This window comes from Muscardinus avellanarius (genome assembly GCF_963383645.1).
Source record: "Muscardinus avellanarius genome assembly, chromosome: 3".
Taxonomy (NCBI): domain Eukaryota; kingdom Metazoa; phylum Chordata; class Mammalia; order Rodentia; family Gliridae; genus Muscardinus; species Muscardinus avellanarius.
In genome coordinates, this window is record NC_137788.1 from 32,322,796 (window position 1) to 32,394,884 (window position 72,089).

General features: G+C 43.4%; 3 protein-coding genes across 4 annotated transcripts in view; all 3 read right to left on the reverse strand.

Moving 5' to 3' along the window:
- Window positions 1-22,051: 22,051 nt before the first annotated feature.
- On the reverse strand, window positions 22,052-54,628 carry RRAGC (Ras related GTP binding C; the record flags this gene model as incomplete). Of its 2 annotated transcripts, none has more annotated exons than XM_080691816.1 (7): window positions 22,052-22,203; window positions 29,954-30,102; window positions 42,020-42,162; window positions 43,341-43,455; window positions 47,485-47,684; window positions 50,100-50,303; window positions 54,278-54,628. In XM_080691816.1, 7 exons carry the CDS (start codon window positions 54,512-54,514, stop codon window positions 22,052-22,054), a joined length of 1,200 nt encoding a protein of 399 aa, XP_080547942.1. The 2 variants fall into 2 exon arrangements, with proteins under 2 accessions (XP_080547942.1, XP_080547941.1); XM_080691815.1 differs by having other exon boundaries at window positions 50,100-50,201; window positions 54,278-54,514.
- A 7,360-nt stretch (window positions 54,629-61,988) lies between these two features.
- On the reverse strand, window positions 61,989-68,853 carry MYCBP (MYC binding protein; the record flags this gene model as incomplete). The annotated part of the gene is made up of 5 exons (XM_080693144.1): window positions 61,989-62,033; window positions 63,451-63,580; window positions 64,045-64,093; window positions 68,507-68,579; window positions 68,770-68,853. 5 exons carry the CDS (start codon window positions 68,851-68,853, stop codon window positions 61,989-61,991), a joined length of 381 nt encoding a protein of 126 aa, XP_080549270.1.
- A 2,070-nt stretch (window positions 68,854-70,923) lies between these two features.
- The window catches only part of GJA9 (gap junction protein alpha 9), a gene marked incomplete at both ends in the record, with an annotated part of 1,539 nt that continues 373 nt past the window's right edge, over window positions 70,924-72,089 (reverse strand). The window contains one exon of the mRNA XM_080690532.1: window positions 70,924-72,089. This exon is cut by the window's right edge and continues 373 nt beyond it. Coding sequence (XP_080546658.1) covers window positions 70,924-72,089 — 1,166 coding nt within the window.

Here is a 72,089-nt window from a genome sequence, read left to right on the forward strand (position 1 = left end):
CAGACCCTGCTGCAGAGCATCTCCAGAGAGGCACTTTGAATTAAGACCAGAAATGCTTTTAAAAGACTTCAGTCCCTGGTCTTCTACCGATGACCTCTTCCTTAATTTTGTGATGGCTTCATCTGCCTTTTTCGATCATCTAGGTAGCTATAAAAAGCTAAACACCTCCTCCTAACCCCATTAGGATGAAAGCGGAGGATTTTATTATTCATTTTTAATAGGAAGAAGCTCAAACTCCCCCAGGAAGTGTAAAAGGTAGGGTTTTGATGTATCTGGTGATGGAGAGAGATTGCGACCAAGCAGACCTTCCGAGAGTGGAAATGTCTTGACGGGGACAAGTAGAAAAGGCTGGAGTGGCCATCTCTGCACAGAAGGAAAATCAGTCATCCCAGGCATTCCCGCTGGGGCCCCTGAGCCACATGCTGTGGGCTGATTTCTGGACCTGCCTGGGAATCCAGGAATAACCCAAATCCCCTCGAACACTATCTCCTAATAATGCTCTGTTAAACATTTGCAACACACGCACAAAGGTAACTAAATAGAATAGTTCCCTCCAGGATCATGCCATTCATAACAGTAATAACGCCCTTGCCACAGAGACTGTCATTATCCAAATGCCATTAGCATCAATATTCGTATCAAATACCATCTGGCAACGGAGTCTGCAGACCGAAGCCTCTCCTACTCTGGGACCTCCCAGCCTGGAGGGACAGGGAAGCCCACGGCCTCCTCCTCCCTCGCCCTGAAGCGCAGGGTGTAAGCAGGTAGGACCTGCCTGAGACTCCCCCACCCAGCCAGCAGGTGCACCCAAGAGAGAGGACCAAGGTGCACAGGGGAAAGAAGGACCAGAGGGCGGAAAACATCTAAGTCTAATTTTTTCACTGTCATTGACTTCTCTTCAAGTCTTAATTATGAAGATGCAACCAACTGCTCCTTCACATTGTCATAATAGGAAACTGATGAGTATTTATATAAACCTCAGAGGAATTGTTGTTTTGAAGAGAAACAGAACTTAACCTCCTGCCAGCCCCCAGGGCTGCCTTGCAGGCAGAATCACACACAAAACCCTATACTTAAGTCGGAAGAGCTTTCCATGCAGTGACTGTGTGATCCCAGAACATTGGTCCTTCCTGGAGAGAGCGGCCAGGTGCTTGGGGCGCAGCGCAGCTCCTTTGGACTGGAACCTGCTTCCCTGAACACTGCATCCATGTCATGCCTGTGGCCTCCCAAGAACCAGAGGTCAACCTGCCAGCCATGAGGCCCTGCTTCCCTGAGCTTGGGTATCCCTAAGGAAGGAAGGAGGAAGAACCTTGCGGGTCCAAGCTTGACGGTGCTGCTGGACACAGGCAGAAACCAGACAGAGGCCGGCTTCAAGGAGCTGCTACCAAGAAGTGCCAATCTCATCTTTCCCTCCTGTCGATTTTAGCAATGATTATAAATATCTATAAATGAGTAACTACATCGGGTTATGGTGAGCTATGAATGGATTAGCACTAATGATAATAATAAAAGTAGTGTGAGGCCGGGTGTGGTGGCACACACTTGTAATCCCCGCGCTTGGGAGGTGGAGACAGGAGGATCACGCAGGTTCGAAGCCAGCCTCTCTGGCTTAAGAGACCCTGTTTCCAAATAAAAAGTATAAAATAGGTCTGGGAGTGTAGCCCTGAGGTAGAAGGGTTTCCAGGAGCCCCAGTACCGCCAAAAATAAATAAATAAATAAAAGTAGTGTGAGGTGTGGTGCCATATGCCTGTAGTCCCAGTACTTGGGAGGCTGAGACAGGAGGATCACAGGTTCGAGACCAGGCTGAGCAACTTAGCAAGGCTCTCAGCAACCTAGCAAGACCCGGTTACAAAACAAAAAATATAGCTGGGTGTGGTGGCGCACACCTGTGATCCCAGTATTTGGGAGGCTGAGACAAAAGGATTACAGTTCCAGGAGAGCCTTGGCAAGTAGTAAGATTTTTTTTTATCAACCTACTAAGATCCTTTTCAAAATAAAAATAAAATAAGACTGGGTGAGGGTATAGCTAAGAAGTAGAATACCTCTGGGTTCAATCCCCAATATCACAAAAAATAAAATAAGCTGGGAGTACTTGAAATCCTAGTACTTGGGAGGCCGAGATAGGAGGATCGCAGATTCTCAGCAGCTTCAGGTACTTAGTGAGGCCCTCTGCAACTTAGTGAAACCCTGTTTCAAAATAAAGAATAAATAGAGCCGGGCATGGTAGATACACTTGTAGTTCCAGCATTTGGGAAGCTGAGACAGGAGGATCACGGTTTGAGACAGCCTCAGCTACTTAGTGAGGCCCTCCACAACTCAATGAGACCCTGTTTCAAAATAAAGAATGAAAAAATTAGGGCTGGGGGTGTAGCTTGGAGGTAGAATGCCTCTGGGTTCCATCCCCAGTACCACAAAAAGAAAAATAATAGGGCTGGGTGTGTAACTAGGAGGTAAAATGCCCCTGGGTTCAATCCCCAGTTCTGCAAAAAATAAATAAGATAAAATAATAAGCGAGGCGTGGTGGCACAAGCCGGGCGTGGTGGCGCACGCTTGTAATCCTGCACTTGGGAGGCAGAGACAGGAGGATGGCGCAGGTTCGAAGCCAGCCACGCTGGCTTAAAAGACCCTGTTTCCAAATAAAAATAGGTCTGGGAGTGTTACCCAGAGTTAGAAGGGTTTCCAGGAACCCCAGTACCACCAAAAATAAATAAATAAAAATAATAAAATAAAATAATAAAATAAAATAAATAATAATAAATAAATAGAGTTGGAGTGTAGGTCAAAGGTGGAATGCCTCTGGATTCAATCCCCACAAAGAATAATAAATAATAACAATAATAATAATAATAATAATAATAATAATAATATCTAGCCAGGTATGGTGGCAAATACCTATAAACCTAGTACTTGAGAGGCTGAGACAGGAGGGTCACAGGTCCAAGGCCGGCTCAGCAATTTAGCAAGACTCTATGTCCAAATAAAAAATAAAAAGGGCTGGGGTGTAGCTGGCAGAATATCCCTGGGTTCAATCCTCAATGCCAAAAAATAGTAATAGCCACCTCATACCAGGCTCAAGGCCGAGAAAGTCACGTTTTCTCACTCCGTCCTCATAACCACACGAGATAAAAATTAAAAAGTATTGCCAGGTGTGGTGGCACACACTTGTGATCCCACTACCTGGGAGGTTGAGACCAGAGGATATTACAGGCCAGCCTCAGCAATTTCGTGAAACCCGCAGCAACTTAGCCTCTTTCAAAATTAAAAAAAAAAAAAAAAAATAGAGTCGAGGGTGTAGCTCAAAGGTAGGATGCCCCTGGGTTCACTCCCCAGTGCCTAAAAGAAAAAAAGTGTTTATCCCTATGCTATGTGAAATGAGGCAGAGGTTAGGTAATCTACTCAAGATAAAGAAAACATAAGAGAGAGAAGCAGAGTTTGAGTCCAAATCTACCCAGTGCTTAGCCATTCCTCTGCCCTGCAGCCAGAAGCATTTTGTAAGTGCTGATGTCCTGAGCACAGGGTCTGGAGTCCTGGCTTTCTACCTCCTGGCTGTGTGACCTTGGGTTAGGCAGTCAGCCTCTCTGGGTCACCTGCCTGCCTCACAGTGGGAACGATACTCTCAGGAGACAAGGGTTGAGAGGGACTGCTCTTCTGGGTGGGTAAAGACTGCACAAATGCAAACAGTGACCACAGCTGGGGAAATCCTGGTACTTGGGAGGCTGAGACAGAAGGATTACAAGTTCGAGGACAGTCTCAGCAAGTAGTGAGATTCTCGTCAACCTAGTGAGACTCTATTTCCAAATAAAAAATAAAATAGGGCTGGGGGTGTAGCTCAGATGTAGATAATCACGCGCCCGCACACACACACACACACACACACACACACACACACACACACACACACACATTAACCACCTAGGAACCCTGGCACAGCAGAAAACAGCTGGAAGAACAGCAGCTGCTGCAGAGAGCTGTGGCCTTGGAGAAATGCTGGGGAAGGAGGCTGTGCTGGAGCCAGGGCTCTGGGGCAGCCAAGGGCCAGAGAGATGCTGCTTGGGCTGTGGACTAAGGTCTTTAGTCCACAATTGCCCATTTGAAGTCAACCACACTCCCAGTCGGGCATGGTGGTGCATACTTGTAATCCCAGGACTTGGGAGGCTAACACAGGAGGATTGCAGATTCAAGGACATGGGGCTGCATTTAAATTTAGAAAATTAGAGAGACTCTCATCAACCTTGTGAGACCCTGTTTCGAAATAAAAAGTAAAGCCAGGGGAGGTAGACCACACTTGTAATCCTAGTACTTGGGAAGCTGAAACAGGAGGATCACAGGTTCACAGCCAGCCTCGGCTACTTAGGCCCTCCACAACCTAGTGAGACTCTATTTCAAAATAAAGTCTAAAAGATTGGGCTGGGGGTATAGCTCAAGGGTAGAATGCCCATGGGTTTAGTTCTCAGTACCACAAAATAAAATAAAATAAATGTAAAAAGGGCTGGGGGTGTAGCTCAGAGCTAGAATGCCCGGGTTCCATTTCCATTATCAAAAAAAATTAATAAAAGTGAGTTTCCCAATATTGGAAGCATCCATGCATAGCCTGCCAAGGATGTCCCAGGGAAGAATCCCCACAGTGAGAAGGAAGCTGCCATACCAAGGACCTTGGTTCTATGGCAGCCCTTTGTAATCACCCAGCACAGCCTCTCCTAGGAGACAGGGCCAGGTCTGGTGAGGGGGCCCAGCATTTGCCAGGGAATCTAAGTGTTTGATTTAATACAGTACTGCCCACACTCTGTCTCTCCAGTCTCCCCACCCATCGCCCCCTCGAGGAACCTCCTGTCCCCAGGGCTGGCACAGGAGGCATGAGCTGAGGGGCACAGCAGGGGTTGGGCGGGCAGGACAGAGCTGGGACTCTCTCACCTGGGAAAGCAGCGGCTATCACTGCCAGAGGCAGCAGAGTGAAAGCCCAGCTCGGAGTCTAGGGCCAGGGCCCAGGCCCGGCGGGCAGCCCAGGATCTGAAGGGAAGTCCCAGGGCCCCAGTGCCAGCCAAGCGCCCCGAGCCCACGAGCTCACTTTCCCAGACAGCGCGGATGTGACTCATGGGCTGGCAGGGCAGGTACTTAGAGCGAAGGGGAACGGCTCCCACCACCAAGTGCTCACATGCCAACACCCTGCCCTTTCCCGCCCACGGTGTCCTCTGAAAACCCTGAGCCCCATCTTCTCTGCCTCCAGCCTGCAAAGAGGCAGGGGGGACTTTCTCTTCCTTTCTACTTTTCCCTAACGCATTCAGGCACAAGCATCATTAATACTTCTCTGGGAATGAAAAATCAAAAGGGGAAGATTTTTTTTCCCATCTGTATTTTTTAAACATTTGAGTAAGAAAAGTCAGATGTCAAAAAAAAGTCCCCATCTCGCATCTCTTAAAATCTGAGCAATTAATATTTTCCACGGCGGTTCGTGCTCCCCCTCTCCGCTCGGCGTGCAAGGCGTGCGGGGTATTGTTCCGTCGCGCTTTGTAATTTGTTACATGCTTAACTATTCAGTCTGTATTTCATTTGGGCTACACATTTAATTCAGCCAACATGTTCATTTTAAGATCAATACTGTCATAACTATGTTGAAAAATTAAATTATTGTAACTTTATTTACATTTCTTAAAAGTACTGTGAAAATTATTCTTAACCAGGACCTAATCAATGTTAGAGTCTAAAAATATGCCACTCTGCATGAAGCTATAAAAAGATTAATGTACATTTTTTTACAAGAAATTAGTAGCTTAATGAAGTGGATAAAAACGCTGTCACAATTTTTATTGGATCTAAATTGCATAGTAGTGGAGGTACAGTAAGTGCCTTCCACATAATGACATAATGAGTCATGACTAGCGCTGGAAGGCTAATTTGCCCTTAACTGACACAAAACCAGGGAATTAACATCCCAGTCGCTCTACGCCAATAGCAGATGCATTATTTCATTGCACAGCAGGGTTTTTAACTAAACTCTTAACTGTAGAAATATTGATCTATTCTTCTGTGAAATGATGAAATTGGAATTTTTTAAGAGGACGTCTTAAATTATGGCTGCCGCAGTGACATTTGCTTTCACGCAGCCGTGCCTGCCGACGGAGCAGATGCAGCCAGACAAGTTTGAGGAGCCTCCCACCTGTGTTTTAAGGGCATCGGTCAGAGGAGAAAGGAAGGGGGACTTCTCCCCGAGAGCAAATGCTGGCATTGGATCACTGGGAGAAGATGATGGCCCACGTCCATGAGCCCAGGTTCTGGTGCAGATGTGCTTGAATTCAGGCCCTGCTGAAGATTTGGTTTATTTCGAAGATGGTTTGGTGCTTGCGAGTTGTTTGGGTACAGTATCACCGAAATCGGTTTTGTTCAACCTAAATACCAAATAAAACTTGAGTGGTGATAGGTAGACTAGAAAGTAGCGAAGGGACCAGAAGTCCTTACATAAGAGATCAGGAAAAGTGAGATGCTGTACTGACCTGGTTCATTTTTTTCCCCCTTAGTGATCCTGGAGATTGCACTCAGGGGCATTCTACCTCTGAGCTACATCCCCAGACTTTATTATTTTGCGGTGTGTGTGTGTGTGTGTGTGTGTGTGTGTGTGTGTGTGTGTGTGTGTGTGTTACTCAGGGGCATTCTCTCTGAGATACGCCTCCAGTCCTGTTTTATTTTATTTGAAACAGGGTTTTGCTTTGCTAGGTTGATGACAGTCTCACTACTTGCTGAGGCTGTCTTGAAGCAATGATCCTCCTGTCTCAGCTGTCCAAGTACTGGGATTACAGGAGTGTGCCACCAAGTTCGGCTTTTTTTTTTTTTTTTTTTTTTTTTTTTTTTTTTTTTGTGGTACTGGGGTTCCTGGAAGCCCTTATACCTCTGGGCTACACTCCCAGACCTATTTTTATACTTTTTTAAATTTGGAAACAGGGTCTCTTAAACCAGCAAGGCTGGCTTCGAACCTGCGCGATCCTCCTGTCTCCTCCTCCCAAGCGCGGGGATTACAAGTGTGCACCATGCCCAGCTATGTTTTGTTTTTAAACAAAGTCTTGGTAGGTTGCTGAGAGTCTCATTATAATGGTGAGGCTGTCCCCTAACCTGCAATCCTGTCTCAGTCTCTCAACTACCAGGATTACAAGTGTGTGCCACCATGCCGGTTTGGTTTAATGTTATCATGCATTCATAAAATGTATATATATATTGCAGTATTGAGTATTGAACACAGGGGTATTCTACCTCTGAACTACACCCCCAGCCCTATATTTTATTCTGTGTGTGTGCATGTGTGTGTGTGTGTGTGTGTGTGTGTGTGTGTGTTACTAGGAATGGAACCCAGGGGCATTCTATCTCTGAGCTACACCCCCAGCCCTATTTTATATTCTTTCTTTTTGTGGTACTGGGGGTGAAACCCAGGGGCTTTCTACCTCCAGGCTATACTCCCAGACCTATTTTATACTTTATTTGGAAACAGGGTCTCACTAAGTTGCTGAGAGCCTCACTAAGTAGCTGAGGCTGGCTTCGAACCTGTACGATTCTCCTGTCTCAGCCTCCCAAGTGTGGGGATTACAAGTGTGCGCCACCAAGCGCGGCTATATTCTTTATTTTGAAATAGGGTCTCACTAAGTTGTGGAGGCCTTACTAGGTAGCTGAGGCTGTCCTCAAACCTATGGTCTTCCTGTCTCTGTCTCTCAAGCACTGGGATTACAAACATGTGGCACCACGCCCGGTTCCTTTATTCTTTATTTTGAAACAGGGTCTCACTAAGTTGCAGAGGCATCACTAAGTAGCTAAGGCTGTCCTCAAACCTGTGATCTTCCTGTCTCAACATCCCAAGTGGTATTATAAGCATGCACCACTGTACGCTGCATGCACCACTGTATGCTCGCTCATTCACTCTATATTTATTAAGTACCAATGGAATGCCAGGGATTCATAAATATTCTACCTTGTGGTGGCTAATTATTGCTTCCGACACATAGTGCAATGCAACATGTTTCTTTGTTTAACCAAGTGAATCAAAAATTATCTTGCTTTGAAATTCTCACAATAAACCATGTACTAACTGCAGATACGGTGAGCTGTCACAACCCAGGAATTTATAAGAAACAGAACAATGTACTGACTAACAGATATACATCTGACATCTCATGTGTGTCTATGTTTGACACTTTGGGTTAACATTTTAAAAAAAAAAAAAAGCAGCAGCAAAGTCAGAATCGTTTGTGTTTGAGAGCTGGGAAACCAACCTCACTCAGTGTATCAAGCCTACATTCTGTCGGAAGACTGAGGCCTAGGCATAGAAAATAACTAGATACAGTTTGGTCCAGCCTGGAAGCCAGTGAGTGGTTCTGAATGTTAGTTGACGGTAGGTCACAGGGGGCCTAAGTGGTTGGAGAAGGCCCTGTATCACGAGTTCCTAAACCCAAGTGGCTGCACAGTCACGTAGGGCTGAAGAGCACTGCTGTGGACACAGACAGTAAGACAGTAGAAGCTGCTCAGCCCCAGGATCAGGGTCTGGCTGTCACAGGGAAGGGTCCTTGGCTTATGCAACAGAAAAGAACTTCAGCACACGCCAGCTGGAGACATAGAGGCTTATTTAGGAAAGTATTCTCAAGGGAGAATAGGAGCCACCTCAAAAGTGAGAGAAGCCCTTTTAGGGGTGCAGAGGTCTTTTTTGTGTATGTATGTTGTACTAGCGATGGAACTCAGGGGCATTCTACTTCTGAGGTTCACTCCCAACCCTATTTATTCTTTTATTTGGAAACAGGGCCTCACTAAGTAGCCAAGGCTGGCCCCTATGATCCACTGGTCTCAGCCTCCCAAGCGCTGGGATGACAGTGCCACCATGCCTGGCCGGGGGTCTTCTTTTGTAGGGGACTTTCATGAGGGGTGGGCGGGAGAAGGTATGTGAGGATAACTTCAGTCTCGGTCACCTTCCAAGTTCTGACTTTCACTGTCTCCTCAGTAGGTATCCATTTTGTTTAAACTGTTCAAGGATAATCAACAGTGCCCAAGGATAAAAGCTCTGAGGAGGAAGGAGACAGCTCCACAGCAGTCCAGGCTTTATTGGGAAAAAACCTGCAGAGGAGGTCTCCAGTGAAAGACAGAGCCCCGTGCGCTTATAGACTAGATTACATATGTAAGGTCATTTAAGGATAGACTCTACTGGCGGGGAGCAGTGGTTCGCTATTGCCTAAGCAGGGTTAGAGCAGGGCTAAGCAGGACAGTGCGGCTTTCCCACGGCAGAAGGGTGCAAAGCAAGGGGCTTGACGGGCAAGTCTCAGGCAAGACAGTGGGGACATTCTGGTAAGCACGGGGAAGGGTGTACTGAGCAAGGCTGGGAATTTCTGGTCAGCAAGAAGACCTGCAAAATGACACGTCTTTACACAATGGAGCCACTTTAGTTCAAGACTCTAACAGAGAAGGTTGCTCTTTTAAGTAAAGACCCAAAGAGATGTCTGTTTTGCGTGACCTGTGGTCTGATCAACGGGTGTGACGGACCGTGTCACAGGCTTCCATATTAAAGTTATATTTTCTTTGTTCTCCCGTAGGTCTCCTTTCTACCTACATTTTTTTTTTCTTCTATCTTACCTCAAGACCTCAAGTTGAAAGGAAGACACCCACAGATCAGACCAGACTGGGGGATGCACAAGTAAAAGGCATATTTATTTTTTTTTTAGTACAGAAATCAATACTTCATTCCACCTCCAAGCTAAACCCCCAGCCCTTTTGATTTTTTTATTTGGAAAAAGGTTTTTCCTGTCTCAGCCACCCAAGTACTGGGATTACAGGCACATGCCACCATGTCCCACCTAGGAAAAGCAAATCTGACTCCTTGAGAACTGCAGACAATAAACTCCATCCCTTCTCTGAGTCTAGACCATGTTCCTCTACATGTTAAAAACCAATAAATATTCTTCCTCATCTTCCATTTCTTATGGGATTTTGAAAAATGCATATATGTATATTGTTAATTATAAAAAGAATACATATTCATTTACTCTAGAAAAGTTGGAAGACATTGCTAATATGGTTTTTAAAAAAAGTAATGAGACTTTTCAAATCTATGTTATTTTTAAAGAAGTACAAGAATCGATCTATTTAAGAACATCCTAAAATTGGTTGCTGAAGTACATACGAAAGATCCTGTGCTTGTAATCTCATCAACGTGAAGTCTCATCCTTTGAAAAAATGCCCATTTGATGAAGAGAAAGGGAAGCTCATTATTTTAATTTGCATTTCTTCTATTACTAGAGAGGTGTGAGAATTCTTCGTCATTTTGGCCTCTTCCATTTTGTGCTTATGTGCATCTCACGCACACTAATATCTTTTCCTCGTTTTATTTTTGGATGGTATTTCTTCCTGATTGGCAGAATTGTATTAAAAATGTTAACTTTATCTATTACGTGGAGCATACATCTTTCCTGGTTTCTCATCTTTTTTATGGTACATCTTGACCTAAAGCTGTTCTTTCCTATGTAAACACACACACAATAAGCAGAACTTCTTTAATTTCCTCTCATATTTCTCCTCCCCACATCTAGACTGGAGTCAGAAGATCCATACACTCTCCAGCCTCTAATACTTTGTTTTTCCTAGATCCTGTCTTTCTTTGTCCATCTGGATCCTGATTTATCAAGATGAAATTCAATCAACACTGCAGGGGCAAAGACTTTGCTATCTTGTTCACTGATAAAACCCTAGAACCTGAACCAGAGCCCTGTACCCAGTAGGTGCTCAATAAAGATGTATTGATCTGGTTGTGGTTGTGGAGATGTCACGGGAGGAGGATTAACTGGCAGGGTCCTTGACTCAGGTGACAGAAAAGAATTTCAGCACCAGTCAGAGTTCATTTAGGAAAGTAGGAAATATACATTCAACGGAAAATGTAAGCCACCCCAAAAGTAAGAGAAGCCCTTAGGAACACAGGCTCTTTGCGTGGGGGCAGGGGAGGAAGAAGTGCTGGGGATTGAATCTCCCTCCCAGCTACTTCCCTAGCCCTATTTTGTTTTTCTTTTGTGGTACTGGGGGTTGAACCCAGAGACATTCTACCACTGAGCTACACTCCCAGACAGATTTTATTCTTTTATTTTGAAACTAGGTCTTGCTAGGATGATGAGTTATCTTACTACTTGCTGAAGCTGTCCTCAAACCTGCATTCCTCTTGTCTTAGCGTCCCAAGTACTGGGATTACAGGCAAGCACCACCACACCTGGCTTGTTTATTTTTTCTTTGGAAATTGTCTGTCTGAATTGTTGAGACTGACTTCCAGCCTTTAATCCTCTGGTCTCAGCCTCCCAAGTGCTGAGTTTACAGGCCTCCTCCGTCAGCCCAGCAAGGCTCTTCCTGTATAAAGGATTTCTACTTTTGTGAGGGGTGAGGATGATCTCAACCCGTCATCAGTACGCAACTGTAACCCCAGTACTCGGGAGGCTGGGACAGGAGGCTCACAGATTTGAGGATAGCCTTGGCAATGTAGCATGACTCTTAGCAAACTAACAGGACCCTGTTTCAAAACAAAAAAAAATTAAAATTAAAAATCTGGCTGAGGGTGTAGCTCAGAGGTAGAATGGCCCTGGGTCTGATCCTCAGTGAAGAAAAAGTAAAGAAAAAAAAAAAACCACAATAATCTGTTGAAGAGAACTGAGTGAATAAGCCTGTGACTTTGAGCACAGCTCCTAGGCAGTCTTGGATGGTCAGAAGTCTCATCTCCTAGCCCTGTTGTTTACATTGTTCCCATGACTCCCCCAGTCAGCAAAGTCTATCCTGAGTGCAGCGGGAGCCTAGCTGAATACAGAAGAGAGCTGATGCCCAGGCCCTGCCTGCAGCCTAGCCATGGCCCGCACTTACAGGACTTCATTACACATACAGCACAATCGGAGGACAAAATGAGATGGGCTAAAATGTGGGCCAGGCATCTCATTGAGAAGTGAGATCAAGAAGAGGAAAACAAGACGGGTCTGGTGGCACACACTTGTAATCTCAGTACCTAGGAGGCTGAGACAGAAGGATCACTGTTTGGGGACAACCTCAGCTCCTTAGTGAGGCTTTTTCCACAACTTAGTGAGACCTTGTTTCAAAACAAAGAACAAAAAATAGGGTTGGGGGTGTAGCTTGGAGGTAGAATGCCCCTGGGTTCCATCTCCAGTACTGCAAAAAAAAAAGAAGGAAGAGAAGGAAAAGGAGAAGAGGAAGAGGAGGAAGAAGAGGAGGAGGAGGAGGAGGAGGAGGAAGGTCAGGTAGGCTTGTTGGAACAAAGACTCACCGGGAGAAGAGAAGGTGGGCAGGCCCAATGGAATGAGCTAATGACTTAGACTTACTTTGATTTTTTATTTATTATTAATAGTGGCAGAGGTACTGGGGACTGAATCCAGAAGCATTCTACCTTTGAGCTACAACCCCAACCCAATTCTATTTCTTACTTTGAAACAGGGTCTGGCTAGGTTGATGAGAGCCTCACTACTTGCTGAGGCTGTCCCTGAACATGCGATCCTTCTATCTCAGTCTCCCAAGTACGGGGATTATAGACATGCACCCCCGTGCCAGGACTCAGCTTACTTTTATTCCTAAGACTATTGGGTTAATGTTCTTGACCACAAGTCAGTCCCAGTCTACACTCCAGATTTCCCTTATATTTCTCTTGATTTCACTTGCTCATTGACACTTGTGCCATATGCTAATGCATCAGTTTCAAGAAAAGCTCTCCTTTTATAGTTCTTACATATATAAGGGGCAGAATTGGAAACCCCAGGAAAAAATGTGAAATCCAGAACATGCAGCCAAGTCCCATTTTGCATTTCTGTTCTATATCAGCCTTCTACGTGGATCGTGCTCAGACTCACAACCAGTTCTTCACCTTTTTGAACACAGGGAAAGGTCAGGTTTCCCATTCTGTTGGCACGTACAGTTTTGCACACAAGCTCAGGAGCTCTTGGAACCTCTGTAGCCCACTCAGTGATCTTGCATTACAAGTTTGCTCTGAAGAATATCCACCAAGTCCCAGACTTCAAATTCTATAATCACTATAATTTCCTTGACCTAAGAAACATGTTGTTGGTGGTGATGGTGCTGTTGCTGTTGTTTGCAGCTAGTCATAATAACTGAATCTTTCTAGTTTATTTCTTTGCAAAGATTATTTCCTTGCTCACTATCTCCCTGAGTGCCTAACCAAGAATCATGACCCATGTAGTGTATGGATGTATAAGCCAGCTGCTATCACAAAGCCCCTATCTCAAAGGCTTAGGCAGAGCCATCTCTATACTGCTTACGGATTGGTCCAATGCAAGAGTTTCTGGTCAGCAGATGAGGCTTTCACACTGTGACCCAGGGATCCAGGTGCCTTCTATGTCAAGACCCTGGTTGGCATTGTTTTTGACAATGCTCATCTGCAGTGATCCTGTGCAGGGGATAGAGCATGCCTTGCAGCAGTCTACATCTCCTTTACTCACATCCTAGTGCTAGAACTCACAGTCATCCCTAGTTAGGGAGGATAGAAATGTTATCCCTGTGCCCGAGAAAAAGGAGAAGTTCGTTTGGTAAACAATTATTCACCTCGGGTGGAGCAGCTACTCTCAAAGAGCATCAAGAATTGCTGTTCGGGGTCCTCATGGAGCCATTTTCTCTTCTTCCCTTCAAGACTCTTTCAAAATAAGGCTGGTGGTATAGGTTGAAGGTAGAGTGCCCTGAGTTCAATCCCCAGTATCAATAAAAAAAGAACTTACAGAGGTATGAAGGGCCCAGATCTCTAGTTTGAAGGTCTTTCAAAGTCACCAATATTCCGAGGCTAAATTAAAGTCTCTTTGTTCTATCCTTGGGCTCTCCGCACTGCATCTCGGTGGAGGGCATTCCTTCCTCTCTGCCTGGTTTCCGTCTCACTGCAAGGACCCTTCCAACTTTGGCCTCAGCCATCTTCCTAAGGCCCAGTTCTGCTACCCCCTCCTTCACCCAGGGTTCTTGCCCAACTCCAGCTCAGCCTCCTCACCCTCCCTCCAGGTCAGCACTGCAGGTATGAGAGGAACCCTCTACTGAGGTGTCACAGCCCCTGGACCCTAAATGAATTCCTTTTAGCCAAGCGGCCTGCCTTTCTCAACTCTCCCATTTCTACCAGCAGCCTGCCACAGGAACCTGGTGTGGAGGAAATAGCCCAAGAGCCTCAGTCTTCAAGCCCTAACCAGAGAGAGCTCCCATACAGGACAAAAGCAAGCTCTGCTCCTGCAAATGACAAACACCTGCATCTCCAAAGTCAAGTCAGGTACCGGAGGAAAGGCTGATATATTATCCCTCGGTCCATCTTCCAAAGCTGGAAAGCTTTTGCCTTTTGGGCAACAAAGCCTCAATACAGAGGATTCTAGCACACTTTTTGGAATAAGATAGGCCTGGTATACTCATATCAATTAATATTTCCAGGGAAGGGTGAAGAAAGGTTGCTCAGTGAGTATACTAAGACACATCTAGACAGGAATAAGCAGCACAGCACCGCATGATGACTATAGGTAACAACTATCTATGCATCATACGTGTCAAAAAAAACTAGGATTTTAGCCAGGTGCGATGGCATATCCGAGTACTTGGGAGGTTGAGATAGGAGGATCACAGGATCATGGCCAGCCTCAGCAATGTAAAGAGATCCTGCTTCAAATAAAAAAATAAAATAGGGCTTGGGGTATAGCTCGGAGGTAGAATGCCCTTGGGCTCAATCCCTAATAGAGCCAAAAAAAAAAAAAATTACAACTTTTTTATGCTTTTGTATATGATCTAAAAATAAAGTTGTTTTTTAAAAATACTTTTCCTTCTTTGCTGACTCATTACCTATAACAAAGTATGCTCGCCAGTTTGAATAGAGAGGACACGAAAATAAAGAGATACGAACAATTTGCTAAAACTGTGTGCCAGCACTTGTGTGTGTGTATGGTCCTGAGGATGAAACCCAAGGACATTCTACAGTCGAGCTACATACCCCTCAACTGATTTTATTTTTTATTTTGAAATAGAGTCTCACTAGGATGATGAGAGTCTCATTACTTGCTGAGCTATCCTCAAACCTATGATCCTCCAGTCTCAGCTTCCCAAGTTCAGGAATTACAGGTGTGCACCACCATGCCCAGGTAAAGATGCTTTATAAAGTGTAAGAATCAGAAATTTAATGAGAACTTCGGCAACATAGCAAGAACCTGGTTCAAAATAAAAAGGGCTGGGAGTGTAGCTCAGAAGTAGAATGCTCCTGTGCTCAATCCCTAGTAACACACACACACACACACACACACACACACACACACACAGTGTAAGGATCTTTAGGTGGAAGTTGCAACACCTTGAGGGCAGCACATTGGCAACTTGAAGTGGGGGAAAGAGGCTAGTTTCCTGCGATTCAGTTCCTCATTATAACAATCTTTGCAATTTCACACACACACACACACACACACTTACTTGCGTGTGGTCTGGGGATTGAAACCAGGGGCATTCTACCACTGAGCTACACCCTACTCTTTTCTTAATTTTTATTATTTATTTTTGTGATACTGGGAATGGAACCCAGGCTTCTACCACTCAGCTATACCCCCAGGCTTACTTTATTTTTTGGTACTAGGGATTGAACTCAGAAACATTCTATCTCCAAGCCACACCCCTAGCCCATTTATTTATTTATTTATTTATTTATTTATTTATTTACTTATTTACTTATTTTGCAAAAATAGGGACAGAACCCAGGGGCATTCTACCTCTGAGCTATCAATCCCAGTCCTTTTTTTTGTGTGTGTGTGTGGTACTGGGGGTAGAACCCAGGGGCATTCTACCTCTAAGCTATACCCCTAGCCTATTTTTTAGTCTTTTATTTTTGAAACAGGGTCTCACTGAGTTGCAAAGAGCCTCACTAGTAGCTGAGGCTGTCCGTGAACCTCGAGTCCCCGCCTCCTGAATGGTGGGATTACAAGCGTGTAGCCCAGCTCCCAGCCCTATTTCTTATTCGTTATTTTTAAACAGGGTCTTATGAAGTCGCAGAGGTCCTCACTACATAGCTGAGGCTGACTGCTAACCTGCAATCCTTCTGTTTCAGTCTCCCAAATATTGGGATTATTTGGAAACAGCCTAAGTTGCTGAGGCTGACTTTGAACCTGTGATCCTTCTGTCTCAGCCTCCCAAGTAGTAAGATTGCAAGTATGTGCAACCACCCTGGCCTATTTAATTTTTTATTTGGAAACAAGGTCTCACTAAGTTGTTGAGAGCCTCACTAAATTGCTGAGGCTGACTTTGAACCTGCGATCCTCTTGTCTCAGCCTCCCAAGTACTGGGATTACAGGCCTGCGCTACTACACCCAGCTCTCTGTTATAGTTTAAACAAGTGTGAGGGTGCATTGATGTATCTAATTCTTTTTATTTTAAAATTTGTCTTTGCAGAACAAAGTCACAGCTGAGAGTCGTGGGGAGGTGATGTATCTCTAGAAGAAAAGCAGTTTCCCGTGGAAGGGTGCTGTGCTGCTGCTTTTCCTTTGCAATATTTTCTTTCTCAAACCCAAGTGTGAAATAATTTCAACAAACCTCATTTTTGGCAAAGGAAAGTGATAAAAGCAGGTATTTTAATTCAAATATGTGACATTTCCTTCCATGGGAGTCTTTAAGGGCACACGCATCTACAACAGATTGCTTAGGGAGTAGGTAGTTCTGCCTGCTGCAGGGATGTGGAAAGAACTATTTTAAGGCCCCTTTGAAACTCATAATTCATAGAGCAAATGATGTTATGACTTTCATTCAACCCCTTGTTTAAAAAAATTGCAAACTGCTCCATTCTCGATAAAATGCCTCAGATCAGTCCTGAATATTATCCCAGGGGAAATAACTTCAGAAAATCTTTGGATCTCTAAGTTAGGTGTGCAAGTGGGTGATATAGGCAATGTAAACTTTAAGGACAGTGTAGATATGCCAAAGTCTGAAAGCTAGAAATTTTGTTTACACAATACAATACCGCCATCTAGAGGCCAAACGCGAAGGTGCTGGACACCACAGCTGAAAAGCTCAACAAGCTGACGCCCCAGGACCAGGAGGGATGAGAGGCAGTTTAAAGGAACAAAGGCTTTTCTTCAACGCGGGCACGTTGAAGAAATGCTGCAGCCAAATAAGCCTTTCCCATCTTCCCCACAAAGACAAGGGTGTCAACCATGAAACCAGCCTGCTGAAGGCTGTATTGAGACACTTGGAAAATGAAATTTTATAAATGCTCCCAATCCCACTGAAAATGTTTCCTTAAAGTATCCATCTGTGTATCTATTAGACACTGCTTGAATGGGCATTTCCTAAAGGATCAAATAAACATACAAATAGAGAATAGAAGCCAAGGTAAACAGGCTTCTTTACTGCAGGTCTTCTCAGAGCCTTTAATATTCGACTGTACAGACTCATTCTTTAAGAAAATGGAAAAAATGCATGTTTCCAACACACTATGAGCAAACCCTCCCTACTATGGGAGCAAGGTCAAATGGCAGTTTAATCGTCCTGGGAAAAAACCACACGAGTGACAATGATAACTCCCCACCTCGGGTGTAACACATACCTACCTCACAAGGTGCTGTGGAGACTGCACGAGGTCACACGTATAAATGACTTAAAATAATTCCCAGTTGGTTCTGTGCCTTCCTGTCCTTCGTGTTACTTGTATCTGGAGTCTCCTAACTGACGAAACAGTTCAGGGAAACCACTATTAACAGAAATACACTCCAGAGAGGCCAAACTGCTGCCCACATTCCCTTCAGACCCGATGTTCCTTCCAGGCTCCTAATGGGTGGGGGGAAATGTTCAAAGTTACTTTATCACTTAGATGAAAAATAAATATGGCCACTGGTAATCTTTTTAATCACTGAAAAACTTTCTGTATTTGCAAAACAAATTAGAGATCCTGGCCAACGTACACAAAACGCAGGCTTTCCCCACAAAATTTCTAACTACCATAATAAGATCTTTGTGTGTATGGTACTGGGGATTGAACCCAGAGGCATTCTACCTTCATGCTACCCCCCACACACACACACGCAACCCTTCTACTTTGAAATAGGGCCTTGCTAGGTTGATGAGAGTCTCACTATTTTCTCAGGCTGTCCTCAAACCTTGGCTCCTCCTTGTCTCAGCTTCCCAAGTACTGGGCTTACAGGAATCCACCACCACCCATGCCCGGCTTTACTTTGATCTTGTAAATCACTTGTTTCTCTGTACAAGCACAGAACTCATGCATCAAAGGTAAATTAACACACACACACACACACACACACACACACAATTTTATTAGGGCACTATCATATATATGTATATCTGTATATGCATCTCTGCATACATGTGCATATGTATGTATGAATGTGTGTGAAGGGGAGAGGTAGGAGTATATGAAAGAGTTAAAACGCCTTGCTCAAAAAGACTTTAAAATTTTTTTTGAGCCAGGCATGGTAGCGCACGCTTGTAATCCCAGCGCTTGGGAGGCTGAGACAGGAGGATCACACAGGTTCGAAGCCAGCCTCAGCTACTGAGTGAGGCTCTCAGCAATTTAGTGAGACCCTGTTTCCAAATAAAGTATAAAATAGGTCTGGGAGTATAGCCTGGAGGTAGAAAGCCCCTGGGTTCCACCCCCAGTACTACAAAAAAAAAAAAAAATTGCCATCCTTTCTAGATCTGAGGTTGCTAAACAGATAAACATCCACTGGGATATAAAACATTTCATGTAAACTCTTAAGAGTTTTATATTGCCGGGTGTGGTAGTGCACACCTGTAATCCTAGTATTTGAGGGTCTGAGACAGAAGGATCACAGGTTTGCAGCCAGCCTCAGCAACTTGTGAGGCACTCTACAACTTCATAAGACCTTGTTTCAAAATAAAGAATAACTGTTGGGGTGTAGCTCAGAGGTAGAATGCCTCTGGGGTTCGATCTCCAGTGCCCCCCCCCAAAAAAAAGGGTCTGAGCATTCTTTCCACATTCTATTTCACCATTACTTTCTCTTTAATCATTCCTTCAAGTTATAATTTTCAGTGGTAATAGAAAAAAGCAAAGGGCTGCCAGGCCTGGAGTGCAAGCCCCACTTTGTCACTAAGAACATCTGTGTCTAGACTGCCCACCCTCAGCTGACCCGGACAGCACCAGTTCACACCTGTTGCTCAGGCATACAGGAAGCTGCACCCCTTCCACTCCCAAAAGCATGCTGGTCTGGAGTTGTGATAGGTTGTCCTACCTGGAACCCTCAACAATGCTTTTCAGCCCTCTGGACCGCAGTCTCCAACATCAAAAAAAGATACAGGATTAGATAGTATTGTGAGAGGTTTTTTCAAATTGCTTCTGTGATTTCCATTACAGTTTTATAACTTTATCTTCTAAAGTAGCCCAACCCCACATGGTTGCATACCCTTGTAATCCCAGTACTTGGGAGGCTGAGACAGGAACACTGCAGGTTTGTGGCCAGCCTCAGCAATTTAGTGAGGCCGTTTCAAAATAAAAACAAAGCCAGGCGTGGTGACACACACTTGTAATCCCAGCATTTGGGAGGCTGAGACAGGAGGATCACAGTGCGTTGACAGCCTCAGCTACTTAGCAAGGCCCTTTGTAACTCAGTGAGACCCTGTTTCAAAACAAAGAATAAAAAATAAGACTGCAGATATAGCCCAGAGGTAGAATGCCTCTGGGTTCCATCCTCAGTACCGCAAAAATAAATAAATAAATAAATAAATAAATAAATAAATAAATAAATGATAAAAATAAAAACAAGCCAGTTGTGGTGGCACATGCTCGTAATCCCATGCTTGGGAAGCTAAGACAAGAGGATCAAAGGTTTACAGCCAACCTCAGTTACTTACTGAGGCCCTCCACAGCATAGTGAGACCCTGCTTCAAAATAAAGAATAAAAAATAGGGCAGGGGGTGTAAGTGAGAGGTGTAATGCCCAAGTTCAATCAATAAACTATGTATAGTTGTCTCCAATCAGATAAACCCCAACCTAGTTACGTGTTTATATAAAAATTAATTCAACAGACACTTAAGGGTCGACAATACTGGGCATGGTCCAAGTGCTGCGCATCTTTAAGCACAGGTACTTGGGAGGCTGAGTGAGGAAGATCACAGGTTTGAGGACAGCCTCAGCAACTCACTGAGATCCTCAGCAACTCAGATCCAGTTTCAAAATAAAAAATAGGGCTAGGGGTGCAGTTCAGAGATAGAATCCATTCCTGGGTTCAATCCCAAATACCATATTAAAAAAGAAAAAAAACGGCAATAATGAGTATCTCAGGAACTGGGGGGAAAAAAAAGCTGAAAGTAGTCCTCCCATCTTTCTGACTGTGTCAACTCAACACCCGACACCATGTCTCTGATACCGACTTTCTGACACTTCACTCATCTCCGACACCATGGCTTTGCTATGCAGCGTCAGTCATACCGGGCCCTGGACATTCCCCATGACTGAGGCTTACTGATACAAAACACCCAACCAAGACACATTCCACCTGGGCCTCCACCACCCACCCGAGAGAGCAGAGGACCATGGGGAGATGCCTGCACACAGGCCATGGAATTCCGTATCAAGACAGAACTTCAAGTTCTAGAACATAAAAAGTGTTAACTATAGAAGCACTTGAAGAAAAGGGTAAGAAGTGGATAGAGTGGGCAACCCAACATTCTATCAACCCATCCTCTCACACCTTAGGCAAGTAGGAAAACTGATTTTGGAGTAAATACATTTATTGATACCCATTTTATATAGAGTTCAATGAAATAATCTATAAATATAAAAGCATTTTTCTTCTGGATATCACCATGGTCCATGTAAATACTCAACAGTCAGAATCACCTGCAGGAAGCACTCCAAGTCACACTGTCAGGTTTACAGACCTGAATATATAGATTTCATTAAACAGTGGCACTTATGTACTCAAGTGGTCCAGTGGCTTTGGGATTTATGACTACTGGGCATGTGGAGTCAAAATAATGTGTAAGTTTAAATCAATAGACAGGGTATCAGCCATCAACAAAAAGAAACAATTGTGAATTAACATTGTAGGTGAAGAAAGTACCACAGTTGACACCTGGTGTCAGAACACTGGGACAAAGTGTGTAAAACAACACGTGTGGCACCACATGCTCTCCAGCCCCTTGTGGACAGTCCACAGGTGCCTTAGGAACATTTGTGGTCGACAGTAATCCTTACGAACATAGACAGCTACGAATAAAGTGTATGTAGAGGATGACATCAAGATGAAAGAAAAATGGGCTAAATATTTCAGTGACATAATGAGTTTCACCCCAGAGCGGGGGCTGTGGGAAAACAATTTCTTAAAAACTCCTTTTGTTAAACTGAGCATGATCATTTATCGAATTTGAGAGAGAACGCGTACATCTGGCTCCCTAAGCACGGATGAAGTGTCTCCTTCTGTGTCAAAGCTTTTCCTCAATGCATCCACGGGAACTGGTGCAGCCACCGCTGAGCCGTGCTCACCACCTGATGCAGCATGAGGCTTTCTCTCATCTCTCCAGTGACACGTACAGGAATGTCTTTTGCTGCAGCCAGAAGATGCGTCTTCTGAGTTAGACAGCGAATGCATTTGGGTCTTAGAGGTACAATGTCCAGAAATGAGATCTGAGAGGCAGTGTTAGAACTTAAGCAAAGCAGGGGTTTTAGAGATTATTCAAACAAAAGCCTAAGGGAAGCATATAAAAATTCAGTTTTTTTATATTATTTTCAGCTGGATCTGATGGCAACATCCTTGGTAAGGATGAGTAAATAAATGGTGTTATCTCCAGGTCCAAAATATCCCAACTACTTAAAGTAGGACCCAAAAGAGGAGAAAGACACGCTTGAGTTCTACAGTCTCTAGAATTTCTTTTTGTCATTTTTTAAAAAGAAATAGTAGCTTCAGCTGTACACGGCTGGTTGAAGGGGTTTCCATCCATGAGAATCTCTACCCCTTGTCTCCAGTGGGACAGGCACCAGATTCCCACCAGCGGCAGCTCCCATATCCTGCAGCAACGTGGCACTGACCCTGGAGTGAAGAGCAAGCTGGCATAAGCCCCAGCCCGGGGAATCCACTAGATGGCATTTCGCGGTGTGCCGTTGTGCGCCAATGCTTTCAGGCTGGGGGCACTGGTCTGGTGACCACAGCTCCTGTGAGAAGTCACGCCCACCTCAAAAACCTCATGAATAGCTTTTCGGAAACAGTGGAAGTTGTAGTCTATTAAACCTAAAAGAGAGAAAAAGAAGAGCTAAGTATAGAGTTATCCACTGGGAAACAGAGAAAGAAAAAACTTGATTTGTATTAAAAGCACACACGCCTGACTGAAGAATTAATTATCTGTATTGGAAACACGGTAAAGCATGTACCCTGACTGTTAACACTGGTCACCTCCAGGGCCTGGGAGTGGACAATTAACCTAGCAATTAGGAAAGTAAACTTGCTAGGAAAACTTACAATGAAATTTAAACTCAAGGTAAACGTGGGCATGGTGGCGCACACCTGTAACCCCAGTAAGTGGGAGGCTGAGAGACGACTGTGGGGTCAATCAAGGCCAGGATCAGCAACTTAGGCCCAACTTCAAATCAAACATAAAAGGAGTAGGGAGTAGAGCTTGGAGGTAGAACACCCCTGGATTCAATCCCCAGGACCAAAAAAAGAAAAAAGTGTAAGTAAAATACTTCATGCAGCTGGGCACTGTGGCGCATATCTGTAATCCCAGTAACTTGGGAGGCTGAGACAGGAGGATCTCAGGTTCAAGGACAGCCTCAATAAGTATTGAGAGTCTCATCAACTTAATGAGACTCCATTTCCTAATAAGGAATGTAATCAAACTGGGGGTACAGCTTGAAGGTAGAATCCCTCTGGGTTCAATCTCCAGTAAAACACATACACACACACACACATACTTTTTGAATTATCAAGTCTTTCCTTTTACTAGTCTTTAGGGCAGCCAACAAAGGGCTCAAAGAAATAGTCAGGTACTTTGGCAAACTGCTCATCAGAGCCCAGGGGAGTCTAGAAGGACCAGAGAACCCTCATGGTTCCGGGAAGCTACATCCTCCTAAGGTAAGGCAGCTTACTTAAGAATGGGGCTCCTTGCCGGGCATGGTGACACATGCTTGTAATCTCAGCATTCAGGAGACTGAGACCAGAGGATCACAGTTCGCGGACAGCCTCAGCTACTTAGTGAGGCCCCTCGCAACTTAGTGAGACCTTATTTTAAATTAAAGAATAAAAAATAGGGCAGGGGGTGTAGCTCAGAGGTCGAATACCCCTGGGTTTCATCCCCAGACCCACAAAAAAAAAGAAAAAAAAAAAAGAATGGGGCTCCCACATAAGTTCTACTCTATGAAATGCCTAGCTACCAGCCAACTAGCCATTTCTCTTCCCCTCTGAAGCAGAACCCAAATTTTGGATGAGCACACTGGTAGAGAGCTAACACATTACATTCCCCAGCATTATCTGCAGTGATATGGCCACATGATAAAATAGAGCCACTGAGGTAAGTGAAGTGTGTGTGGCTTCTGTGAACTCCCCTTAAAAGAAAGAGGGGGCTGGGCATAGTGGTGCACACTTGTGTTCCCGGCATTTGGGAGGGTGAGACAGGCCAATTGGGGTTCTTGGACAGCCTCAACTACTTAGTGAGGCCCTTTGCAAAACTTAGTGAGACCTTATTTCAAAATAAAGAATAAAAAATAGGGCAGAGGATATAGCTCAGAGGTAGAATAGAATGCCCTGGGTTCCATTCCCAGTACTGAAAAAAAAAAAAAAAGAAAGAAAGAAAGAAAGAGGGATATTCTTTTCCTCTACTCCTGTTTTTTTTGTTTTTGTTTTTTATTTTTATTTTTTTTTAATTTTTTTTGGTACTGGGGATGGAACTCAGGGGCATCCTACCTTCAAGATACACCCCCAGCCCTATTATTTATTTATTTATTTATTTATTTTGGTGGTACTGGGGTTCCTGGAAGCCCTTCTACCTCCGGGCTACACTCCCAGACCTATTTTATATTTTTATTTGGAAACAGGGTCTCTTAAGCCAGTGCGGCTGGCTTCGAACCTGCACGATCCTCCTGTCTCCGCCTCTCAAGCACGGGGATTACAAGTGTGCGCCACCACGCCCGGCTTTATTCTTTATTTTGAAACTGGGTCTCAAAGCCGGGTATGGTGGCGCACATTTGTAATCCCAGTGCTTAGGAGGCTGAGACAGGAGGATCACACAGGTTCGAAGCCAGCCTCAGCTACTGAGTGAGGCTCTCAGCAACTTAGTGAGACCCTGTTTCCAAATAAAGTATAAAATAGGTCTGGGAGTATAGCCCGGAGGTAGAAAGCCCCTGGGTTCCACCCCCAGTACCACAAAAAAAAAAAAAAAAAAAAGAAAAGAAAAGAAATAGCCGGGCGTGGTGGCGCACGCTTGTAATCCCCGCGCTTGGGAGGCGGAGACAGGAGGATCGCGCAGGTTCGAAGCCAGCCGTGCGCTGGCTTAGGAGACCCTGTTTCCAAAATGAAAATGTAAAAATAGGTCTGGGAGTGTAGCCCCGAGATAGAAGGGCTTCCAGGAACCCCAGTACCACCAAAAAAAAAGAAAGAAAGAAAGAAAGAAAGAAAGAAAGAAAGAAAGAAAGAAAGAAAGAAAGATCTCACTACATTGCAGAGAATCTCAATAAGTAGCTGAGGCTGGCTGAGATCCTGTGAGCCTCCTGTCTCAGCCTCCCAAGTACTGGGATTATGAACATGTGCCACCATACCCAGCTGTTCATGTCTCTCCATGTCTGAATCACGAGGCGACCTTGAGCACAGCAGGCATTGCTGAGAATGACGGAGCAGAATCAGCACTGGGGAGGACACCAGGAGGCACCTCGCTGTACAAGATCATCACCTCCAAACTTTCCATATGAGAGGGACATAAACTTGCATCTTGTTTAAGCCACTGTCATTTGGGTTTACAGCCATGCCTAACTGTGACTGGTAAACAATGTTGAAATTCTTGTCCCTCCAAACCAAGTAACCACCTCTTCATGCCTAAGAATCAGCTGGTCATTATACTCACCATCACCACACCCTTGTGAAACAACAAACACACAATCTGACCAGTAATTTGACCAGACCAACATCTTGGGCATCAAAGTCTTCTTATGTGTGTGTGTGGTAGGGCATTCTACCTCCAAGCTATACCCCCAGCCCTATTTTGTTTTTATTTTGAAACAGGTCTCACTAAGTTACTAAGTATGAGATTCATTACTTGCTGAGGCTGTCACTGTACCTGTTATCCCCCTCTCAGCCTCCCCAGTACTGGGATACAAGTGTGTGTCACCTCACTTAGCTTTGATCAAAGTTTCAAGTCACTCAACTCACATTCAGGAAAAGTAAAATATTAAAATACACTGAATGAGCCAGGTGTGGTGGCACACATGCACACTTGTAGTCCCAGTATTTGGGAGGCTGAGACAGGAGGACTGAGGTTTGCGGCCAGCCTCAGCTACTTAGTGAGACCCTTTGCAACTCAGTGAGACCCTGTTTCAAAATAAAGATTAAAAAATAGGGCTCGACTGCTGAGGGGTTAGGCCAGTGCCAGGGCCAGCAGCCGGCATCAGAGCCTTCCGTGAAGCAAGGCCGCTACTGAGGCCTCCGAGGCCTGGATCGGAGCCTGCCGAGGGGTTAGACCGATGCCAGGGCCATCGGCTAGCATCGGAGCCTGCCATGAGGAAGGCTGGTGCTGGGGCCTCCGAGGCCAGGATCGGAGCCAGCTGAGGGGTTAGGCCAGTGTCGGGGCCAGCAAGACCAGAATTGGGGCCTCCCGTGAGGCAAGGCCGCTGCTTGAGCCAGCGAGGTCTGGATCAGTCCACCGGGTAGCCAGGCCACAACTGGGGCCGTCGAAAGTGGGATTGGTATTTGCAATGCGGCATGCACAGAGAAATATCGCAGAAAATTAAAACCAGATGCTTCCCCTAATCAGCAATAACTAGGAGGAAAGGGGCAACAGGAAGTGGTCGAGCTATAGAAAGGGCCCTATAGTGAAGCAATTAAAGTGACCAATCAGAGGGTATGGAATAGGGGAGGATGGAGCCTCTTTAAAAGCAGGAGGTACATAAACAAATGTATCAAAGATAATCACCAAACAAGCATGGGATCGAGGGAGGGGGAGGGAATGGGATGGGGACTGGATGAGGGCTAATTGGATGATGTGTGCTTGTATATCCTCTCAAGTCTTGTATTCCAATGTGATGTATGATTACAATGCACCAATAAAAATAAATTTTAAAAAAAATAGGGCTCGGAGGTAGAATGACGCTGGTTCCATCCTCAGTACCAAAAAATAAAATAAATATAAGATAAAATACACTGGGTGGTCTGCCTGAGCATAATAGTGTGATCTTTCAACAATTTATATTTGATTTGATGAAAGTCATTAAACACTTATTGAACAGCATGAGAGAGGGTACAATGTGTCAAAGAAGAGCAGATACAGTCCATGCCTTCAAGGATATGCTAGCTGGGGCATAAAGCCAACCTAGAAGAAACAAATCAAATCAGTCTGGTTCAACCGACTACAAACATGAAACAAGTCCAAGAACAGAAGCCAAGTGTAGGACAAATGTAGTAGATGAACGCTTCTGGGATGAGGCACAACTCTGGATAAATGGGCAAGATTTGATTACACAGGCAAGAGGGGCAAGATAAAACTGTGGGGAGCTGCCAATGAGAACAGTAGAACAGTGGAGGTAGAAGACAGAACAGAAACTGGGCTAAGAGAGAAAAGCACCAGAGAACACTTGGTAGGAAGTGCTGGGAACCAAGTCTGAATCCATAGGGTGGAGCCAAATTAAGTGGTCCTACAGACTCAGTGGAAAAATAATAATAATACATACGTGTATGTATGCATATGTGTATGTATATGTGTATGACTGGGGATGCAGCTCAAAGGTAGAACACATGACACGTGCTTGGCATGCTCAGGCCCTCAGTTTGATTCCCGGCACTGCCAAGGAAAGACTATGAAGTCAACTTCGGGCCAGTTCAATACACTGAAACTGACTTCTGCGAACCCAGCGTGAGGCTGCATGTCTGTACTTCCAGCTACTCAGGAGACTGAGGCAAAAGGATTATCTGAGTCCAAGAGTCTGAGGCCAGCCTGGGAAACACAATGAGACTCTGTCTTGAAAGACAAGTAATTGCAATTCTGTACAAACAGTAAAATAAAGCTGACAATGAGGGAAACTTGAACACCGGCAAGATAGTTGATGATATTAAATATTTAATTTCAGTGTTTATTAATGCTAATACTGGTATTTTACAAAAAGCATTCACTTAGAAATACCTACTACAATCTACACAGACAAAATGATTTAATGTCTGGATTTTGCTTCACAATAATAGAGAAGAAAGCCACACGCTTGTAATCCCAGCATTTGGGAGGCTGAGTCAGGAGGACTACAGGCTTGTTGCCAGCCTTAGCTACTTCGTGAGGCCCTCTGCAACTCCGTGAGACCATGTTTCAAAATAAAGAATAAAATATCGGGCTGGGGGTGTAGCTCAGGGGTAGAATGCCCTTGGATTTAATCCCCAGCACCACCACCCCAAAAAAAATACAGTAAAGAAAGAAATATGTATGTATGTATGTATGTATGCATGTATATACATATATATACATAAGACTGGTTATAATTTTGGTAATCAGTGAATGTGGGTGGCAGATTAAAAGGTTTATTACATTATTTTCTCTATTTCTTATGTTTGGCAGTTCCCACCAAAAAAGAATAAAAACAGCAACAATGTCGGGCAATGACACAGAGGAAACTAGCGAAGAGACTTGAATGGGTGCTAAGCAGGGAACTGAACATATGAAGATTCATTGTGCTGCTCTACTTTTGTGCACATCCAAAAACTTCCACAACCAGAAGTTAAAAAAAAATTAAGAGTAGAATGAAAAAAATAAAGAACTCCCAAGAATACAAAAAAAAGAAAAGAAAGTGGCTAGGAGTGATATCATTGACAGAGAGAGGGCTTGTCCAGCTAGCATGTATAAAACCCTAGGCTCAAATCCCCATCACCAAAAGTAAAAAATAATAAAAACGTAAAGGCATATGAACTAGAAGCTAGGCATGGTGGTTCATGCCTGTAATCCCAGAACTTGGCAATCCTGATCCTCCAGAAACAGGTGGATCACAGGTTTGAGGCCAACCTCCACAATCTAGAGAGGCCTTTGGCACTTAGTGAAACTCTGTTTCAAAATAAAAAATAAAATTGGGTGGGGTGAAGTTCAGAGGTAGAATGCCCCTGGGTTCAATCCCCAGTAAAAATAATAATAAGTAATAATAATAAAAGTATATGAACTAGAAAGAAGACACTTGCCCAACTCCACAATTAACAAGTAAAAATGAGAAAATAAGAACCAAATGAGATACCATTTCACACCTATTAGGTTGACAATAATTAAGCAGGTTGAAAATACCAAGCATTATCAAGAATAAGGAGGGATGAGAACTCTCCTATAGTACTGCCTGAGGTAAAAATGTCAAAGTCACTTGGAGAGTAATTCGGTAATATCTAGCAAATTGAAAATGAATGTAGTCTTGTGAATCCCACTAAATACATACCCTAAATAAATTCTCCACGTTGTGATCATGTAACAAAACTACTTGTAGTTTTTAAAATAATCTGAATGCCCAGTAAGAAAGACTACTGTGTATCCAGCCTGTAAGATACCATGAGACACTGAAGATGAGTACACTACAGCTTTGCCTGTCAAATGGACAAATCTCGGCATCGGCCCTCAATAAGAACAGGCAGGCAAGCTGCAGGTGACAACTCACATGCAGACATGTACACAAAGATATGCAATACTGTTTAGGGACCATACAGAGAAAAAAATTAAGCCCACAGCTCAAAAAGAGGGCTGTCTACTGAGAGAAAGAAAACAGAAGATTTTGACTATATGTGTCACATTTTAGTTCTTAGCTCAAAAATGAATACACACATTTTGTTTTATCTGAAAAGAGGATGTATGTCTGGTGTGTGTGTGTTTGCTCCTGGTGACTGAACCTAGGGGCATTTCTACCTCCAAGCTATATCCCTAGCCCCTTTTAGTTTTTGTTTTGAAACAGGATCTTGCTAGGTTGCTGAGGCCTCAAACCTGAGATCTTCCTATCTCAGCCTCTAAAGTAATAGAATTACAGGCATAAGCGACCACACCCAGCTTGAAATACTTCACTATTTGTTATTTGTTTTGGTTTTGGGGTTTTTGTTTTTTTTTTTTTTTTTTTTTTGGTGGCACTGGGGTTGGAACCCAGGGGCTTTCTACCTCCGGGATATACTCCCAGACCTATATTTTATTTGGAAACAGAGTCTAAGTTGCTGAGAGCCTCACTACGTGGCTGAGGCTGGCTTCGAACCTGTGCCATCCTCCTGTCTCAGCCTCCCAAGCGTGGGGATTGCAAGCACATGCACCACCACGTCCAGCTGAAATACCTCTTTAAACATTCAGGCTGAGTTGGGCCTGGTGACACATGCTAGTAATCTCAGTACTTGGGAGGCTGAGACAGGAGGATTGCCAGTTTGCAGCCAGCCTCAGCTACTTAGTTAGGCCCTCTATAACTTAATGAGATCCTGTTTCAAAATAAAAAGTAAAAAATAGGGCTGGGAGTGTAGCTTGGGGGTAGATGTTCCTGGGTTCAATCCTCAGTACCACAAACAAAAAAAGCTCAGGCTGGGATCTTGAAGCTGGGCATGCATGGTGGCGCACACGTTTAATCCCAGCATTTGGGAGGCTGAGATGAGAGGATCACAGTTCACAGACAGCCTCAGCTACTATTTGGTGAGGCCCTTTGCAACTCAGTGAAGACCCTGTTTCAAAATAAAGAATAAAAAATAGGGTAGGCAGTGTAGCTCATACTACAATATTATTTTTACTTGTTTCCAAGGACCTGAGAAAGAATGACCAAGAAGTTACCATAAAGAAAGCTTTATAAAATGCTCTTACCTTTTCGTTCAAAACTCTCTTCCCTAAGAATGCAGACCAGTGCCAAGAATTTAGTCACCTCCTTTAAATACAGGACAGTTGTATTGTTCAGCTTGATGATCGCCATAGACTCTTTGTCATAAGCACTTCCACTCCCGTCTTCCTTTAGCCTATTTAAAAGAAAGTACTATTCATTAAGGTTCCCAACAAGGCATTTTATCCACTTAATTTATTCAATGACAAGTCTTTCTACACAGGTTCTGGAATGTCTTTTGAGAAAGAGTAGGGTTCCCAAACACAGAACCTCAGGGATTCCTGTTAAAACCAACAACAAAGTCCATCTATATCTATTACTAGTATAGAATCAGGTATTTGGAGAAGTAAAAATACACATAGATTTTAACCGGGGAAATGAAAACATCTCCAAGGCTACTTACCAGCTCCGATTATATTCTATAGGCTGAGCTGAGATACCCCCTTCCCTGAGCCACAGGCCCCTCTGGACCTGCCACCACCTCAACAAGTTCCTCTGAGGCACATTCTACATGCTAGGCCAATCACGCCCTTTCTTAGAAAATATTTTTCTGCTTCCTCATAAAGGCAAGAAAATTCTTACACAACACAGAACAGTCACAGCTGAAGACCAGTAAAACTTACACTGAAATCAACAACGGTTAAAGAGACAGGTTCTAGCCAGGTGTTGCGGCACTCCCTTGCAATAACAACATGCATGTATTGGGAGGCTGAGACAAGAGAATCACAGATTTGAAGACAACCTCAGCAACTTAGTGAGACCCTGTCTGCAAATAAAAAAAAAGAAAATAGGCCTGGGAGTATAGTCCAGAGGTAGGCCTGGTTTCCATCCCCAGTACCATAATTTTTTTTTTTTTTTTTAATAAAGAGATGGGTTCTGAGAGTTCCCCCGGCCCCATGGTTCTGGATATTAAGCCAAAGGCAGTCTACTTCTACTTCTAAGCTACAGCTCTACTTTAGTTTTTATTTTCAAGCAGAGTCTTGCTAAACTGCCGAGGCTTACCTTGAATTCATAATCTTCCTGTCTCTGCCTACAAAGCAGGGATTACAGGTGTACACCTTCACATAGAGTTTAAAATTGCCTTTTTGAAAAGAAGTACTTGGCTGGGCCTGGTGGCACACGCTTGTAATCCCAGTACTTGGGAGACTGAGACAAGAGTATTGCAGGTTTCTGACCAGCCTCAGATACTTAGTAAGGCCCTCTGCAACTTAGTAAAACCACACTGTTTCAAAATAAAAAATTAAAAGCCATGAGTGGTGCACACTTGTAATCTCAGCATTCGGGAGGCTGAGACCAGAGGATCACAGACAGCCTCAGCTACTTAGTGAGACCCTCTTTCAAAATAAAGAATAAAAGCCGGACGTGGTGGCGCACGCTTGTAATCCCAGCATTCGGGAGACTGAGAGTGGAGGATTGTGGTTCCCGGACAGCCTCAGCTACTTAGTGAGGCCCTCTGCAACTCAATGAGACCCAGTTTCAAAAGTAAAGAATAAAAAATAGGGCAGGGGGTGTGGTTCGGAGGGCAAATGCCCCTTGGTTCCATCCCTAGACCTGCAAAAATAAATAAATTAGTTAATAAAAATAAATTAAAACAAAGAATAAAAAATAGGGCAGGGGGTGTAGTTTGGAGGTCAAATGCCCCTGGGTTCCATCCCGAGACCTGCAAAAAATAAAGAAAAAGAAAGAAAGAAAAAAATGAATGAATTACTTAATTAAAAATATAGGGCTGGGGGTGTGTAGCTTGGAGGTAGAATGTCCCTGGTTCATTTCCTAGTACTGCCAAAAAATAAAAATAAAAAGTATTTGGACTGGATGTGGTGGCACATGCATAATAAGTACTTGGGAGGCTGAGACAGGAGGATCACAAGTTCGAGGATACAGCCTCAACAGTGGTGAGACTCAAATCAATCTAGCAAGACCCTGTTAAAATTTTTTTTTAAATAAAATATGGCCAGGCGTGGTGGCGCAGGCTTGTAATCCCCGCGCTTGGGAGATGGAGACAGGAGGATCACGGTGGCTTAAGAGACCCTGTTTCCAGATAAAAAAGTATAAATATAGGTCTGGGAGTGTAGCCCGGAGGTAGAAGGGTTTCCAGGAGCCCCAGTACCACCAAAAAATTAAATAAACAAAATAAAAAATAAAAATAAATAAATAAAATATGGCTAGGGGCCGGGAGTGGTGGCACACACTTGTAATTTCAGTACTCAGGAAACTGAGACAGGAGGATAACAGGTTCATGGCCGGCCTCAGCTACTTACTAAGACCCTCCACAACTTACCACCCAAAAAAAAAAAAAAAGTGCTGGGTGTGGTGGTACACACCTGAATCCCAGTTATTTGGGAGACAGAGACAAGAGGACAATTTTTTATTTTTATTTTTTTTTTTTGCAGTACTGGGCATTGAACCCAGGGGCGTCTACCTCCAAACTACGCTCCCAGCCCTACTTTTTATTCTTTATTTTGAAATAAGGTCTCACTAAGTTGCAGAAGGCCTAAATAGCTGAGGCTGGCCAAGAACCCATGATCTTCCTGTCAGCCTCTCAAATACTGGGATTACAAGTGTGTGCAACCACACCCAGAAGGACTCCGTAAGACACTGTTTCAAAATTTAAAAAGGCCAGGTACAGTAGTATACACCTGTAATCCCAGTACTTGCAAGGCTGAAACAGAAGGATTATAAGTTCCCGGCCAGCCTCAACAACTTAGTAAGACCCTGTTTCAATATAAAAGAATGAAGTAAGGCTAGGGGTATAGCTCAGAGATAGAATGCACCTGGGGCTCCATTTTCAGTACCATAAATAATAATAAAATAATAATAATAATAATAATAATAATAATAATAATAATTTAAAAAATAAACCTAAAAAGCTGGAAGAGTGATTCTGAGGTAGAATGCCCCTGGGTTAAATCCCCAGTAATACACAAACACATATACACATATGCACACACACAAACATGAAAGAAAAACACTAAAATAAAATGTTAACACACATTTACCAAAACAGTTGTTTTTGGTAAAACACTGCTTAATTTTCTCCTATTTTCACATGTGTATATTTTTACATGTATTTTTTGTTGTTTTGTTTGCAGTACTGTGAGTGGAACCCAGAAGCATTCTACCTTCAAGCTACACCCCTAGCTCTAGTTTTTATTTTTTATTTTGAAACAGTCTCACTGTTTTGCAAAGGGCCTAAGAAGCTGAGGCTGTCCTCAAACCACAATCCTCCTGTCTCAGCCTCCCAAATGCTGGTATTACAAGCATGCGCCACCATGCCCCGCTGGTGTGTGGTTTTTTGAGACAAGGTCCCATTATGTTGCCTGGCTAGTCTCAAACTCAAAGCCTCAGGTGATCCTCCTGCCTAAGCCTCCCAAGTACTTGGGACTACATATATTTTGCATGAATTTTTTGCATGAATGAAGTACTACTTTTCAAACTATTCTGAACCTTACAGTTTATCTTCTCCTATATTAATATGATCCTTATAACAACTCAGAGAATAGGAAATTATTATTATACCCCTATTTAAGCATCTTAAATCCTTTCTGGAATAAGCCAAAGTAAACTGAATAAATACAAAAAGGACTAGGCCCATTTTAATGTAGAAACTGAAGTTTATCAAAAGTAAAGTGACCTGCCGGGCGTGGTGGCACACGCTTGTAATCCCCGCGCTTGGGAGGCGGAGACAGGAGGATCGTGCAGGTTCGAAGCCAGCCACGCGTGCTGGCTTAGGAGACCCTGTTTCCAAAATGAAAATATAAAAAAATAGGAAAAAAATAGGTCTGGGAGTATAGCCCGGAGGTAGAAGGGCTTCCAGGAACCCCAGTACCACAAAAAAAAAAAAAAAAAAGTAAAGTGACCTCCTGGCAAAGCCAAGACTCAGATGTATGTTTTTCACTCAAGTCCATGCAGTTTCTACTATCTTTATCCCTTGTATAAAGAAAGCTGATTTGAGAAGTTAAGTGTCATTCCCTTCAAGAGTATAAAAGAAAAGGACTTCCTTCTGACTGCAGAAGAGGAAGCTCCAAGTGCTTTGTGCTTCGGCGCACAGTTGGGCACTGCCTTAATCCTCCTTTTTGCTCTACGGAAAGTGAGAAGAGGCACTAACTCTGACAGCAGGCTCCCACACAGACAAGCCTGCCCACAACTCCCAAAGCCACATGTGTACACAGCCAGCAGCCACAAGAAGCCGCAAAGTTTCCGTGATCTTGAATCACACAGTAGTGTGAGATTCAAGAAAGGCACGGTTGGGGCTGGGGTGTGGCTCAGTAGTAGAGCTCAAAGGCCCTGAGTTCAATATCCAGCACTGCAACAACAACAACAAAAAGAGACATTCTAGGCAAAGTCTGGAGGTTGGCTGGATTTCATCGTGATGATTAATAAAAAGAATAAAAATAGTGAATAACCTTACAAAGTTTGCTCAAAAGTAAAGCATCTTACTGGCTTTCTATGTTTTCCTGTTTTGATAACTTTTATGACTTTTAGGCAAATATGCTTAGACAGACATGGCAGTATTTACTTGTGGCTGAAACTGAAGGTCAAAGGTTCAAGGCCGACTGGTGATGGCGCCTGTGTGAGTACTTGGGAGCCTGAGCCAGTAGGAACACAGGTTTGAAGCCAGTCTCAGCAATTTAGCCAGGTCCTTTGCAACTTAATAAGATCATTTCAAAATTTAAAAAATAAAAAGGGCTAGGGGTGCAGATCAGAGAGAGAATAATTCTGGCTTCAATCCCCTGTACCACAAAAATAAATAGAGCTACAGGTGTGGCTCAGAGGTAGAATGCCCTGGTTTCAATTCCCAGTACAAAAGAAAAAAAAAATCTTATCTGAATTTCAGCCAAAATATGCCAAAGCAGAAGCAGGAAGGTCTTAGCAAGAGGAACTAGACTTAAAAGCAGCTACTGGCTACAAATGCAAGGGGAAGAAACCTGGTTAGTACTTAAAACCATGCAGTGAAAAGCATGTGGCAGATATCATAAGATAAGATGCAACCCAATGGCAACTAGAGACAGAAAGAACTTCTGTGGTCTGCAGCACCCCATGCCCGCACTAGCAGTGCACACACGCCCTCCAACCTTCACCCTTACACAGTACATGCAGCACAGCAGGCTTCAAATCTTCCCAACATTCATCTGCCCTAACACAATTGACAAATAAAGGATTTAAAATATGAAAACTAAAGCCGGACGTAGTGGCTTGTAATCCCAGCACTTGGGAGGCTGAGACAGGAAGATCGCACAGGTTCAAAGGCCAGCCTCAGCTACTTAGTGAAGCTCTCAGCAACTTAGTGAGATCCTGTTTCCAAATAAAATATAAAAATAGGTCTGGGAGTATAGCCCAGGGGTAGAAAGTTCCCTGAGTTCTATCCCCAGTACCACCAAAACAAAATAAATAAATAACCCTGGGTTCCATCTCCAGTACAGCAAAAATGTGTGTGTGTGTGTGTGTGTGTGTGTGTGTGTGTGTGTGTGTGTGTGTGAGAGAGAGGGGGGGGGGAGAAAGAAGGAAAACTAGCTGGGCATGGTTATGCATTCCTGTAATGCCTGTACTTGGGAGGCTGAAGCAGGAGGATCCCAAGTTCAAGAACAGCCTCAGCTACTTAGTGAGGCACTTAGCAACTAACCAAAGCCCTGTATCAAAATAAAAAATAGGGCTACAGATCTACCTTGGAGGTAGAATGCCCTGGGTTCAACTCCCTGGACAAGAGGTGGGGGAGAAAAGAAAGAAAATAAACTGGGCTGGGGTGTAACTCAAAGGTAGAATGCCTCTGAATTCAATTCCCAGTAACAAAAAAAGAAAACTAGCCAGGCAAGGGAGCCCACACTCATAATCCCTGTACTTCAGAAGCTGAAATCTAGGATCACAGCCTCAGCTACTTTGCAAGGCCCTCCGCAACTTTGTGAGACCCTATTTCAAAATAAAGAATGATTAGTGAGGCCTTCCCCAACTTAGTGAGGACCTGTTTCAAAATAAAGAATAAGCCGTGAGTGGTGGCCCACGCCTATAATCCCAGCATTTTCGGGAGGCTGAGAAAGGAGTACCACAGTTCATAGACAGCCTCAGCTACTTAGCGAGAGGCCCTTTGCAACTCAGTGAGACCCTGTTTAAAAAAAAAAAAAAAATTAGGGCCGGGGGTGTCGCTCAGAGGTAGAATGCCCCTGGGTTCCACCCCCAGTACTGCAAATAAATAAATAAATAATAATAATAATAAATAAATAAACAGGATAAAAAATAGGGCTGAGTATAGCTCAGAGGTAGAATGCCTCTGGGTTCAATCATCAGTACCACAAAAAAAGAAATAAATAATGAATGAAAAATAGGGCTGAGGGGTGTAGCTTGGAGGTAGAATGCCCCTGGGTTCAATCCCCAGTACCCTGAAAAATAAACAAAAAAATGTAAGTTGATAAAAGTAAAAAATGAGTAAATGTGAAAACTAAAAGAAACAGGTTTACTAAGTGTTACAGATTGGGAAACTGTCCCCAGGAATCTTTGTTAGACCCCTGGGAATAATTTCCCGAAAACTCCCCAAAGAAACAAAAAACAGAAAAACACAGAAAAACAGAAAAAGAGGAAAAGACAGAAATACAGAGAATAGAAATACAGCCCCATGCAGGGGGTGGGGGGTGGGGGGGGACTCGAAATGAATACACCAAAGGGACCTGATTTTTATACCCATGACCTCCATCTTGTTTACATAATTCTGACGTGGTGAACCTCCCTGTAAGGTACCTCCCCTTAACCCTGTAGGGTACCTCCCCCAGCAAGAAGTGGCAAGGTGTCTCCTTTCATAAAGGGCAAGGTCAAACCCTGCTCCATCCTCCCTAGATCATCATGTAGATCTGTCTTTAGATAAAGGCCTAGTTCTCCTCTCTTAAGATCTGTCTTTATATAGAGACAGGCCTAGTTCTCCTCTCCAATTGACTGGTTAATTACCTTGAGCTAGGTTAATTTACATTGGAATAGCTGCCTGTTTTAGGCAGAAATCAAGTCCTTCCTTTACCCATGTCTGCCGCCATTTTGACACAACTATTTTTAAATATATCAATTATTTTCTTTTGAAATATATTAATAATCAGAGCTTTCCAAAATCTTCCTAGGCCGTTCCCAATACTGGTCCACTAAGTATACAATGGAATGCTGGTACTTGAAAAGTGACCCTTACAAGAGCTGAAAGCTACTTTACTTATAACCTAGAACTGTCAGAATTATATGTAATCCCACTTTGTTGTTGTGTTGTTGCAGTACTGGGGATTGAACCTAGGGCCATTATACCTCTGAGCTATACTCTCAGCCCTATTTTATTTTTATTTTGTTCTTAGCTTATTTTTTTTAAAGGGGTTCTATTTTTTATTTTTTTTATTTTTATTTATTTTTATTTATTTTTTTTATTTTTGTCTTTTTGGAACCGGGGATTGAACCCAGAGCGCCACACCTGCAAAGCAGGCACTTTGCCACTGAGTTAGTTACATTCTGGCCCCTTTATTTTTATTTTGAAACGAAGTCTTGCTAGGTTAATGAGAGTCCATTTGCTGAAAAACAAACCCTGAAATCCTCAAAACTGAAATCCTCCTGTCTCAGCCTCCCAAGTACTGAGATTATAAGAATGCACTACCACGCCTAGCTTGTTTTCTTCTTTTTTATAAGGTACTTTGTAACATGGGTATTTATGATATGCCTTACACTAAAAATAATTTGGGGGTGCTTTTTTATGGTACTAGGAATTGAACCCAGGGGCACTCTACCCCGGAGCTATGTCCCCAGCCCTATTTCTTATTCTTTACTTTGAAACAGGGTCTCACTAAGTTGCAGAGGGCCTAAGTAGCCAAGGCTGGCCACCAGACTGCGATCCTCCTGTCTCAGTCTCCCAAGTATGCACCACCATGCCTGGCTAAAAATAATTGTTTTTCTTATGGTATTTGGAATTGAACCCAGGGGCATTTCTACCTCCAAGCTACATCCCAGCCCACTAGGTTGATGAGAGTCTCACTACTTGCTTAGATTAGACTCAAACCTGTAATCCTGTCTCAGCCTCCCAAGTACTGGGATTACAGAAGTGTCTACCACCACACCTAGCCTGAAAATAAATTCTACAACTAAATTTGTTATTGTCTTTTTACTTGAGATTGAACCCAAGGGTGTTTTACCTTTGAGCTATATCCCCAAGTCCTATTTTCTTTATTTATTTTGAAACAAAGTCTAGGTTGCTGAGAATGGCCTTGAACTTGATATCATCCTGTTTCAGACCAAGTACTCAGATTATAGGTATGCGCTACCATGCTTGGCTAAATTTAATTTTTATGTTATAAAAAAGTTGGTTTAGTCGGGCGTGGTGGCACACGCTTGCAATCCCTGTGTTTGGGAGGCTGAGATAGGAGGATCAGTAACCCTGTTTCCAAATAAAATATAAAATAGGTCTGGGCATATAGCCCGGAGATAGAAGGCCCCTGGGTTCCATCCCTAGTACCACCATAAAAATAAAAAAGTTGGTTTATAGCCGGGATATGGTGGCACACACTAGTAATCCCAGTAACTTGGGAGGCTGAGACAAAAGGATCACAGGTTCAAGGACAGCCTCAACATCATAGCAAGACTCTCAGCAACCTAGTGAGACCCTGTTTCAAACTAAAAAATAAAATTGGGCTGGGAGTGTGGCTCAGTGGTAGAACTCCTCCCCTGGGTTCAATCCCTAGTACCACACACCAAAAAAAAAAAAAAGCAATGTTCTACTCATCAATTTTTGTTTGTGTGAAGTGCTAGGAATTAAACCCAGAAGTATCCTATCTCTGAGCTATACCTGCAACACATTTTATTTTTTTATTTTTAAACAGGGTCTCACCAAGCTGCCAAGAGCCTTACTAAGTTGCTAAGGCTGAATTTGAACCTGTGATCCTCTTGTCTCAGCCTCCCAAGTACTGAGATTACAGGCATATACTACTATACCCATCCTACTCATCAATTTTTAAAATTAGGAAAGGAGAACATAAAATTTTATGGAGTAACATACTAGACATATCTCATTTTCCTAATGTACTGAATTAAAACAAGGGAGAGCATGTAATCACAAAAGTAAAAAAGGAAGAGATTGAAATTGACAGTTCAAGCCAGGCATTGTGGCACACTCTTGTAATCCCAGTACTTGGGATACTAAAACAGGAGGATAACAGGTTTAAGGCCAGTCTCAGCTATTTAGTGAGGCCTTCTGCAACTTAGTGAGACCTTGTTTCAAAATAAAAAATAATAAATAGCCAGATATGGTGGCACACCTGAGGATAATGGCTCAGGCTCAGCTACTTAGTGAGGCCCTCTGCAACTTAATGAAACCCTGTTTCAAAATAAAGAATGAAGAGTCAGGTGTGGTGGCATAGGCTTGTAATCCAGCATTCAACCCAGCATTTAGGAGGCTGAGACTGGAGGATCAAGGTTCGCAGACAGCCTCAGCTGCTTACTGAGGCCCTCCACAATTTAGTAAGACCCTGTTTCAAAATAAAGAATTTAAAAAAAGGGCAGGGGGTATAGCTCAGAGGTCAAATGTCCCTGGGTTCCATCCCCAGGAAGGAAAGAAGGAAAAATAGGGCCGGGGATGTAGTTCGGAGGCAGAATGGCCCTGGGTTCTATTCCCATTACTGCTAAATAAATAAATTAATAATAAATAAATAAATGCCGGGCATGGTGGCACACATTTGTAATCACTGTGCTTGGGAGGCTGAGACAGGAGGATTCCACATATTCGAAGCCAGCCTCAGCTACTTAGTGAGGCTCTCAGCAACTTAGTGAGACCTGTTTCCAAATAAAATATAAAATAGGTCTGGGAGTATAACCCAGAGGTAGGAAGCCTCTGGGTTCCACCCCCAGTACCACCAAAAAATAAAAATAAAAATAAATAAATAAATAAATAAAAGAATAAAAAATAGAAATGGGGGTGTAGCTCAGAGGTAGAATGTCCCTGGGTTTCACCCTCAGGACTGGAAAAAAAAAGAAATTAACAGGTCAAGTCAGGCGTGGTGACAAAGGATTGTAATCACAGTACCTGGGAGGCTGAAACAGGAGGATCATGGGGTCAAAGCCAGACTCAGCAATGTAGTGAGGCTCAAAAACCTAGTTAGACCCTATTTCTAAATAAAGAAGTAAAATCTGGCTGGGGATGTAGCTTGGAGATAGAGTGCCCCTGAATTCAATCCTCAGTACCAAAAAAAAATTTTTTGACAGGTCAAGAACTGGTAAGATAGGTTGGGATATAGCTCAGTGCTGGAACCCTTGCCTCACGCCCACAAGGCAGAGTTCTAGCCCCAGGGCCATAAAAAGAAGGGGGAAAAAAAGGTGGAGGGATGTGTACAAATGCATTCTTCTATTCAGAGGCAGCTGGAGAAAGACAATAACAAATCAGAGACCAAAGTGAAGGGGTCAGTCAGGTTTAAGACAGATATGGGACACAGGTAGTCAAAAGTAGAGTGGCCAGACTCAGTGGCACATTGCCTGTAATCCCTGGAGGCTGAGGCAGGAGGTTCACAAGTCCAAGGCCAACCTAGGTAATTTATCTAGACTTTATCCTTTATCTCAAATTTTTTCTTAAAAAGGGTGGCTGGGCCCAGTGTAGTGGCAGGCACTTATAATCCCAGAACTTGTGAGGCTGAGACAGGAGGATTGCACAGGTTCAAAGCTGGCCTCAGCTACTTAGTAAGGCTCTCAGCAATTGGTCTGAGTGTAGCACCGAGGTAGAATGACCCTGAGTTCCATCCCCAGTACCACCAAGAAAAAAAAAAAAAAAAGGTGGCTGGTGGCTGGAAGCTGGGAGCTGGGTGTGGTGGCCCATCCCTGAAATTCCAGTACTTGGGGGTCTTGAGACAGGAAGATGGCAGATTCACAGCCAGCTTGGGCAATTTAGGGAGGCCCTCAGCAACTTAGTGAGACTTTGTTTCCAAATAAGAAATAAAATCAAAATCAGGCTACCGTATAACATGAAGGTAGAATGTCTCTGTATTCAACCCTAAGTACCAAAAAAGAAAGAGAGAAAAAAAAAGGTAGTTAGGGATGAAGCCCTGGGTTCAATCACCAGTATCAAAAAAGAAAGAGTAAAGAGTGGCTGAAATCATCTTGGAAATTAGGATGTTAATATACCAGAGGAATCAAGGCCATCACTGGCTACAAAGAGTATCAATGGCAGTAAATGCCTGTAATCCTCCAAATTTTCCATTCTTCCTCTGATTTGTTCTACAACATCATCATTTGCTATCTTCTATAACTTTATATAGAGTTTTATAAATTTACACATGAGAAGAGTTTTTATTGTGCATGTAGTATTGGGGATGGAACCCAGGAGCTTTCTACCTCTGGTCTACACTCCCAGACCTATTTAGTTGCTGAGAGCCTAAGTAGCTGAGGTTGGCTTTGACCTATGTGATCCTCCTGTCTCAGCCTCCCAAATGCTGGAATTACAAAATGTGCCACCACACCCAGTTTATTCAGACATTTTAATTAACCTAGTTTTTTGTTTGTTTGTTTTGTGATACTAGAGATTGAGCCCAGGGGCATTCTACCTCCAAGCTACACTCCCAGCCCTATTTTATTTTTATTTTGAAATAGGCTCTCACTAGGTTGTCAAGTCTCATTATTTGCTGAGCCAGTCCTTGAACCTGAGATCCTCCTTTCTTAGCCTCCCAAGTACTGAGACTACAGGTGTGCACCACACTCAGATTAACCTAGTTTTCTGCACCTAGCATTAACGTAGTTTTTATTTTATCATTAACGTAGTTTTTATTTTATCTAGCTAAGTCCCATTAGTGAGAAAACAGTATAAACCCTCCAAATAATGGCAGAAGAAACTCCCAGTGGTTACGTCCAGCACTAGTCACACTTTCTAACTGCTCTCTGCAATCCTTTCTGAAGGATACAATCTAGCAACTCACATTCACAGAAATCATGCTCCGACTTAAAGCACTAGTGTCAAAACAATTCCACGTCATACAGTACTTGACAAAAGCCTCAGAAATTCCCTCAACAAATACAGCTGTTAGGTCTCTACCTGTATCAGATCTTACAGAAATATGTGTACAACTTACCCATATATACAAGACACATCAATTACAACATCAATCATGTCACAGCAAAGCTCATAAGACTGCATATCCACAGGGGAACTGTCTGTTGCAATGTAGATTTTGCTGACAACATCAAAGAGAAAAGCTTTTTCAATACCTGAATTCTTGAAAAAACAAAATTGAGGAAGTGTTCAGTTTAAGAATCACAATTTACAATTCATCAAAGACGTTGAATTAGAAATAATATACAAGTAATTTTTAATTTTATACAACCCAATACCAAAAAACAGTACTTAGTTAAAAAATACTTCTATTATCAAAGAATAAAAGTGGAATTATTGCTCTGCTTTAATCAAATGACATAGTTGTACAAGTCAAATGTTACTTTTTCCTTCTCTTAATCATTTTCTAAGATGTCACCAAAAGTTTGAACAAAAAAAATTCTCTAAAAGCCAAGCTATACTACATTTTCAATAATCTTATTATTGTTAAAATATCAATCTCTGATCTGGATGACCTTGCTGCCAGAAAGACCTTATGTGGGTAATTAGCAAAATACAGAAGAAACACAATTTGATGTCAATATCTAACATAACTCAAATGCTCAAGAATCAGAGTGGAGGCCACTACACATTGAGTCCTTCAAAGTAATGTTTGGAAAATAGCTAATTTGAAAATAGTTAATTTACTGAGAAAGTACCCTTTTTTTAAAAGCTGAATCCTCAAATAAGAACAGTAAATATGATGCAAAGGGTACAGTTAACAAGGAAAGGATCAATTCCTTTATATGACCTCCAATGAAGCAGAAATTTTTTTTTTTTTTTCTGGTGCCACGAATTGAACCCAGGGACACTCTACCTCCAAGCTACACCCCCATCACTATTTTATTTTTTATGTGGAAATAAGGAGGGTCTTGCTAAGTTGCTGAGGCTGGCTTCAATCCTGTCTCAGACTCCCATGTACTGGAATTATAGGCATGTGCCACCATGCCTAGCTGGGATTAAAACTAAGCTGTAATATTCCCAAGACTCAATCTTTTCCAATTACTATGCTTCTTTCAAGAAACAGGTTATCATAAAAAAAAGAAAAAGGTATCATGAAGATTTTTTTAAGAAAGCATGAGAAAATTTTTCAGCACTTCATTTTAAATACAAAAATGGAAGAACTAAAAAAATTCAGAAAATAACTCAAACCATATTTTATGCTCTTATTTTTTATTTTACACTTTTGTTATTTTACATTGTGTCAATAGTTTTTAAACTAATCCAAACCCCATATTTTGAAAAAACAAATCTAACAAAAATTCAATGAAAAACCACTGTAAGTTAATTAGCTCACTTACTGATATAAAGATATTTAATAGGTTTTCCAAGGTTGGCAGTTGTGGAATGAGTTTCTGCACCACCTTACTAAAGGCTTCAAATATTGAGTGGTCATAGATACTAGTCAAATAAAAGCTGAAAAACACAACATTATGATTAATTTGGAAAATACCTTAAATTCAATGGCAGCTATTATAATACATATTCAATTTTCTTAGCATTTAATTTCAGTAAGTGTGTCTTGTCCACCACCATTCCCATCCTTCCAGGTGACAAGTACAGTCTCCCACCCAGCCCGTGGCTACCACTCCCTTCACAGACTTTACAGAGAACTAGGGACCACCCAGGAAAGGGTTTTCAGATGCAGAAAACTGAATGCTCACCAAATCTTTTAAGTTTTTGTTGTTGTTGTTGTTTGTTTGGGTGGTACTGGGGGGTGGAACCCAGAGGCTTTCTACCTCCAGGCTATACTCCCAGACCCATTTTATATTTTATTTGGAAACAGGGTCTCACTAAGTTGCTGAGAGCCTCACTAAGTAGCTGAGGCTGGCTTTGAACCTGCGCGATCCTCCTGTCTCAGCCTCCCAAGTGCAGGGATTACGAGCTGTGCCACCGCGCCCGGCTTCACCTAAATCTTTAAAGCCAGATCCCTAAATCTTGGTTTCGTAATCACATAAGTGAAACAAAAATCAAGACTAAACCTCAAGGGAAAGCTAGAAGAAATATATGACATTTATTAAAGATTTTTTTTTTTTTTTTGCGGGTCTGGGGATGGAACCCAGGGGCATTCGACCTCCGAGCTACACCCCTGCCCTAGAAACCGGGTCTCACTGAGTTGCAGAGGGCCTCACTAAACAGCTGAGGCTGTCCGCAAACCGCGATCCTCCGGTCTCAGCCAATGCGTGCCATCACGCCCGGCTCATTAAAGAATTTAATTCAATGTCATCTCCTCAAAAAGTTCTTTCCTAGTCTGGGGATATCCTTCGGTGGTTGAGTATCTGTACAGCATATTCAAGGCCCTAGGTTCAAGCCCCCAATACCACACACACAAAAGTTCTTTCCGGGCCAGTTCACCCAAAATAACCCTATACACCTGATGCTTTCCACCCCTCTGTCCTAATTTGGTTTTCTTCATTGCAGTGATAAGTACTTATAATTACACCACACATATATTTACAGGTGCTTCTGAGCTATATCATTCATAAGAATGTAAGCTCCATGAGAAAAAAACCTTTGTCAGTCTTGCTCACAGCTGCAAGCCCACTGCCCTGAACAGCGCTCATGAGTATTTGCTTAAGACATGCACAAGCACTACTGATGCTCATTACTTAAGTAAACAGTAAGTACAATGAGGTGGAAGCTGGGCCCTCGGTCTAACAGAGAACAGGGCAGATTTCTGCTCTGTTCTCTGGAGGCCTAAAAGAACAGGCAGTGGGAACACACCTAGATTTAACAAAATACTAATTGAAAGACAAAGGCCTTTAGCAATTTAAACAATATGAATTTACTTGTTCACTTAAGACTCATTATATAATTGTATCCATAATACATTTATATGTACATATTGTAAAAGCAAAGTTTTAGAAATGTCTTCACTCTATAATTTCAGGTTTCTTTCAAGGTGTTAACCTAAAAACTATGCAGAGGGCTCTACCCTAGATCTGAGAGGACTGGAGCAGGTAAAGTCAAATGACACAAACACCAGGGGGAAAAGAATGAAAATGCTTCCTTTGAGCAAAGAAAGGTGGTCCTTGAGGGGCCCTATGAGACCTGCAGGTGGATGAGGACAGTGAGAACCTGCAAGGCACAGGACTTTTTAGTGAACAGAATATCTGAACATTGAAAATCAAATACAGCCTCTTCAACAGACCTAAAAAGCAGTGAGGATATAGCTCATTGGTAGAACACTTTCATAGCAGGCAAGAATCCCTAAGTTCAAGCTCCACCAACACAAAAATGATATAAGTAAATAAAATTTTAAACATGTGATGCAAAATTCTACCAAGGAGCAAGACGTGGTGGCACACGCTTGTAATCCCAGTACTTGGGAGGCTGAGACAGGAGAATAGCAGGTTCGTGGCCAGCCTCAGCTACTCAGTGAGGCCCTCCGCAACTTAGTGAGGCCCTGTTTCAAAATAAACAACAAAAAATAGGATGGGGTGTGGCTCAGAGGTAGAATGCTCCTGGATTCAATCCCCAGTACCACAAAAAAAGAAAAGAAAAATTCTATCAAGGTTAATAAGGCCTAAGGCTCTACAGACACTGGAGAAAAGGAAAGTGTACACCACTGGCAAGGGATATCATGGAAATGGACAGATGTGTAATAAGGAGAATGAGAAAGTTCCCCATGGGCACAGGGGAACACAGAACAGCATAGCTTAAAATTCAGGTAAAAATTAGTAATAACCGATTCTTAAAAAATAAGATTGAGCCAGGTGTGGTGGCGCACGCTTGTAATCCCAGTACTTGGAAGGGCAAGACAGGAGGATTGCAGGTATCCTCAGTTACTCAGTGAGGCCCTCTACAACTTAGCGAGACCCTGTTTTAAAATAAAGAATAAAAAGTAGGGTAGAGGGCATAGCTCAGAGGTAGAATGCCCCTGGGTTCCATCCCCAGTATCGCAAAAAAATATATAAATAAATAAATAAATAAATAATAATAATAATAAGATTGATACCAGGGAGTAGTGGCACACACCTATGTAACCCTAGTATCTGAGAGGCTGAGACAGGAGGATCACAGGTTCGAGGGCAGTCTCAGCAAATAGACTTGTCAACCTAGTGAGAGCCTGTTTGAAAATAAAAATAAAATGGAGCTGGAGGTATATCTTGGAGGTAGATTGCCCTGGGTTCAATCCCTAGTACACACACACACACACACACACACACACACACACACACACACACACTAAGATTGAAGGACTTCAGGCCGGGCCTGGTGGTTCACACTTGTAATCCCTGCGCTTGGGAGGTGGAGACAGGAGGATCAAGCAGGTTCGAAGCCAGCCACACTGGCTTAAGAGACACTGTTTACAAATTTAAAAATATAAAAATAGGTCTGGGAGTGTAGCCTGGAGGTAGAAGGGCTTCCAGGAACACCAGTACCACCAAAAAGAAAAAAAGATTAAAGGACTTCATGGAGACACATTTTAACTTTTTCTCACAAACACTACTGAATTTTATTTTTTTAATGCACGAATTACCCATAAAATATTTTTTTAAAATTGAGTCAAAGTAGAAGTCAATGAGACTTTTCTACATTGTTTGCTAGAAAAATAAATTAAAGGTCTTAGAGCCTGGGGGCCCAGAGAGATAGAAAGACCGGTGGCTAACCCTATAGAGAAGTTACTGTAACAGACCAGGATAAGGAAATTACTACACTTTTGTCTCTCCTCTGCTCTCCCTTTTAAGTTGTTTGTGTCATCAACAGAACATTTTCTTGCATACTTTTAAATACCCATGCCTACCTGTATCACACGCAAAAAATTTGATGTACAAAATATTTCTCATAGATCTTCAGAATGCAAATACATAATCACCAATCCTAACTATGAGGTGTGTTCTTTAATAGTTATTTCTTAATGATATTTAATTATATGCCAGCAGTTCCTTAAACTTAATAGCAACACTATGTTACCTTAGAAGATAAATCCACCTAACCCAAACTTTAGCATTTCAAAAAATTACATAGTGTTTTAAAAACTAAGATACATTAAGACAGTTCAAACTTGAAAGCGTACCTCCTTATAAAAAACTCTTCCTACTGAAAGAGACCATCATGACTCAAGCTGTACTTCAACAACAAATATGACAGCAATTCCTTGCACTGAGGCACTGGGAAGGAGTGGCGAAACCAAGAGAGGGGAGTCCCAAAGCAGGCATGTGCCGTGAGGAAACAGTCTGACTCCAGTCTCTTGAGATGGACTTGCAAAATCACCAATGGAAAGACTTCACATGACTCCAATCACCAGGAAAATGCAAAAGGGGGGAAGTGACTTCTCAATAACACAAGAATCCCAATATACTCTGGAGTTCAACAAAGAAGAGGGCAAAACCATCACAGAACTGAGAAAGGCATACCAGTTAACAGAAAGCTGTGGTGTTTGCAGTGACAGAGATGGGAATACATTTACGGGGCTCTCATATCAGACACACATATCGTTACCTAAGATGGAGTTTTTCTAGCCCAGCATCTGCAAGGTCATCATTGGCCCTTTGATGAATGTCCCTCTGTGTTTCTATTTTGTGATCATCAGACAGACCATCAACTTTGTGAATAAAAACCTCAAAATTCATGTCTGGGTTAACTTTGTAGGCTTTAGAAACAGTAATGTGAAGTCTTGTTAAAGCCTCCATGTAGTCATCCTGTAAGTCAGAACAAAATATTTTTTAAAATGAATCTTACAAAAGGCAAGTAGAGTTAAGAAAGCCTCAACCACCTCTTCTCCCCAAGCACTGAAAAAATATTATCCTAATATTTATCCTATTATATCCTATCCTATTATATCCTATCCTATTTTTTCAAAAATATCCTATAAAATCCTATAAAATGATTCAGAAATATTCAAATATATAAACTTATACAAATAAATAGCTCTTCAATTTCTTAAAACAGAAAATTCAATTACCAAATCAATGTCTATAATTTTTTTTGTGTGGTACTGGAGATTAAACCCAGAGGCATTCTATCTCCGAGCTATACCCCCAACTTTTGTGTGTGTGTGTGTGTGTGTGTGTGTGTGTGTGTGTGGTACTGGGGGTGGAGCCCAGGGGCTTTCTACCTCCGGGCTATACTCCAAGACCTATTTTATATTTTATTTGGAAACAAGGTCTCACTAAGTTGCTGAGAGCCTAAGTAGCTGAGGATGGCTTCGAACCTGTGCGATCCTCCTGTCTCAGCCTCCCAAGTGCTGGGATTACAAACCTGCGCCACCACACCCGGTTTACCCCTAGCTTTTTTATTCTTTTAAAACAAAGTCTCATTAATTAGCTGAAGCTAGCTAAGAACCTGCAATCCTCCTGTCTCAGCCTTCCAAGTACTGGGATTCTAAGAGTACACTACCATGCCCAGCCCTGTAATTTTTAATACTGATAAAGAAAAGGAAAATGAGCATTTTTTTACCAATAGAATTTTTTAAAGTAATCCCAGCTCTGCCATTTATTAGGTGTGTGGCATTAAGCAAGTTGACTAAACTCTTGTGATCTCAGTTTACTCATCTGTAAAATTCAAATTACAATGCCAAGCTCACAATATTATGAAGATTAAATTAAATAATGTAGCTAGACATGATGGGACATGCCTATAATACCAGTGCTTGGGAGGCTGAGATAGGAGAATCGCAAGTTCAAAGCCTGCCCCAGCCACTTAGCAAACACTGTCTCAGAATAAAAAAATAAAAAGTACTTCAGGTTTAGTTCAGAGGTAGAACCACCCTGGGTTCAATCCACAGTACCACTAAAAAAATAAAATAAGTCATGTATGTGAAACTCATTATAGAACCTATCACTCAGAAAGCATTCCAACTAATGTTCAAGCTAATAAAAAGTAAGCTGCTTAAGGACAGGAACATGTCCCATTCCTGTGACTGCCTGTCGCATAGTAATACCCTCAATACGTACTTGTTGGACCAAATTCAATTTGTACAATCAAGATCAACTATTCATTCTAATGTATATTGACTCCTCTCTCATATTCCTCCAATATCCAGGGCACTGATGGGATCTTTTTGGAGAGCAATTTTTTTTTTTTTTTTTTTTTTGGTGGTGTTGGGAATTGAACCCAGGGGCATTCTACCTCAGAACTATACATTCAATCCAATTTTATTCTTTATTTTGAAACAGGATCTCATTGAGTTGCAGAGGACCTCACTACATTGCTGAGGCTGGCCTTGAACCTGCAATCCTCCAGTCTCAGCCTCCCAAGTACTGGGATTACCAGCATGCACCACCATGCCTGGCTCTATTTTTTATTTATTTTTTGTTTGTTTGTTCTGGTACCAGGGATTAAATCCAGGGGTGTTTTACCCCTAACCCTATTTTATGTTTTATTTTGAAACAGGATCTCATAAGCTGCTGAGGCTGGCCTCAAACCTGAGATTCTCTTGTCTCAACCTCCCAAGTACTGGGATTACAGGCATGCACCACCATGACTGGGTCAGGTTTTTTTAGTTGTTGTTGTTTAGTTTTGTTTTGTTTTTTGGTAGTGCTAGGGATTGAACCCAGGGGCATTCTACCTCCGAGCTACACCTCCTGGCCCAATTTTTTATTCTTTATTTTAGGGTCTCACTAAGTTGCAGAGGGCCTAAAGTAGCTGAGGCTAGCCACAAACCCTCAATCCTCCTGTTTTAACCTCCCAAGTACTGGGATTACAAGTGTACACCACCACACCTGGCTTCTATTTTTTATTTTGAAACAGGGTCTCACTATATTGCTGAGGGTCTTGCTAAATTGCTAAAACTAGCCTCAAACCTATAATTCTATTTCAACCTCCCAAGTACTGAGATTACAGGCATGTACCACCACATCCAGCTCAGTATCTACTAATAACCACTAAAATTGGAAATGCAATATTAACTACATCTAACCACCTGATACTCTGATATGGTAAAATGGTAACCCTGATTCCCAAAGTCCTCTGTGATTGCATCTCTTATACTGGTAGGAAATATAATGGCAAAGAAATAAGCTTCAGGCACGTGACAAAGAAGATAAACAATTTTCCTTATTTTCCCATCTTTCTGAAACCAAGAAAGAGAAGTAAACAGCATGATTCCTAACTACCTGTGCATCAATGACATATATCAATGCTCCCGTTCCCCTGAAGATCATTTCGTAGTCAAAGGTCGGGTCAAAAAAGTCCATTTGCCCAGGAAAATCCCAAATCTGGAAATTCACAAAGGAACTATTGGAAATGTCATCTTTATAAATCTTGTTGGTACTTTCCAAAAAGAGAGTCTCATTGGGTGACATCTTATGAAACACCACCTGTAAGAGAAACAAAACAATGTTATCACTATTGAACTTTAGTATTTAAATTCAAAATTCCACCCTGGATTAACATTTGAAAATTTGATCTTATTGCCAAAAATTTTAAAGTAACCTGGGTATGGTGGCTCCTGCCTATAACCCCAATACTGGGGAGGCTTTTAATCTCAGTACTTAGGAGGGTAAGACAGGAGGATCCAGGGTTCATGGACAGCCTCAACTACTTAGTGAGGCCCTCTATACTTAGTGAGACTTTATTTCAAAATAAAGAATGAATTAAAGAAAACCAGGATGGGGATGTAGCTCGGACATAGAATACCCTTGGGTTCAATCCCCAGTACTGCAAAAAAAAAAAAAACCACAAAAAACTAAATTCTAAATCCACTGGTACTAACTATACTTTTATTATTGTTCACACAAGATGACACTGAATTAATTTTCGTTTAACCTATTCTGAAGACTTCTTTTTTGCTATTTTTCTCTGCACCATAGTCAGTATTAATACCACTATCTCACAATCAGGGTTTTTTTTTTTTTTTTAGAATGTTGTTATGTGAAGCCCCGCATGGTGGTGTATGCTTGTAATTCCTGTACTTGAGAGGCTGAGACAGGAGGATGGCAGGTTTGCAACCAGCTTCAGGTACTTAGTGAGGCCCTCTACAACTTGGTGAGACCATGTTTAAAGAATAAAAAATAAGGCTGAGGGGTATATCTTAGAGGTAGAATGTCCCTGGTTCAATTCCCAGTACTGCAAAGAGAAAGAAAGAAAGAAAGAAAGAAAGAAAGAAAGAAAGAAAGAAAGAAAGAAAGAAAGAAAGAGAGAAAGAAAGAGAGAGAGAAAGCAAGCAAGCAAGCTTTTGTTTTAATGGGATTTTTTTTTTTTTTGGGGTGGTACTGGGGGTGGAACCCAGGGGCTTTCTACCTCTGGGCTATACTCCCAGACCTATTTTGTATTTTATTTGGAAACAGGGTCTCACTAAGTTGCTGAGAGCCTCACTAAGTAGCTGAGGCTGGCTTCAAATCTGTGTGATCCTCCTGTCTCAGCCTCCCAAGTGCTGGGATTACAAGCATGTGCCACCATGCCCTGGTCAGCTTTTACTGGGAATTTAAGATTATGAAAGCTTAGACAGGGATGGTGGTGCAGCCTATAATCCCAGTACTTGGGAGGCTGAGACAGGAGGATCACAGGTTCCAGGCCAGCCTCAGCGTGTAACTCAGTGGTAAAATCCCTGGATTCACTTCCCAGACACACATTCACTCTTCCCTCTCCCTCTCCCTTCCTCTCCCTCCCTCCCTCCCCCCCCTCTCACACACACACACACACACACACACACACACACACACACACACACAATCACAATCCATACAACCTTAACATAAAGTTAACTTGCCTCTCACTGTTACTGGGAGAAAAATTTTCTTCTCAGGTTTCGTCAGTGAGTAACAAGTGAAAAGAAAAAGAATCTTTTTCTTTGGGTTTTTTTTTTTTTTTTCAATACTAGAAATGGAACCCAGGGGTATTCTACCTCTGAGCTACACCCCCAGCCCTATTTTTTATTCTTTATTTTGAAACAGGGTCTCACTGAGTTGCAAAAGATCTAAGTGTCTGAGACTGTCCCCAAACTGCAAACCTCCTATCTCAGCCTCCCAAATGCTGGGATTACAAGCATGCACCACTAATGCAGGGCTCCCAGCCCTTTTTTTTTTTTTTTTTTCTTTTTTTGGAAACAGAGTCTCACTAAGTTGCAGAGAGTCTCACTAAGTAGCTGAGGCTGGCGACAAACCTGTGTGTGATACTCCTGTCTCAGTCTCCCAAATACTGGGATTACAAGCATGCACCACCACACTCAAAGAATCAGGTTTGTTTGTTTGTTGTGGTACTGGGGATGGAACCCAGGAACACTCTACCTCCTAGCTACACCCCCACCCTATTTTTTTTTTTTTTTTTTTTTTTTTGGTGGTACTAGGGGTGGAACCCAGAGGCTTTCTACCTCCGGGCTATACTCCCAGACCTATTTTATACTTTATTTGGAAACAGGGTCTCACACTAAGGTGCTGAGAGCCTCACTAAGTAACTGAGGCTGGCTTGGAACCTGAGTGACCCTCCTGTCTCAGCCTCCCAAGCGCGGGGATTACAAGCGTGAGCCACCACGCCCGGCTCTATTTTTTTTACTCTTTATTTTGAAACAGGGTCTCAATGAGTTGCAAAATACCTCACTAAGTAGCCTAGGCTGTCCACAAACCAGGATCCTCCTGTTTCACTCTCCCAAATGCTTGGATTACAAGCATGCACCACCACACCTGGCAGAGAAGAATCAGTTTTTAAAATCTAAGATACAAGCCAGGCATGGTGGAGTGCGCTTGTAATTCCTAGCATTTGGGAGGCTGAGACAGGAGGACTGGGGTTCTCAGACAGCCTCAGCTAATATTTACTGAGGCCCTTTGCAACTCAGGGAGACCCTGTTTCAAAATAAAGAATAAAATAAAATAGGGCTGGGAATATAACTCAGAAGTAGAATACCTCTGGGTTCCATCCTGAGTACCGCAAAAAAATTTTTTTAATTAAAAAAAATGTTAATTAAAAATTTTTTTTAATCTACCATAAATGTAGAAAAGATTGGCTCTAACAGTGAAAAGCAAGGTCAATAAAACATAGTAAGACGGGTGTGGTAGCACACTCCTGTAATCCCAGTACTTGGAAAGCTGAGACAGAAGCATCACAGGTTCGAGGTCAGCTTCAATATGTAGTGAAACTCTCAACCTAGCAATAACCTGTTATGTTAATAGGGCTGAGAAGTAAGCTGAGAGGTAGGAAGGCTCTGAGTTCAATCCCCAGTAAAACACACACACACACACACACACACACACACACACACACACACCGCACAAAATAATCCATCAAATTCAGAAAAATGCTACTTTTTAAAAACATCGCATATATAAAATATCACAGAGATTTATTTTGGAGAGATCTTTGCAACAGAGTGGAAAGGAGGGTGGGCCAAGTGTCTCTGACACCAGTTTTATTAGCAGCTCACTGTAAGGGAGTTCAAATAAGTCTACTGCCTCTCCCCCTTTTCTAAAAGGTGGACGGGTGTTGGAGGTTGTGGCGCACACCAGCAATCTCAGTAGTTCTTGGGGGACTAAATGGTGGGAGGCCGTCGCAGGCTCGCGACCAGTCTCCGCAATTTAGCGAGGGCCTCGCAACTTAATGAGACTCTTTCAAAATAAAAAAGAGGGCTGGGGGTGTACCTCAGAGGTAAAACGTTTCTAGATTCAACTCCCAGGACCCCCAATTTTAAAAATAAAAAGGTGTACCGCCTTCCATTCGTTCTTGACAGACCCAAAGTGAAAACAATCGGACTTGGTGCCTGTCTACAAAACATTCTCAAAGTCTCCGAAGATCTGTGTAATCACACTCCTACAGGGAGAGTATTGCCGGTGACTACACTCACCAGGCCACAGGTACTCAAGGAGGTGCCGTGATCGTACCCAGTCCCCAATAATGGTACAATTCCCAATAAGTCCCCTTCCGACTAGTAATAAAAGTATCAACCCGCCCGGCGCCTTAGTCACAACTCTTCCGCACGCTGCTACTGGGCTCGGCTGGGGATCCGTGCAAACCGGGGTCACCTGAAGCGAGCCGAGGCAGGAGAGGGAATCCACCAAGTTCTCCAAGTGCTCCGGGGAGCCCGTCTCCGCTGGGTCAGAACCACGGGGCCGGGTCCTGCCTCCCTCCCCGCCGGTTCCGCCGCCGGCGACCGGGCCCGCGTCGGCTGCCTCGGGCGCGGGTGCCGCGGCCGGGGTCCCGGGCGGCGCCTCTGGCTCTGCGCCGGCTCCGGGAGCAGAAGAGAAAGTGCGCCGGAGCCAGCGCTAGGCCGGCGCGGCCGCCGCCCTCCCCGGGCCTCGGCCAGCGACCACCTGAGCCCCGCCACGCCGGCGGCGGAGGGCGGAGGCCCGGCGCGCCCGCTCACCTTCTGGATGGAGGACTTGCCGCTGCGCCGCAGCCCCATGAGCAGGATCCTGGGCTTGGAGCTGTCAGCGCCCCCCGGGCCGCAGCCGCCGCCGGCCCCCGCCCCGACCCCGCCGCCCGCCGCCGCCGCCTCCTCTTCCTCCTCCTCCACGCCGTAGCCGAAGTCCTTGGGGAAGGAGTCGGCCGCGCCGTAACTGCCGGCGAGGGGCGGCTCCTCCGCCCCGTACTGCAGGGACATGGTGCTGGACCGCCGTCGCCCGCGCCCTGACAGGCCAGGCCAGGCCAGGCCGCCGCCTCCCTAGGCCGCCGCCGCGCCGCCGCCCCCGCCCCCGGCGGCCGCCGCCGTCCGCCCCGCCCCCTAGGGCCGCACTCTGATTGGCCCGGCGCCCGAGCCCAGCCCCTCATTGGTCGCCCGAGCCGCCACTCGGCAGCAGCAGGGTAGGTGGTGCCGGATCACGTGTCCGGAATCACCTGACTCGTAGGCTCGGAGGGGGGAGGAGGAGTCACGAGGAGGGCTGCCCGGCCGCGCCTCTCACCCCGCTCCCGGCCCTCTGCCCTCCGCCAGCGCTCACGCACCTTGGTCCTGCTCTGCACGCGCCGTGCTCCTCCCCCGCCTCCCTCACAGCTTCAGAGAGAGCCCCGCCAGGTGAGATGCTTTCTGGGCATCTGACAAAAGAATTGATTGTCCTACAGTTGTATTCGCCCGACCAATATTTATTTGTTTATGCCTGAGACCTCCAGAGTACGTAACCAGGGCCACGAAAATGGAACTCCGACCCTGCCCGCCCCCCAGCTGCTTGAAGAGTAAGAGATTGGACCTCTGCGTAAGTAGCCTTGGTACGAGTTGTTTTGTGGGAAGGCCATAGGAACCGATGAAAAGCTCGGGAATTGGCGTCTGAGTGGATCTAGATAGACGGATAGAGTTGGGAGTGTGCTAAGGTATGGAGGAGGAACGAGCCAGAGGACAAAGCCTCAGCCAAGGCATACATAGGTCAGTGCGATAGTCGGCTGTAGCAGGTAGCTGGACAAAATAGGAATGCAAATACAACCACACTACAGTATCTGCTGCCTTCACATCGCTGATAGTGGACGCTGCTGCCACTCCAAGCTCAACAGGACTTAATTTCTCCTCATTCCCACCTAGTCAGTCTTCTGCAGTCATCCCATTCCCCCCCCCCATAGAGCATGGCATCTCCTATGACTTTTTCAGATTAGACACCAAAGGAATGAACAATGAAAGCAAACAAAGCAAATGCCTGTTACCAAATAGGTTTGAAAAAGCTAAAAGAATGTTCGTCTTTCAATCTTTGGTACTGGAAATTTGACAAGAGCACACTCTTTAAAGCACAGCCCTATGCCTTTAAATAAAAGTTGGGGGGCTAGGTCTTCCAAGGGGAGTGACTTCTTGATTATAAACGGAAAGTACACTCAAGCAGGTCTGGGATTTGATGAAGTTAAGGGTAGGGCACCATCCTTAGAGGCGATCTAGCCCAACCTCTCACCTCAAAGAATCTACTGTACAGTGTCTTAGACTGATATGTAGAATACTCTTGAATTCAATTCTTGGTATCCATGGGGGATTTTTTTTTTGGGGGGAGGGGTCCTGGGGATGGAACCCAGGGGCATTTGACCTCCAAGCTACACCTCCTGCCCTGTTTTATGTTCTTTATTTTGAAACAGGGTCTCACTGAGTTGCAGAGGGCCTCCCTAAGTAGCTGAGGCTGTCCGCAAACCGCAATTCTCCAGTCTCAGCCTCCCAAATGCTGGGATTACAAGCATGCGCCACTACACTGGACTTCCAAGGGGGATTTCTCCCAGGACTTGTCCTTCCACCTCCACGACCTGAGGAAACTCAAGTACCTTACATAAATGGCATAGGATTCGTATATAAGTTTGTATGTACCTCCTCCTCTTGTGTACTTTACTACATCACTTATAATACTTAGTACAAATAAACACTACATAAATAGTTGTAATGTATGGAGAATACTGGCAAGTCTCTACATATTCAGAACAGGATTTTCCCCCAATATTTTCTATATGTGATCAGCTGAATCCATGGATACAGAACCCACAGAGAGCAAATTGTAATTCCAAAGAAAGAGAGCTCACTGTCTGAAAAGGCAGCCATTCCTCTGTAGTAAAGTTTTGCTTATTAGCCAGGCATGGTGACACATGCTTGTAATCCCAGTACTTGAGAGGCTAAGACAAGAGGATCACACATTCAAAGACAGCCTCAGCAACTTAGTAAGACCTTGTTACAAAATAAAAAAAAATTTAAAAAAAAATAGGGCTGGGAGTATAGCACAGAAGTAGAATGCTCCTGGGTTCAATCCTCAGTGTCACCAGGAAAAAAAAAAAAAAAGTTTCTTATTCAAAATTGGGTATAAGCTAGGCATAACGAATGCTTATAATCCTAGCATCTGGGAGACTAAGACAGGAGGATCGCAGTTTTTGGATAGCCTCAGCTACTTAGTGAGGCAAGACCCTGTTTCAAATAAAGAATAAAAAATACAGGGCTGGGGATATAGCTTAGAGGTAAAATGCCCCTGGATTCTATCCACAGTACCAAAAAAAAAAAGAGAGGGGGGAGCACGCGCACGTGCTGGGTATAGGGCATAGTGGCATACTTGGGAGGCCGAAACAGAAGGATCACAGGTTCAAAGACAGCCTCAGCAAGTATACTCATCAACCTAGCAAAACCTTGTTTCAAATATTAATAAAGCCGGACATGGTGGCACATGCTTGTAATCCCAGCATTTGGGAGCCTGAGACCTGAGGATTTCGGTTCACAGACAGCCTCAGATGCTTAGTGAGGCCCTCTGCAACTCAGGGTAGAACCCAGAGGCTTTCTACCTCCGGGCTATACTCCCAGACCTATTTTATACTTTATTTCGAAACAGGGTCTCACTAAGTTGCTAAGAGCCTAAGTAGCTGAGGCTGGCTTCGAACCCGTGTGATCCTCCTGTCTCAGCCTCCCAAGCGCAGGGATTACAAGCGTGCGCCACCACGCCCGGCAAGACGCGGTTTCAAAATAAAGAATAAAAAAATAGGGCAGGGGGTATAGCTCGGAAGTCAAATGCCCCTGGGTTCCATCCCCAGACCCACACAAAAGAAAAACAAAAACAAAAAAAATCAAAATTAAAATAAGATAGGACTAGGGGGTGTAGCCTGGAGATAGAATGCCCCTGGGTCTCATTCTCAGTACCACCAAAAACAAAATTCTGGGCATGGTGCCACCTGTGTATAATCCCAATACTTGTGATGCTAAGACAGGAGTATTGCAGGTTTGAGGGCAGCCTCAGCAACATTGTGAGAATTTAAGCAACCTAGTGGAGGTGGGGGAGGATACTAAGGATGTAACTCCATGTAGAATGCCCCTGGGTTCAGTCCCCAGTACCACAAAATAAATACATGTTTATATTCAAGCCAAAAGTTACATTACATTCCCTAAAGCCTATAATGGAACAAAATACAACAAAGATGCTTATCTTTATCGTAACAGCCCATTGAGTATTTTGTGTATTGCAGCCTCCAGTATCTACCAAGACAGTCTTCTCTATTCCACACTAAACATTGTTTCCTCAACTATTCTTTTTTTTTTTTTTTTTTTTTAATGAAACTCCTAGCCCTTTGTATTTTTTTCCCCTTTGGGGTGGTACTGGGGGTGGAAACCAGGGGCTTTACTACCTCCCGGCTATACTCCCATACCTATTTTATACTTTATTTGGAAACGGTCTAAGTTGCTGAGAGCCTCACTTCAACCATCCTGTCTCAGCCTCCCAAGCACTGGGATTACAAGCATGCACCACCACACCCAGCTTTTTGTATTTGAGACAGTCTTGATAAATTGCTGAAGCTGGCCTTGAACCTGCAATCCTCCAGTCTCAGCCTCCCAAGGACTGAGATTATAGGCATGCATATCAGGCTTGACTATTTCCTCTATAGTGCTGCTCCATAGAACTTTCTGTGATGATAGAAATGTCCTATATCTGTAGTGTTCAATATGGTAGCTACCAAACACATGCCACATGGGAACTGCACACAAAAACCATTGCCAGTGTGACTGAGGAACTTTTTAATTGTCACATACAGTTGGTGGCTAACATATTGAACAACATAGGCTTATACTCTCAAATTCCCTCCCCGTGTTACTCTCCCTTTAGAAGCATTCAAGCTTGTCAGCCTCCTCCAAATGCCGAACAATACAGAGCAATACTAATCAATACAGCTCTCAAGATGACTATTCAGCACCTTGACAATATTTTTTTTCAGTACTGGGGATTGAAACCAGGGGACTTCTACCTCCAAGCTATACCACGAGCCCTATTTACACACACACACACACACACACACACACACACACACACACACATTTTGTTTTTAAATAAAAAGAGTCTTAAGTTGCTGAAAGCCTAAGTAGCTGAGGCTGGCTTCAAACCTGCAAGGATCCTCCTATCTCAGCCTCCCAAGTGGGATTACAAGGGTTAGCCACCACATTCTGCTTTTATTCCCTATTTTGAAACAGAGTTTCACTAAGTTATGGAGTGGAGGGCCTCACTAAATAACTGAGGCAGGCCACGAACCTGCAATCCTCTTGTCTCAGCCTTCCAAGTACTGGGATCACAAGTGTGTGCCACCACGGCAGCTTGGACAATATTTCTATTAATGCTCTACAAAATGAAATTTTTGTGTATTTGGTGCTGGGGATTTAACCCAAAGACATTCTACCTCTGAGCTACACGCCCAGCCAGAATTTTTAGTCTTTGTTTTCAAACAGGGTCTCAAATAAGAAGTTGCAGAGGGCCTCACTAAGTAGCTGAGGCTGTCCACAAACCAGATCCTCCTGTCTCATCCTCTCAAGTATTGGGATTACAGGTGTGGGCCAACACACCCAGCTCAGAATGAAATTTTTTTAAATATTCATGAAATATTAGTGGTTCACACTGATAATCACTTAACTAGAACTTTGTCGGCAGTCCTGTTGTCTAAACTAAATGTATAACTACATTTACTGACCTATATATAAGACTTTTTTTTGCAGAACTAGTGAATAAACCCAGGGGCATTCTACCTCTGAGCTATATCCCAGCCCTATTTTTTTATTCTTTATTTTGAAACAAGGTCTCCCAGTGTTACAGTGGGCCTGAGGCTGGCTGTAAACCTGTGATCCTCCTGGCTTAGCCTCCCAAGTACCGGAATTACAAGTGTGCACCTCCTCTCCCGGCTTATTCTTTATTTTGAAACAGGGCCTAAGCTGCAGAAGGCCTAAGTAGCTGAGCTTGGCCACGAACCTGCGATCCTATCTCAGTCTCCCAAGTACTGGTATTACAAGCATGCGCCACCACACCCAGCTAAGACTTGATATTTCAACTTTTAGTTTAGGCCTAGCAGTTGGGGTACTCCAGACTGATAATCATTTTAAAACTCGTTCCAAAATAGGCTACCAACCAGCCCTTCCAATTTGGTGGCAATTAACAGATTTGGCATCAATACCACCTGATCTATATGTACTCCTTTTATAGTTCGCAAGGCACTTTTTACATGTTATATTTAATTTATCCTTACAACAACATTGTGAGGTAGGCAAGATGTAAAATCTAGATCTTATAGATAGGGCAGCTGAAGCCGAGCAGAAACTGAAGAGATCCATTTTTCCAATCCATTGAGCATAATCTTGTACAGTCTTCATCCAAATCCTTGACAGAAATGAAGAGAACCTCGGGAGGCCAGGCTGACCCTGAATCCTTACAAGTCAGTGGCTGATACAGCAGTTTAAGCAGGTCAGTTCCATCTAATGGTGTGATTATCCAGCCCATATGTTGTTACTCTGATTAAAAAGATGGTGTAAGAGTCACTGTCTTACTGACGTAAATACTAATATTCGTTCCATGAGAAAAAATAGCAAATGAGGGTTGACTGTCAGAAAAAAGAAAAATAATGTCTACTTGTCTGTATCCACAAAGGGACTGCCATACCAACTGCTTACAGCCGCCAAGTCCTTCCTTTCTTCAGAATCCCCATTTGGGGCCATGTTTTATTATTTTTACAGTTGTTAGCACATCCTAATGCACCTCATACTGTTTATATACATGCCCCATAAGCCACTTCCAGTCCAACTTAATCACACCCAGAATTTGGCCCACTGTGTACCATGCAAGAGGCACTCAAATTGGGAAAAGAGAAGGCTATCCAAGTAAATGTTCTTCACAAGTACCTGGCATCCCTCCAAAAATAAACTTGTGACTAGAAGAGACACAAACCATTGCCACATTCCTGTCAACGTGACTGATGGGAATGCCCTTATAACTGACCCGGTCACAGTCTTCAGCAGGTGCCAGTGTCCCAGCTAGTTAAACTAGCTTGCCTTGGATATGTGTTCTGATCAAACAACAGAGACGGGTTCTCCAACAGGGGCTAACAGACATGAAGTAGGAATGCTTCCTTAAAAAGTCAGTCAACATGAGAAAAATGAGTGAGCAACAAAACAAAGCATCTGACCATCAGGCTTCCAAAAGAAAGGAAAAAGGACTAGCAAACAAGAACATAGTGCTTTACCATTTACAGATCGTACACATACATTCTCATTTGACCCTCACAACAACCCTGTGAGGTAGGCAGCACAGAGAGTCACTTAACAGTTGAGGAAAGAGAATCTCAGAGCGGTTATCTGAGGTGCCCAAAGTTCCACGGTTAGTATGAACACACAGCTGTATTCGCTATCAGTCTTTGGCCTAAAAATTCAGCACCCAAACTCCCCTCATACTTGCCCTACCTACTTCACAGGGATAATGAAGATAAAATGAATTCAAAGCTAAAAAAATACTTTGATGGGGAAAAAAAGCACTAGATAATTACACCCAGAAACCATAATTGCCTATGATATATGGCTCATTCCCCTTTTCCTCCCAGTTGTGTGTGAACCCAGAATTTTCTATTTACCTCTGTTCTACACTCAACTAAGTAAGGCAGGGTGCCAGTGTGATCTTGTTTAAAGTTACATAAATTACAATCAAGGTTAACTGCATTATTAATCAAATTGAAAAACAAAACAGAAAGGATAACGTGCAACTAGGACTCACTAAAGCACTCAGCAGAGCAAGGAGACATTATCAGATAGGGCATGTTTGCATAGAAGGAAAACGTGGTGTCAGTTCAAACTGGCACACACACAGTTATCTAAGGCAAAGTGGTGGCAAAGAAGAGTAATTTGTTCCGCGTTATATAAACAAGAGCAGAAGATTAATGGGAACCCATGCAAAGCATCTTAGGTCACACAGATCTCCAGCTGCCTACAGAGAATATGAACACTGGCTGCCGTCTTCAAGAAGATTGTACCTATGCTCATATTCTGAACTAACCTAAGGAACAGTTTCATGCTGAACTCCTTGGCTAAAATATAACAAGTACCACCATTACTAATCAGACTAATAAATAGAAAGTCTTTTAAGGAATGAATTAAATGGCTCTTCAGGATTTTTGTTTTTGTTTTGGGGGGATTTACTTTGGATTCCTCTGCTTTAAGACCCAAAGAACATTAGATTGATTTTTTATTGGTGATTCTAAGTATTTGTGTCTATAACAGTTAAAGTGATAGGTGAATTTAACATATTAAAAGTTTTATAGCATCTGTTCAGAAAAGATTATATACTATACAAACTATTCAAGTCATACAAAACCATTTTTCAGTGTCTTTTCAACTGAGAAGAATCCTATTCAGCACGCTTCTCCTCCTGAGGTGGTTCATACTGAGCAAGCTATGGGGCAAAGACAGAGGAGTTTAAGTGAATTTTATTCTAAATTAGGTAAAAAAAAAAAACTTATTATCAAAACAAAATGAGTTAACTATTATTATATTCAATTTAGTTACTGAATCAGTAATAAGTTTCTGTATTTTGCTTCTTAAACCAGTGATTTAAGATTTAATACAATCAAACCTAGTGAAAGCCACAATCTGATGTAAACGTATGTTATTGAGAAACCTACAATTTCAGTTTGTGCCTGAACTATTCAAATACTTGATATGCAATATTCTATATCTACCCAAAGATGTTGTGGCTTATAAAGAACTTCTCCACCAAAAGTTTATGAAATTTTCCCTAAGAAGTAGAGGGAGTTACATAACGTGTATTAATATGGCTGTTCACTGGGTGTGGTAGCATATGCCTGTAATCTCAGTACTTGGGAGGCTAATACAGGAGGATCACAGTTTCTAGGGCAACCTCACCAAGTAGCAAGACTCTCAAAAACCCAGTGACACCATTTCAAAAGAAAGCAGGACTAAAGATGTGGCTCAGAAGTAGAATGTCCCTGGGTTCAATCCCCAGTACCACACACACACAAAATATATATATATATGGTTTGTTAATGAGAAGTACTATCTTTGACTTAGAAGGTCCCAGGAATTAAGTAGCATTTACACATATAGTGTGTAATCTTAGATAATTTGAGATACTGTGTTTTCTATGTTAAGTTGTGGTTCTTTGCAGGAACACTAGGCTAAGCTTTAAGTTCTTCCAATTTAAAAACTTTATTAAACTGCACTGTAGTTTAGATTCTTCACCTACAAAATGGCATGAGTAATGAGTACCTATTTTACTTTTCACAGAGTTGTTGGGAAGATGGTAGAAAACACATTATGAGAAATATCTAGAGTAGCATAATATGTATTATGTGATTCAGAATGTGGTAAAACCTCAAAGATTTAAAGTTGACTATTTGGACTTTATGAAAATTCTCATGGGAATCTGAAGAAAAAACTTCAACCCTAGATAAAATTAAATACTGTCTACTTCTGTAAATTTATTAACCCAGGGTCATCATATTGACAGCGCAGACTGTGAACTGCACAACCTAGGAGGGACCATTCACAAAACAGTAGCCCTAGACTGACCTGACCTAGTTGAGAATCTCAGAATTCTCCATTTACTTAGAAGCAGCATTAACTACTATTTCTATCTTTTTGTTGATGCAGGTTCCCAAGAACATCTTCTTAACCACACTTTGCTTGTCCTATTTACAATTTGTCTTGTGATTTCTTAGGACATAAGTTTGCCTTGCATTTAATTCAAATTGACTATTCACCTTCCTCCTTTCCCAGCTGTCCATTTTAATGAGGTTTTGATCATATAATCATTAGAGGAGACATTTTTAACATGAGTCCCTTTCATTTACCTTTGCTTTCAGTTTTTTATTTTCTTCTACAGTAGCTTCATATTTCTCTTTCATTTCTGCCAATTCTAGGCGAAGCAGCTCTATTTCTGGATTTTCTGGGGTAGCAGCTCCTAAGTGATGCTTTAAAAAACTATTATCAATGTTAAGAACTTACTTTTTAGAACTGAATGAAACTAATGAAATAGCTCAGGAAAGCAGGGATATATTAATATCCCTGGCCAGAGTCACCCACCCACCAGAGATCATCACCCCCCAAAAAAAAATATTTATTATTTATTTTGGTACTGGGGATTGAACCCAGAGGCATTCCACCTCCAAGCTACACCCTCAGCCCCCCCCCCTTTTTTTTTCCTTATTTGGAAACAGGGTCTCACGAGGTTGCTGAGAGCCTTGCTAAGTTGCCAAAACTGGCTTTGAACCTGCAATCTTCCTGTCTCAGCCTCCCATGTACTGGGATTACAAGCATGTACCACCATTCCTGGCTGGAAAATAACCTTTTTAATAAGCAAAAGTATCTTAAAGGTTATTATGTATGTGAAAAATAAAAATTTCAAAAGTAAGGCCTTTTTCTGACTTCAAAGATGAAAAGGATACTCCAAAGCACTATTAGGTTTCTCTGGTTCTTCATATAAGGCTACCAACACTGCAAATCAAAAAAGCAGAAAGAGCAACAATTAAAATCTTAAATTTGAATGGCTAAACTTACACTCTGCAACTCAGTAACTATTAAGTCCTTGCTATATACCAGGCGTATTGCTAAGATTATCCATAAGGTGATAAGCAAGACACACAAGGTGGCCCCTGCTGCAGATGAACTTACAGCCCAGTGCAAGAGGACCAGACAGAGCATCAAGGCAGCCAGGTGCAGTTGTGCACGCCCGTGTTCCTAGTACAGAGAGGCTAAGACGGGAGCGTCCCAGGACTGAGGGCAGCCTCAGCAAGTACTGGGACTCTTAAAACCTAGCAACACCCTGTTTCAAAATAACAATTAAAAAAATAGGGCTAGGGATGTAGCTGAGTGGTAGAACGCTCCTGGGTTCAGTCCCTAGGACTACAAAGAGTAAAAATAAAATAGGTCTGGGGTATAGCTTGAAGGTTCAATCTCCAATACCACAAGGAAAACAAAAGAGACCGTCAAGCACAGCACTGGATAGTGGGATATAGGAACACACTGAAAATTCGTAGCTTAGGGCATCACTGAAGGCTTGCAAGAGAGGGAAAGACCTAGTAGGAGTGTTTCAGATAAAATGGGAAAGCCCAAGGGACAAGGAAACAACATGAGGAGGAACTGGCATCTCAAGTCTGGCTGAATAGTTGTAATGTGGCTGGAAAGGTGGCCCAGCCAGAGTGTGGAGGGAAGGGCCCAGCCTCGGTTGGACTTTGACCCTGAGGAACACAAACAGTTTTAAGCAGGGGAGTGACCAGATCACTTCTGACCTCAGTGGAAGACAAGCTGAAGTAAGACAAGGTTAATGGCCAGAAAAAAGATTAAGTGGCTTAAGTGGAGATCTGGTAAAAGAGGATAGTGACCTGCAGAAGAGTGTGGGGAAAAAAGTTTTGAGGCTTCCAATTCAAAGTGTTCAAGAATGAAGTTTTATATACAACAGTAATCAGGATGCTCCAAACAGCATTAAAATAGACGTTACAGTCGGGTGTGGTGGCACATGCTTGTAATCCCAAGCTTCGGAGGCGGAGACAGGAGGATAATGCTGGCTTAAGAGACCCTGTTTACAAATTTAAAAAAAAAACAATCAAATAGGTCTGGGAGTGTAGCCTGGAGGTAGAAGGGTTTCCAGGAACCCCAGTTCCACCAAAAAAATAAATAAATACTACAGTGATTTCATATCCAATAGCTCATGTGAGCGCTACCTTGCTCATTTTTCACTGAAAAGATACTTCCTGGAATTTATTCAGATAAAAATCTCTCTAACCTGTGGCTGTTTTGTACTAGGAATCCTTTGAAAAACTTGATAAAAGCTGCTGGGCGTGGGAGGCTAAGATAGGAGAATCACAAATGAAATGCCTCTTCTTCCAAATAATTTATCACTTTATCTCAAGCCATCCTCTAACAGTGTTGTATGTTTTTTTGAGGGGAGCATTGGGGAGCCAAACCCCAGCTTTTTTTTTTTTTTTTTTTTTTTTTGGTGCTGGGTATTAAGCCCAGAGGAGTTCTACCTCTGAGCTACACCCAACCCCCAACCCTGTTTTTTATTCTTTGTGTGTGTGTGGGTCTGAGGATGGAACCCAGGGGTATTCGACCTCGGAGCTACACCCCCTGCCTTAATTTTGTTCTTTAATTTGAAACAGGGTCTCACTAAGTTGTGGAGGCCCTCATTAAGTAGCCGAGGCTGTTTGCGAACCACGATCCTCCAGTCTGTCTCCCGAATGCTGGGATTACCAGCGTGTGCCACCACACCCGGCTTATTTTTATTCTTTATTTTGAAGCAGGGTCTCACTAAGTTACTGAGGCTGACCGCCAACCCCTCCATCTTCCTGTGTCAGCCTCTGAAGTACTGGGATTACAAGCCTATACAACCACACCCAGCTTTTTTTTTTTTTTTTTTTTTTTTTGGTTAAAATCCTGAGAAACTCAAAAACTAGTTGCTGAGGCTGGCTTTGAACTTGAGTTCTTCCCTCTAACAGTTTTAATGTTAAAAGCATTTTCAAATCCTCTTGAAAATAAATGGACTAAAAATTAATTAAATTTGTGCAAAATATCCATGTTTGAAGCCAAAAATCAAATTTCAAATAAATATTAATAGACACTATGCTGTCTGATGTTATTTAGGAGATGGGAAATCTAAGGAGATTGAGGGGTTAGATTCCTGTGGATGTGTGTGAAGTAAAAGAAACCTCCAGGGGTTCCCAGTCTCATGAAGGAATGAATCCTCTGTGTGGTCAATTATCTCCTACAAATGTCACTTTCCTGCCTTTGCCCATTCTGCCCCTCCAGCCACCCTCACTTATTATATAGGTCCAGTATCCCTTACCCAGAATGCTTGGAACCAGAATATAATTTTTTCAGACTTTGGAACACTTGATTATACATATCGTAGAAGATACACTGAGGATGAGATGGAAGATTAAACGCAAAATTGTTTCCTATATATCTTAGATATATATGGCTTTGAAGGTAATTTTATCCAGTATTTTAGTGACTTGTCACATGTAGTCAGGTATAGAATTTTCCATTTCTAGCATCATGACAGTGCTCAAAAAGTTTCAGCCTTTGGAGCATTTTGGATATCAGATTTTCAGCTTAGGGGTGAAATATATTTCCTGGAGCAGGGAGAGGTGGCACATGCCTATAATCTCAGTACTTGGCAGCTGAGACAGGATTGTACATTCAAAGCCAGTCTCAGCAATTTAGTGAGGCTCTCAGCAACTTAGCGAGACCCTATTTCCAAATGAAAAATAAAATAGGGCTAGGGGTGTCACTCAGAGGTAGAATCCTATAGAACCCCTGGGTTCAATCCCCAATAGGATATCTATCTATCTATCTCTCTCTCTCTCTCTCTCTCTGTCACACACACACACACACACACACACACACACACACACACACACACTTCTTGGAACTCTTGACAACATAAACTATTTCATTCAAATCTCTGCTCAAAGGTTACTTCCAAAGAAAGGTCTTCCCCCCACCTCTATGTAATATGGAAGACACATCCCACCCATCACACTTTACCCCCTAACCTTGGCATGGTTTTAGTCATAACACATCACTAGCTGACACTGTCTCCCCAACTAATATACACCCTCATGAAAACAGAGACCTGAATGAAATGGTTAATTGAAAAGAGATGAACATATGGATTTCTTGAGAGAACAACATTCCAGGCATCTGCAACACTTCCAGAGACAACACAGCACAGCACTTTCACAGAGTACTTTTTTGCTGAAATTTATTTGCAGACACATAAGGAAACTAGCATATGAACCCAAAGTAGGCAGCAATTCAAAATTGCCAGCCCATCTCCTCATGCGAATGAGAAGCCCTGCTTTCTGCTAATATCAAGGGGTCCTTCTCCCAGTAGAGTTCTCCCTAATCTTTACTTCTGCCCAAAGAACAGTTACCGAATTGTTTTCCAGTCACTTCCTGTTCTAGGTCCTCATCTCTGCCAGCAATTCCATGCTACACAATTGAAAATCCCAGCCAGTGCCAAGCAAGTGAAGCATACCTGTAACCCCAGTAACTAGGGAGGCTGACACCGGATAATGACAAGTTCAAACTCAGCAAGATCACATCTCTAAAACAAGTAGGGCTAGGCATGTAGCTCAGTGGCAGTGAACCCCTGAGTTCGATCCCCGGTATAAAAAAGAAAAATAAAAATACCAGCCAGTGCCCTGAGTAGCAGATAGCAGGCAATGAAAATACTGGCGGGCTAATGAAGTAAGCAGTACTGCACTCTCCGGATACTGCACTCCTGCTTAGAACTTGAACCCAGGAAGGAAAAGATACAGTGTGACAGTAAACTTCCACTTTCAAAGTGTAAACACTGTAACAACTAAACTCTTTAAACTGTCATTTTACTTTAATTATTAAATCTACACAAGATAGGAATTGCTATAGACTAAGAAAACAGGGGGTTCGGAGCCACAGCCGAATTGCCTATGAATCGCCTACACCGGGGAGTAGGCTCGTCCGGCTATTTTATAGCTCACTTTCCAATTTGGCCACTCTTCCAGTTGCCCTTAGTTCGAGGGAAACTGTTCCTTGAGATTCTGTGGACTCTGCAAACTCCTTACGGCGGAAAGAACCGGGATCTCAAGGTCTTTAACAAACATGTCCACTGCGGCTGCTCCAGGCAAGGCAACGGAAGTTGGAGAGACTTTGCAACAGCTGCAAGAGTTTCACTCCCGGCGCGGAGAGCGGCGGCGTGAGCGGGGCCCCGCCGCGGGGCAGCGCACTACAAACAGAGCGCGCCGAGCCCCGGGCCCGCCGGGGACCCTCGGCGCCCACCTGTTCTCCCTCTCGCCCCACGCCCGGCCTCTGGGCAGCCGTGCCGAGGAGCACGCCGCGGGCACAAGTCTCCTTGCCCGTGCTCACCCTTGGTCAGCGTGTCCAGCACCCCCGACTTCTCCAAGTACCTCCGGAACTGCTCGCGCTTCGAGTCGGCGGCCTGGGGAGACACCGCGGGTCAGAGACCGGAGCCCCGGGGCCAGGGCAGGGAGAAGGCGCTGGGCGTCCGCGCCCCGCCTCCGCCCGCCGCCTCCGGCCCCCAAACCTGCGCGCGCGCCCCAACTCCCTCCCGGGGCCGACCCGCGGCCGGCCGCCGCCCGCACGCCCCCGGCCACGCCGCGCCCCCTCACTTTGTAATGGGCCATGGTGACAGCGGCCGCGGCGTAGCTGGCGCCGGAGACCGTGGCGGGCGGGCTTGGAGCCGCTCTGCTCATGCGCAGAACGGCGCGCGCGCCTGCGCACTTGCAAACCTCGGGCCCGGGCCGCCGGGGTGTGGCCTGTTTTCATGGAAACCAGGACGCTCTGCATCCCCCGTAGCCAGCTGAGCCGAGGGAGACTGCGTACGCCCGCCCCTCCGGCTTTCCGAGCACACCTTTCCTTCCTCTTCCGGTCCCGCGGCGGGTGGTTCGGTTGCTTAGCCGGAGGCCGGGGTTTGGGAGGGAGGCCAGGTGGGGCCCAGGGTGGGCGTGGCGCCCGGGGGCGGGGCCTGCGGGCCCGGGGACCCTGGGACTTCACTTGGAGACTGGGTCGCCCACGTGGTAAATAAAGGGCGCAACCTGGTCCACTGGGATCGAGGAAGCTATGGTGTCCTATGTGTGCTGGGCTTTGGGGCTCTCATCCAGAAAAAATCCCACTAGAGTCACTGGCCACTTGGATTTCGTATGTTTGGACTCCAGCTTTCACATTGGGAGTCTCCTTGTTTGGCGGCTGACTTCTGGATGGTGAGCACACCGTGCTAATAAAAGCCTGCCTTTTTTGAACCCTTACTGTTGTGCCGGGTACTGGGCTAAACATGGGGAGGGGCTGTTTGTTGATTGTTTATTCTTACATTTCTATAGGATAAATACGTCCGTAAAGTAAGGAGGTTAGGGAACCAGTGAGTATTAAAGGACTCCAATCCGGAAAGCAGATTGTTATAAACTGATGAGAGCGGGGCGTCATGGCACACACTTGTAATCCCAGCATTTGGGAGGCTAAGACAAGAGGATCACAGCTTCGAGGACAGCCTCAGCTACCTAGTGAGGCCCTCCACAACTTGGTGAGACCCTGTTTCAAAGTAAATAAAAAACAGGGCTGGGGCGGGAGTGTGACTCACAGGTCGAAAGCCCCTGAGTTCAATCCCCAGGTCTGCCAATAAATAAACTGGTGATAGTCTTGAATTTTTTTAAAGATTTTATTCACTTATAACAATATTATGATTATACTCAACACACATCAGGTTCTGGACTATAAGAAAACTAAGTTACTAAATCCGAGAGCCAACAATATTACCCTAGTATCCAAAGAGGAAAGATTAGTAAGTACCTGGGGGAGGTGGCACACATCAGTAATTCTAGCACTTGGGAGCCTGAGACAGGAGGATTGCAGGTTCGAGATCAGCCTCAGCAACTTAGCTGAGACCCTGGTTGGTTGATTTGTTGGTTGGTTTTGTGGCACTAGGGATGGAACCCAGGAGCATTCTACCTCCAAGCTAACCCCCCACCAGCCCTATTTTAATCTGTTTTGAAAGAGGTCTCGCTAAGTTGCAGAGGGCTTAAGTTGCTGAGGCTGGGCATGAACCTACGATCCTCTTGTCTCAGCCTCCCAAGGGATTAAAAGCACGCACCACCAAGCCTGGCTAAGAGACCCTGTTTCAAAACAAAAAAAAAAAAAATTTAAGCCAGGTGTGGTGGTGCACACCTGTAATGCCAGTACTTGGGAGGCTGAGATGGGAGGATCGCAGATTTGAAGCTATCCTTAGCAACTTAGGCTTTCAGCAATTTGGAGACCTGTTTCCAAATACAAAATAAACTAGAATTAAGGGTGTAGCCCAGAAGTAGAAGCCCCCTGGGTTCCATCCTCAGTACCACAATAAATAATAAATAAATTAAATAAATTAATGGACTGGGGTTGTAGCTTGGAGGTAGAATGTCCCTAGTTTTAATCCCTACTACCAAAATATAATAACTAAAGGAGGAATTATATAGTGGGAAGATCTATATAAACTTCTATATAATAAAACTTCCTAAGGCTGTGAGAAACAAACTATTTAGCATCAATTCTAAACATGTTATCAAAAATCAGTTTCACCCATTTTGAAGGGGGGGGGTTAAAAACTTCTGAATTGTCTGCGGATTTACGACTTTCCCTTCACAGTTCAGAATTAGAGCCGTTTTTCCACTTCTGAAATGAGTTTGCAGACGTCTTGCTCAACATCTGCTCTTATCTAATTTCTCCATTCTCTACTACTGTTAGGTTTCGGCTTTGATGATATAATATGCAGAATATCCCAGAGCAGCAACACTTCATATCTGAAGGTCTGTGGACACCCGCCTACTGAGATAGTTGTTCCTCGAGGGCATTAAATGTGTGGGACAAACAGTGGGATTGTTGCAGGTTCTGACAGACATTGGCTCAAAGGGCCACTCTCCCAAAGGATCAGGAGCATTGGTGATGTCAAGTGGTTGGGAGTCTTCCTGTGAAAGAGGAAGGGTTCTGACTGTGCCCTCTCTCAACTGGCCCTGGAGGTTCCCTTTAGGTCGTAACCCCTGTTTTTCATCTTCTTTTGAGGGCATCCGTGTAGCACCCAGCCACCCAGGCTTCCAGGTGCAGGTGGCTGCCAAGAAGCAATCCTCCTGGGGTGACTGCCTCATGTGGTTGTCTGTATCTAAAGCGGTACCTGGAACAGAACAGTGATCTCTAAAACTGGGGCTCTTTTTGCCGTCTTTGCCATCGGTTTGTCTTTTTTCCCTTACGGGGTTACCGTTAGGCTCTTCTGCAAATATTTTATGAGTGTCTTGGTTATTTGCACGGATGTGTTGAGGATAAGTACAGGTCGTGTTAAGTGTGCACATCACAGTAGTTTCTTGTTCATCTAAAATGCATTTCTTACCATTTACACTGTGATTGCCATGATCTGCCTGAAGCACAGAAGATGCATTTAAACTCAGGTATGCCAGTCCGTCTGTTTGCTTTTTCATGGACAGATTATAATCAGGTTCAGAAGGGAATCGCTTCAGTGAATTTGGAGAGGTGCTCTGATATTTGGCTAGATTTTGCTTTGACTTGTTTGCATAGAATTCTGAATGTTCATTCTTCAGTTTATATCGTCCCCAAAGCCCTTTTGTAATCTTCTTAAAACCTAGATGGGAAATTTCTAGAATGTTTAAGAGAAGTGAAACCGTGGCTATGGATTGCATAAATAATAGAAATACTGTCTTTTCCGTGGGTCTTGAGACAAAACAATCAATTCTATGTGGACATGGTTGGCCATGGCATTTAAAAAGAGGTTCTAAGCGAAATCCATACAAAAGGTACTGTCCAATCATGAACCCAGCTTCAACCACTGAGCGGATGCAAATGTGTATCACATAAGTGCAAAGCAAGGTGCCTCTGAGCGGGGCTTTATTTAGTTTCCTTTGTTCCAGCTGACAAAGCTCTTGCTCCAGTCTCCTCTGATCCACAGGCATCT